Raw genomic sequence first — 59,182 nt, forward strand, 5'->3', positions numbered from 1 at the left:
TCATTCCCCATAGTTTCTGGAAGCTATGCATGCTTTCCCTGAATATATCATTCACCATGGTTTCTGCAAGTTATGCATATTTACCCTGAATATATCATTCACCATTGTTTCTGCAAGTTATGCATATTTACCCTGAATATATCATTCCCCATAGTTTCTGCAAGTTATGCATGCTTACCCTGAATATAGCATTCCCCATAGTTTCTGCAAGTTATGCATGCTTACCCTGAATATATCATTCACCTTGGTTTCAGCAAGTTATGCATATTTACCCTGAATATATCATTCACCATGGTTTCTGCAAGTTACGCATGCTGACCTTGAATATATCATTCACCATGGTTTCTGCAAGTTATGCATGCTTACCCTGAATATATCATTCACCATGGTTTCTGCAAGTTATGCATATTTACCCTGAATATATCATTCACCATGGCTTCTGCAAGTTATGCATATTTACCCTGAATATATCATTCACCATGGTTTCTGCAAGTTATACATATTTACCCTGAATATATCATTCACCATGGTTTCTGCAAGTTATACATATTTACCCTGAATATATCATTCACCATAGTTTCTGCAAGTTATACATATTTACCCTGAATATATCATTCACCATGGTTTCTGCAAGTTATGCATATTTACCCTGAATATATCAGTCACCATGGTTTCTGCAAGTTACGCATGCTGACCCTGAATATATCAGTCACCTTGGTTTCTGCAAGTTATGCATGCTTACCCTGAATATATCATTCACCATGGTTTCTGCAAGTTACGCATGCTGACCTTGAATATATCATTCACCATGGTTTCTGCAAGTTATGTGTACTTACCCTGAATATATCATTCACCATGGCTTCTGTAAATTATGCATACTTACCCTGAATATATCATTCACCATGGCTTCTGTAAGTTATACATACTTACCCTGAATATATCATTCACCATGGTTTCTGTAAGTTTATATTTATGGTCATGTTTCATCTTGGATTTCTGCATTGACTTCACAGCATCTAACTGTATAGCTCTCTGGTGTTCAAACAACTTCACATCTGAAAAAAAAAATGTACTACAGTATCCAAAGGCAAGATCACTGGTAAAGTAAACTTAAATTGCACTTTCATGCCTTTCTGGTACAAACATGCAACTACCCTAAAAATGTAAACGTTCTATTTCTTACTAAACCTACCTGTTCATATTTCTGGCACAAACATGCAGCTTTCCCATCCCCTCAAAATTTAATATAACTTAAATGCTTTCTCTCAGAATGAGTACCAAGCCCAGTGTCTGTTACAAGACACTATAACCTACTAGAGATTTCCACAACAACATTTCTCACAACACATACTGTATGTCACATTTACAGGCAAGAACAATGAGATGGTAAAGTTCACAAAGTGTTGGCCACCACATCAAATGGCCATGTGTTCAGATCCTGTAAGAATTTCAATTCTGAGACCAGTCTAAAAACTCCATTACCTGATTGGTTGATTCTGAGCAGAGACCTAAAACTGACCAATGGCAAGTTTGAATTCTTAGACTGGTTTCCAAAATTGATTTTTAAGAGTTGTAAACATTATTCACAACCAAGCTTAAATAAACCAAAGTATTATAATTATGTGGCAGCAATTTAGGCAATTTTCATGCAATAAGAAAAGAAATACTAGCCGGAGAGACTGCCATATTTGTGATAATTTTAGTGTAATGGCAAAATAAGATAACAGTAAGTATGGTGGCAAGGAATTTTCTTCAAAAAATAAAGTTTTTCTCTGCAAGTTAAATCGATGTTGCAATAACTGACACCTTATTTCAATATACACATATAAATTGAAAATGAAGAAAAGATAAAAACAAAAATAATACAAAGTAAATTTCATCATGGTGTCGTCCAATTAACAAATGGAGTATAAATCCTTACCATCCATCAGCCATTTTACTAATGCAATAAAAGACACGACAGCCGTGTATATCAAGAAACGAGTAAAAAATCCAGACGTTGGAACATCCTCAACTGATGGAACTATCACTTTCTTCATTGTTCAATTTTATTGTCTTTTTAAAGTCTCCTTTGGAATAGTATTATAAAGTTACACTGGTATTTTTCTGACTTGGTATTTTAATTTCCTAACGATGTGTTTTTACGCCTTTTTTGAGAACATTTTCTCTATTCATATCAAAGTTAATCAGCTTTGATTTATATCTTGAATGAATAAAAATTGTTTCAGATCCCTGAAATTGTCCAATTTTTAAGATATATATTCAGTAGAAAGTTATTAAAATAATGGTATTGAGTAAAAGTTTTTAATTCTCTTCTTAAGCACTATCAAACTTTTAAAACAGAAAAAATATATTCCATGTCTTAATCCTGCATCCTCCAATCAATTTACATCTACAATGTAAAATTTTGAATTTAGAATTAACAATTAGAAATAAAAATGTTTAAAAAATAAACAGAAAATACTAAAAAAATTCTGCTGGTTCATTTATCCCAATAAATTATAATGTGTTGGCACTCATGTATAAAGTTAACACGTGTGTAAAAAGCAAAATCTAGTCACGCTGACTACAGATGTTAATATTACTCGATAAATCAGAGATCTATATTCTTCTTTCTTTGTTGTAATATTTCTTGGTCCCTGCGATCGACAGACCCTGTAACATATTGTTCAAACTAAAATGGTCAATACATTGTATTTACATGAATATGTTTGGTTTATTCACCATAAAATTGCATTTAAATAGCAAATGAAAATGTTTAATACGTGTAAAGGGTGTACAAATGTATGTTACAATAGTTCATCATATTAACAGTATGTGCAATGGCTTATAAAATGCGGAAGCATTCATGCCTGACTCCAGCTAACTAAACCCTTTTTTTTGTCTGCTTCAGTGCTTTTATTGTCCATTTTCAATATTATACATTTTTCATATTCTGTTCCGCATGCCTGCTTCTCATGAAAATTTAAATAATATATGAGTTTATGATGCATACAACCATCAATGCTACTTAAAATATTGAGAAATTGTGCCTAACCTTTAGCCTACTGGCAGCAAGTGATTCTGCCTTTGCGACCAGTGCAGACCAAGATCAGCCGGCACATCTGTGCAGTCTGATCATGGTCTGCACTGTTCGCCATTCAGTCAGTATCTTTTTGTTAAAGCACCCCTTTTAACAGTTAATGGTATTGTCCAAATTGAAAGATGGACAAGTTCATTATAGAAATTTAGCAAGGTAAGGGTTAAAAGTCAAAGACGTTTCACAAGAGTTCAATAATTAAAGATGGCTTACTTTATGTTTCAGATAACATGTTGCATACTTCAGCATGTTCTGATAAAAGTCATTTAAGACTTATTTGAACTTATCTTGAGTCCTCCTCCCAAAGGAAACACTTAAATGATAATGTAACATCTTTCCATCTGTCTTTTGATTAACCCTTACCCTGCTATATTTCTATAATGGACTGGTCCATCTTTCAATTTGGACAGTACCACTTATTATTCAAAGGGGTTTTCACTGAAAATTTACTGACTGAATAGCGAACAGTGCAGACCATGATCAGACTGCATGGATGTGCAGGCTGATCTTGGTCTGCACTGGTCGCAAAGGCAGAATCATCTGCCGCCAGCAGGCTAAGGATTAACATCAACACCTCGTTTGAGTGTTACAGGCAGTGCATTCCAAGTTGTTAGGTGAGATGAAAACGAAGACTAAAATACTGATGGGTCCAACATCAGCTAAAATGATAATGTAAAACAAAAGTAAGGGTGTAATGCGTGTTAACAGGTGAAGATTTTCAAATACTTCTGCTATCTCTTGATTATGAATATATAATTATAAAACATAAAAAAAATAATAAAAAATTAAATCTAATAGCAGAATCTAAAGCATATTGGCTTATCACTTTGGGGCTACATCTCACACTTCTATGCTGCATCATATTTCAAAGACTTAGGGCTACAATTTTAGTTTACATATTGTTCAATACTGAAACATCTGTTAACTAGACAATCATTCATCAATATTGTAAAGCAGACTCCATTCTTAACTTGATACTTTTAAAACATGTATACCTGATCTAAATACCTTATCGATATACAATTTGAATAATGGTGACCGTAACATGACAGCTGGGTATAGTGTTGGTAGGCAACAACCATATTAAGAATTCATGCTTGACAGTTGCATATAATTTAGATAGGCAACAACCATATTAAGAATTCATGCTTCACTGTGAGTTGTGTATAATTTAGATAGGCAACAACCATATTAAGAATTCATGCTTCACAGTTGCGTATAATTTAGATAGGCAACAACCATACTATTAAGAGTTCATGCTTGACAGCTTGGTATAAGGTTCAAAGGCAACAACCATACTAAGAATTCATGCTTCACAGGTGCATAAAATTTCAAAGAGAATACTGCTTAATAGCTAAATATTAATATATATATATAGAGTCAATCATTTTAATGATACAAGGAATCATTACTGTTTTCAGGAATACCTTTCTATAAAAAAAATTCTGTATGATCAAATCAGCACATATAAATCTTAAAGCTCATGTTACTCCAATACATATTAAGATATGATATAGTCAGACAAAGCAGAATGCAGGTATCAGCTGTTGCACTCTAAGCCTTTCAATTTAACACCAAACAACTGCTATCGGATTATATTTCAATATACAATACATGGTACTTCCTGAAACAGTTTAAAGCATGCTTTCATAAAACTGGTTTTGTATTAAAAGGAAGTGATCAATGATTACAACAAGAGGGTTCAGACGGCCCTGTATCTTATATCTTACCCCAGATAATCAATATCTTATTTGATCTCTATGGGCGGCTGTAACCGCCAAAATTAGTAAATATACAATCCATTCATAAACAAGTCAGTCAGTGCAGTGCATTTCAACGTCGTCTAGTCTAAAACTCCACCCTGTCCAATCTAATTTTGGCTGTTACCGCTGCCCATAGATCTCCATTTCACTAGAAACATTCTGACAAAATCTTATGTATGTCTGGTAGTTTGTAAAGCAAGATTTCAATGATTTCTTTTGGTGACTTAGTATTTCATCCTAGTGACCCAGTTACAAATTTATCTTGGATTTTAAACAATCATTCTGACCAAGTCTCATGAGGACCAGGCAGAAAATGTGGCATCTTGAGTGCTAGCAAGGAATTTCTGTGATTTGGCCTAGTGACCTAATTCTTTATCTTAAGATTATCCAGTTTCAAATGTGACCCAGATTTCATAGTGGCAAACATCCTGACAGAAACTTAAGATGATCAAATAGAAAATGTGGCCTCTACAGTATTAACAAGTTTTTTCTATGATTTTACCAAATGACCTAGTTTTTGACCCCAGGTATCTTAGTTTTAAACTTGGCTAAGATTTTAGAAAGACAAATATTCTGATAAAGTTTTATGAACATCAGGTAGAAAATGCTGCCTCTAAAAAGTTAACTAAAATTTTTCTACTGTTTGAAGTACTGCCTAGATTTTACTGAGGGAGACATTCTGAATATATTTTGTAAAGCCAGGGTCAAAATCATGACATCTATGGTGTTAACATTAATACTGTTGACAACATAGACTTATGAATTCTGCACATCGTCTTGATGAGGTGATCATTTGACCCAAGTTTCATGAAAATCGTTTAGGAGATACAGAGCGGACACAAAATGGAAGACTCAAACCTTTGACCTTGAGTTGTGGCCTTGACCTTGAGCCGACATGGCTGACTCATGCGTTCTGCACATCGTCTTGATGAGGTGATCATTTGACCCAGGTTTCATGAAAATCCTTCATGGGGTTTAGTTATATGGAGCAGACACAATTGTTACAGACTGACGGATACAGACCATTCCTAACCCTTAATCATGAAGAAAACTACACAATGTAGAAGATGCTTTTGTAGAAAAGCACATGTCTCCCCAAAAGCATAGTAGTAATAGGCAAGAAGTCAATAGGTGACAGGAGTGGAAGTCAGAGACACTGATGGTTGGCTTAGTGGCTGAAATGAAATAGGAATCATTTGCTCGGCATGTCCAATCATCCCATGAAGTTTCAACATTCTGGGTCAAGTGGTTCTCAAGTTACTGATCAGAAATGGTTTTCCATGTTCAGGCCCCTGTGACCTTGACCTTTGATCTAGTAACCCCCAAAAAATAGGGGTCATCTACTCTGTAAACCTTATCACCCTATGAAGTTTGAAGGTTCTAGGTCAAATGGTTCTCCAGTTATTGATCGAAAATGAAGTGTGATGGATGGATGGCCCCTAAGACCTTGACCTTTCATGGAGTGACTCAAGTGGTTCTCAAGTTATGGATTGGAAATGGTTTTCCATGTTCTGGCCCCTGTAACCTTGACCTCTGAAAGAATGGCCCCCTAGAGGTCATCTACTAGGCATGCCCAATCATCCTGTGAAGTTTCAATATTCTGGGTCATGTGGTTCTCAAGTTAAACGGTTTTCCATATTGTGGCCCTTCTGAAACAGTTTTCCATGTTCTTGCCCCTGTGACCTTGACCTTTGATGGAGTGAGCCCAAAAACAATAGCCCAAAAACAAAAGGCCCAAATACTGTAAGTCCTATCAACCTATGAAGTTCTAACGTTCTGGGTCAAATGGTTCTCAAGTTATTGGTCAGAAGGGGTTTTCCATGTTCTGGCCCCTGTGACCTTGACCTCTGCTCGAGTGACCCCAGAAACAATAGGGGTCACCTACTCTGTAAGGCCTATCACCTTATGAAGCTTGAAGGTTCTAGGTCAAATGGTTCTCCAGTAATTAATCGGATATAAAGTATGACAGACGGATGGACAGGGCAAAAACAATATGCCTCCCCAAGTGGGCCGTGACATAATACGTCTAGTGCGAAAATGGGAATAAAAGTAGGAGTAACGAAACCTATGTCTTACTGTTGGCATTATGATGGAGGAGACATGTTCAACAGCCTTGTCAATTGAATGAATACAGAAGTCAAAAAAGGAGCATAATTTTGTAAAAATGCAAAACAGGGTTATGGAACCTGTACAGTGCATATCAGCTCATGACAGTGGACAAGTGTGTTAAGTTTCAATCCATTCCCATAAGTGGGTACAAAGGTACCAGCTTACATACAAAAACCTGAACCAAAAACTGCTTATTTGAAAAAGGGGCATAGTTTTGTAAAACTGCAAAGTGGAGTTATGGAACCTGTGCACTGTATGTCAGGTCATGACAGTGAACAAGTGTGAGAAGTTTCAAACCATTCCCATTATTGGGGACTGAGATACCAGCTTACATACAAAACCTTAACCAACTAGAAGATGCTTTTGTAGAAAAGCTCATGTCTCCCCCAATGCATAGTCATAATAGGCAAGTAGTCAATAGGGTACAGGAGCGAAAGTCAAAGGACAATGATGGTTGGCTGCAATAGGAACCGTTTTCCATGTTCTGGTCCTGTTACCTTGACCTTTGATCAAGTGACCCAAAAATCAATAGGGGTCATCTACTCTACATTTCCAATCATCCCATGAAGTTTCAACGTTCTGGGTCAAGTAGTTCTCAAGTTATTGATCAGAAATGGTTTTCCATGTTCAGGTCCCTGTGACCTTGACCTTGGATCTAGTAACCCCACAAAAATAGGGGTCATCTACTCTGTAAACCCTATCACCTTATGAAGTTTGAAGGTTCTAGGTCAAATGGTTCCCCAGTTATTGATCAAAAATGAAGTGTGACAGATGGATGGCCCCTGTGACCTTGACCTTTGATGGAGTGACCCCAAAAACAATAAGGGTCATCTACTCTGTAAGTCCTATCACTCTATGTATTTGAAGGTTCTAGGTCAAATGGTTCTCAAGTTACTGACCGGAAATGGATTTCCATGTTCTGGCCGCTATGACCTTGACCTTTAATAGTGTGACCCCAAAATCAACAGGGGCCATCTACTCTGTATGTCCAATCATCCTATGACGTTTCAACATTCTTGGTTAAGTGGTTCTCAAGTTATTGATCAGAAATGGTTTTCCATGTTCATTGTTCAGGCCCCAGTGACCTTGACTTTTAATCTAGTAACCCGAAAAATCGATAGGGGTCATCTATCCTGTAAACCCTATCACCCTATAAAGTTTGAAGGTTCTAGGTCAAATGGTTCTCAAATTACTGATTGGTAATGGATTTCCATGTTCTGGCCGCTATGACCTTGACCTTTTTATGTTCTGTGATTTGGAGGAATTTTCGTTGGGGTTGTACAAAACTGTGCAGTCAAACCTCTTTTGAACAGGCAGTCTAGGGAGCAACTCAATCTGGCTGTCTCATGCAAGTGGCTGCTTAAGACGAGTTGATATTAATATAAAACATTAAGTTGGAAAGTTAGCTGACTAGCTTCTTAAGAAAAGTAACTGCTTGATACAGGTGACCACTAAAGTAGGTTCAAATATATTAATGAATGTCTGTTACTTTAAAGCAGTTTTGAAATAAAGATAATTGGAAGAAAACAGCCATGTTAAATATCATATAGATGAATATTCTATTTACAAATATGGAAATTTTATCTTATATTCGCAACTATTTATTATATTTCTGAGTAAACACTTTTATTAGGTTTTCTCATGTAAGTGAAATGAAAAAAAAACATGTATAACAACCAACATGCCATTCTTATGAAACGCATCTGCATTTAATTTACTGTTTCGAGTTATCCACTGTATCTTACTTAGAAACACATGAAGAGTTACTATAATTAGCTCTAGGATGTAATGTTAAAGAATGCATAATTAACATAGTTTCAATTCAACACTTTCTGCTATTACAAGATCCGCATGGAATAATGCACGAAGTGAGAGCCGAGCAAGGCCACGGAATTCTGTTTGACAACGAAAGACAAACAAATATTATTGGACAATGCAATGACAATAAAACAAAAGAAACAAAACGGTTTGACGATAACGTGCAAGATATTGTTCTTGATCATCACGGTCAATTTCAAACTGTATCCCCTAATGCCGTTAATGTTGAAACAGACAGGGTATTGCATGGCAGCGAGCTGTTACATTGTTTAGATCTGTTATGTGTCACTGGAAACGAAACAGTAGAACACACTTGTACGAACAAAATGGAATCAGACATTTTGCATGAGGAGAAAAAAGAAGCTGTCACTGAAATAGTAGGAACAGCATTAGATGATATAAACCAACTGGACCCTATTCGTGAGAAATTCAGTGAATTTAGAAGCAATGAAGTAGAGCCTGTGTGTTTTGAAAATGAGACTCAAGAAAATGAATCTGCAACATATACTGAGAAGAAAGGCAATGCTCTTAACGATTTAAGAAAAACTGCGGAATACAAAATAGACAATAAAGATACCGAGACTGATTTCCGATGCAATATATCTGACGGATCCATACCCCCTATGCATGAAAACACTGCAACTGATTTGTTTGACAGTGACGGAAAAGAGAACATTTCGTTGATACTTAGAAGAACTAACAATGGCAATGTCGATACATGTACAACACTGTGCAATAACAGCGAAATAGGAAAGTCAAATATTCATTCTAGAATAGAAACAAATGACAATGTAACTGCTGCATTGCATGGATCAAACACAGGAGAATATATTTATGTTGCATCAAACCCAAATAGGCTTTATCAAAACATGGCAGTTATTAGTTCACATGTAACTGAGGAAGATTATATTTGCATCACAAAGTCTGACCCCGAAATGCCTATACGCACTATCACTTTACCAGATGTAAGCTTTAAAAATAACATTTTCATGGATCAACAGAAACTTGTTTCTTGTCACAAAACGTTTTAAAGTTACATTATAGAAGAATTTTCGTGTGTGAAACATTATCAGCAATTTGTCAACAAATCAACATTTAGGCTGATAATCCTGGTCTAAAAAAATGTTATTGGTACAAAAATAGTTTTAATCGACTTAAGATTAGTTCCGTCGCTGCATATAATGAGAAGAAAAAATATGTATTAAATGCAATTATCATCTGTTACAAGAAGCAAGTTTGTATGTTACAAACTCACGTACTAACAAATCCCTAACATTTAACACAGAGTTTTGTTTAGAATATTATATTCAGAAAGTAAAAGTTAATTTTCAGGTTTTCTGCCTGTACAAATAAAACTTTAGATAATACTTTAGATAAGGCATTAAAATAGCAAAGGAATGCATAATGTATTCATTTCATTGCAAGCACGTGTCGCTTTTCTAAGCATAAACACTTTTGCTATATCGATTTTTTCGAATATTGTTTATATAATGACATGTTGGTGTTGTAGAAAAAAGACGTACACAAAGTGGGATACCTTCAAAAACAGGGCGGGTAAGTGTCTAGAGACGCATTATCTTATTTTCATTTATCAATTTAATGACTCGGTTTTGATGTAAATTTTCTAGATGAAAACAGTTTCATTGCTGATTCATTTTCATCTTAAGATTATTTCAAGTAAGAAATAAAAGAATAAAAGAATAAAAGATTCTGTTTAAGTCATTGCTATGGGAGCGCGAATGGTATTGTACGCTTCACTTCTCCTGAACAGACTAAATCAAACCGAGTCTGCTATCACTTGCTTAATTGCATTCTTTACAGCAAAGGACTTTCTCACATATTTTATTAATTATAACAACGACAGACTGTAAGTTCCGTGCGGCGACTGTAAAAAGAATTCCCGCACTTGGACTATTGCTTTAATTTCATGTCCAATAAAAGTCATGGAATACACTCAAATTTAATATGACAGTTTTCCATTTAAGCCTGTGCTAGGTGGTGTGTGTAGTGTTTCATACATCATTGCCTCTGAAGAACATAATCAAACCGAATCTGCTATATTTTTACGTGGTTGCGTTCTGTGCCTCCAAGGTATCTTCTTATAAATTGTATTAAGGAGGTAGGTTACCTTCATATTTGTATGTGCGCATGTCCAACCGAAAGCTAACGTGACGATTTACGACGACGTTTACGACAAACTTAATGTGTTTGTATATTCATTCTTCTGAAAACAAATCATGAACCTGTCTCCGATCTGATGCTTTATGGCTTAATAATGCAGAAATAATGAATAAATTGCCGCAGAAACGCTTCAAAACGATGTTGCTTTAAAATGACGTCATTGACGTCATGACGTTACGTATCAGTTACCGCGCAAAAAAGTACGTAATTCTGTGCATTTATTTTATTTCAACTATTTCCAAATAACCATTATTTGCTGAAATATATTTATGAGTCTATTGCTCTGAATAATAATCAATATTTTGCTTCTTTTGTGTAGTTATATTGAAATACTATGAGGAATGTAAAAAAATGGACGATGGTAACCAATATTATTTGGAATATAGTTGGGTGAAAGGTTGCTTGTTACGGACATTTTCAAATAAAAAATCTAGCAGTTTGATTTGTAAAACCCATTTTTCAGTTTCCGTTGATAATTTGTTACTTATATACTTAAATTAAGATCTAAAATTGTTCAAATTTCAGTAGAAAATTGTGGTTTCTTGAATTAAATTGATGTTACCATGGAAACGAAGCCCGTGTCCTATATACCTAAATGTGAAATTCAATAGCGTTGACACTGGTCTATTTAAGAAACACAGCTTCGGCAATTTATTTTCATTTCAAAAATATCCATGAGAATAATAACAGCATGCTGAACGATTTTTCCATAAAAAATGCCAGACAAGGGGTGCTGCTGTAAGTATTCTAAGCTGTGAAATTTGTTTGAATAAATGCAAATAACACGAAAATATAACTTACGTTAGAAATAATATGTTTTAAAGCTACATTAACTAGAAAGATAATCTTATTCAATATTTTTTAAAAGAAATTACTACAAAAAGCCAGATATAAGCTATTTTAAACATCTCTGTTGCCATGGTTACTTTAAACTTCGAGGAAAATAGGGTACCATGTAAAGTGCTTGGTATTGTGCTGATAATATTACCCAAATATTCCATGTTGGTCATTAACAGAATGACACTGAAGCCGTCGAAAACCCGTATTTTTATACAAAGTTGTTTAAAAATGAGAGAAAATGCGTTACCATGGAAACACGAGCCCCGCGACATATATATTTTAAGCTTATATTAGAAAGCTAACATGCATGCTAGTAAAATTATCAATTATACAGACTTTTACGGATATCAATGAAACTAAAACAAACTGAAAAGTGTTAAATATCCGTATTTTCCTTCTTCTTTCAATATGAAATACCTTTGGAGGGTTATGTTCTTCAAACCTGGATAAAAACTGAACTTGAAGAGACAGAGACAAACGAAATTGAGATTGTAGCAGTTAAAACTGCATATTACACGAAATACAAAAAAAATGCTGCGGTTCAACTAATTTGAATTTACCCTTGTTACAGGGTAACCTACCTCCTTAACAATCACAGCAGCAATTGAATGCCTGGTGGCGGATGCAAAAAGTCTCTACGTACTTTGACTCAGAGTTGATATATTGTATGGTCTTATTGCATCATGGAGTAGATACTGTTGTACTATTATAGTACAATGTATAAGTTCGCTTATTGTATAATTATCTGGTAGATTGGGACATGAGTGGTGTTGCAGATTTAATTACAACTCGGGCTCTCGCGAACAGACACAAAAACACCGAGTCCGCTTATATTTTGTTGATTGCATTCTATACTTCCATAGGATCTTCTTTTAGATTTCATTAATGATTTAAACATGATAAACAGGTTATACGCCTGCAGAAATAATTATTCTATGTGGTGTATATATTCATTTGATTGTAATATGTTTCTCACATAACAAATTTGGTTGAAACCGGAAAGCACTGTTTATTGTCGTAGGTATGGTACCAAATTACAGGTCATTGTATGGTATTATATTTTTATCTACAAACTATGATAATTGAATGTTTATAAACAATCGGATAAGTAGTTTAATAAATAAATCATAGCATACAATTACGCCTCTGATAGCTTTGAATTGTACTTTAAACCGGTTATGATTCATATGTTTCATAAATATCTCATTTCAGTCATGAGTATGGAATAATGTAGTCTAAATATTATGTCAATTGTGTTGATGTAAGTTTTCTATTTGCATTGTTATTATGCTTTATATATGCCTTTGCAAATCTATATTCGTAGTGTAGATAGGAATCAAGGCTGGAAGAAAAGATGGTTTACTTTTGATGCCAAAGCTTTGAAATATTACCGAGATGAAAAGGTAAAAATCATGCAAGATTTTCTGGTTCATAAAGTGTCTTTTTAATATGTTGTTTGCATTAACAAAATATGTTGATTTAGCGTGATTCGTCAAAGAATGTTCAATGCTTCTTGCACTTAGCTTATTCTAAATATTATAATATCATTGCACAAATAAACCACTTTCGTTTAGAAATTATTTATATTAATGTAAATTGAATTGCACATTTCCTGTGTTTGATTATTTTTGTCAGTTTTATATAAGATTAAGTTCACTAGATTTTCGTAAAGCAAACGCGTTAGAACAAAATCAGTTTCAACGGGCTGTTTCAGTTATTTCATTTTTCTTTTCCTATTTGAAATTAAACGAATATGTTCCTGTCTAAAACAAATGTCCATAAATATCGTTATTATTTCATTTTGTACAGAGCAGCGTGTCTCTTCGGATAATACCGGTGGCTTTAATGAGATCTGTTTCTCCAGCAAATGTAAGTTTAGAAGATAAAATCATAATGATGGATATTGACCATTATATTAGATGAAATTCATCTGGCAGATTTCTTGTTCTTCAGTTTTAGTTTGTTTTACTAGTTCTGTATATTTGGAAATATTTTTTCTCTTGTAGAAACAAAACTGTTATCTGAATTGCTGAATATATCATCTTACGAAACGTCTTTCCTTTTTCCATTAAAACCTTTTAACACTGATATGTCATATAGCAAATTATATTGTTGGAACATCATTTGATACAACATATCTGAAATTTAAGGTACGGCATGTCCGTGCTTATCATACGATAAAACATAACTGATATTTAAGATACTAGTTACATACATGGAATCATGCGGTCTAAGTACATACGCATGTACCTGATATTAATTGTACAGTATCTGGGTATCAAACAATAAGAAATACCCGATATTTAAGGCACTAGTTACTAAATCGGTACATGTATCATGCGGTAGAACATATCTGATATTTAAGTTCTAGTTAATAAGTTGGTATCATACAATAGAACATTCCTACTATATAAGGTACTAGTTATTAAATTCGTATGTCTACCATGCGATAGAACATACCTGATACTTGTGGTACTAGTTATTAACCTAGTATCATGCAATAGAACTTAACTGGTATTTAAAATACTTGTTATTAAATTGGTATCATGCGATAGAACTTACCTGATATTTAAGGTACTAGTGAGTAAGTTTGTTTTATGCAATAGCACATAACTGATATTTAAGGTACTAGTTACTACCTTGGTATAATGCGATAGAACATACCTGATATTTAAGGTACTAGTTACTACCTTGGTATCATGCGAAAAAACATTCCTGATATTTAAGGTACTAGTTATTACCTTAGTATCATGCGATAGAACATACCTGATATTTAAGGTACTAGTTACTACCTTGGTATCATGCGAAAAAACATTCCTGATATTTAAGGTACTAGTTACTACCTTAGTATCATGCGATAGAACATACCTGATATTTAAGGTATTAATTACTACCTTGGTATCATGCGATAGAACATACCTGATGTTTACGGTAGTAATTACCAAACTGGACATACCTGATGTTTGAGGTAGTAATTACCAAACTGGTACATTTACCATGCTATAGCGTAATATCATGCTATAAAACATACCTGATATTTAATGTACTAGTCAATAAATCGATAATATGCGATAGAACATATTTGACATTTAAGGTACTAGTCGTAAACTTGATATAATCATACGATATAATATAACTAACATTCAAGTTACAAGTATGTACAAAAAGCGTGCCTCTTTTTCTACCCTATTTTATTTCAGGATACGGGACCAAAATTAAGATCATCTGCACCTGTGACGGATCTATTTTCGGTATTACTGTTCTTTGCTAGTAAATGCTTAAATGATATTGCACACTGTCTTAAACGTAATATTCATTGATAAAGTATGTTTGAGGTAGGTTTACTTAAATTTTAAAATTGTGAATGCATTTTTATAGTCGTAAAAGTGGTTAAGATGTACAATACATAAAATTATCTAGATCTTCTTTACACACATTTTTTGGAAATGCCAGTTATCTCCGATATCATATTAACTTACAAGTATTGTAGGACAAACGTATTTTGGCTCAATGCTTTCTGTTAATTGGATATGCTTTACAGGCTTCTGGCAGACAGCATCAATTTACACTGGAATGCAAACAGCGAACATTTTTGTTTGGGACCGACAATATTGGTACGTTGACTCGACATTACACGATTAAAAATTTAAATTAAGTACTTTTTGACATTTTTCTGAGTATTTCTTTAAAAAGCAATGTGTCAGAATTTGTGTTCACTAGTCTTACTCAGTCAGCAATGAGTATGAATGGACATGCTCAGAACTGTACATGATATTTTATCATCTGAATGATAATGGACGGAGCTAGTAGATTAGAACACTAGTTTGCTATGGACGACCAATCATCAGTGTCAACATTCTTAACATTAATACAAAATAAGTTTTATACGCCGTGTCATGTGGAATGATCTATAACTTCTATTTACAGGGAATTGTCAACAATGGCAAAGTTCGTTAATGGCGGCCATTATTGAATACCAAAAGGTAAGAACTACGTTTAGTGAAATTATCGGAGACTATTCTACGTCAGCGATATATCTGAGCTTTACAAACTTTCTTAAAATAGTGTTTGTTTGCGAAATATAATATAACACCACGACCACCATAGATCACCTAAATACGTTGCAGCCCCATCCTAACGACCCATCGCTATCGGCCTCTTGAATTATTGAAAAGCATATAAAAGAGTGGTAATGTTTGAGTCATGACTATATCTTATTAAAATAATGGATATTTTGTAAGAGTGAAGCGTTTTTTCAGTACGACTGATGCCCCTCGCAATATTTGTTACTACGTTTATTTTGGCTTTTTAGTGTGGCATTACTGATATACCTTATGGCGGCGAAATGAACTCTCCAGATATTTCAGTAAGTTTGTACGTTTGTTCATTTGTGCCCATAATGTTCCTTCATAGAATCGATAAGGTAAGATTGTTAGGCATAGTATTTCATAAACAAAGAAAAGTCGTTCATTAATATTTCGAAAGTGTTTTGATAAAATATTCTACTACTAGGAGAGGGTCATATAACTACAGTTTTTCCTCCGCAAATTGATTGCTGCAGAAGTCCACGTGTTTAATAAAGCAATATAGGCTAAATGTTTAGAAATATTTTGTAAATATGCAACCCTTAGCGTGTCACCTGCCATCTGCAAATATTTAGTTGCATTGGTGTAATTGCTGATTTCATAAGATCCATTTCTGAAGCCATGACCTTGCCAAACTTAACAGTTACAATACCGCAAACATGACTTTGTCGCAGGATAATTCGTATAATGTTGTATGCTGTCTTTTTCAGGGATTTGTGAAATTTGATACTTGCAAGACGAAATACTATGTTGCGCTAAAAGGGGAAATACTGCGATACTACCACAACCTAGAGGTTTGTTAATACATGTCGGACTTGTTTCTAATGCACAAATAGAAAGTTATCTTGTTGCTATCTAGATTACACTGAAAGCTAACGTCAGATTGTGTAAATGGAGAAGAAATTCCAAGTTGCCGATTAAGAATCACTTTGGGATTGAACTGCATTCACCGTGCGCAGTCTGTTAGATCGCTTCTTCGCGTGATACAATTTACGCTTTACTAGACGATGAGGGGTCAAAGCGGGTCCTGTCTGTTTGATAAACTGTACTCTACAAGGTGTTGTGTACTAATAGGACTAAAACAGTATACTATTAAAAGTAGACATCTACATGTTTGTAGTATTCCAATCTGGTTTTAAGGTGTTTTATAAACACTTATTATACAGTATTTCGTAAAGCGTGCCATGTTTGGTAAATTGAATACCATTCCAGAAAAACTGATCTGATTGATTGGGAACAATTAACTGTCCGTGGATGGACAAACAGTTTTGACACTTGATTAATAAGGGTGACAATATGAAAACCAATTCACATGCCGTAAAATTATAACAAACTTTAAGGAATATTTTGATGTCAGAAATAACTGTTTAACAGGAGTTCGGTAGGATACATTTTTAACACAGGGGTTCATTGGGATATTTTACGTTTATTACATTATAAACGGGTGAAATATATACACTAATTTTATGAACGGTTTCCTTGATTATACAATTGCCAACGAAGAGTAATATTGAGTTCGTATTAGAAGTTATTGTTTTCATTGTCGATTTTCAAAGAGATAACTTATTATATATTAAAAGATATAAATTATGATATATTAGATATTATTCATGTCCTTGAAATACGACTTAGCAAACTGCTTAATTTTTCAACTTCATTTTAGGATTTTTCAGTGGACTGTCCGATACATGAACTGTCAATGGAACGTATCTCTGTCAAGGAAATCAGGAAAACAGCATTGCAGTTGCGCAGTCCACCAGACCAAACATTTGTGTAAGTGCAGCCTTTTACACTGGTCTTAAATGTATACACACACATCCAGTTGTTACAGAAAGATACTAGTGTAGTGTTTTCATGCTTTGATCATTTTTATATAATGATCGAGATATTTTACAACATGCTGGAAGAACAATGTAAGCTTGAAAACAATGTTTATCGATATTATAGATTGCAATTTGATCTAGAGAACGATGCTATACAGTGGAAGACATATATTGAAACTGCGATATTAAGAGCGCTAGGGGATGATAAGGTATGTAACAAAATTGAATATTATCAAATAAATGTTTTTTTAACACTTTTAAGATTTTCTTTTATTTAAAACACGTTTCGCAAAATGACTTACTTATGGCTATTCCGCGTTGCTTAGCGCCAAGGAAAATAATGCGTCCATTTTTCGCCTAAAAGGAATTCCAGATTTATATCCCTTCCTGGTGTAATTCGAACGTGTCAGAATGGAGAAAAGATTTTAGTTTTGTGTGCTGTGTTGGCAAAGTTCGTTCAGTTGCTTCGTAATTAATTATTCAGGCATTCGACTTTCGTGGTAAGATTACTAGGCAATTGAACTCAAAACCATGTTTTATTTGCAAACAAAGCACGCAACGCTAAAATCTATTTCCAAAGTTCAACATGGATTTTACACAGCTCGGGGTTTTCTATAATTAAGCGTGTAAGTTCATTAGTTAGACTTGCAGTTATAGAATATCTATAACAAATTTATACAAAAGGTTGTTACGGACAATTCGATAAAATATGTATTGTCGAATGTGTACATGACACAACAAGCCACCTTGAAAAAAAAATCACCACTTTGTCTAGATCGGCACGGTTCATATAACAACAGTACTGATTTTCCCTGGAAAAGATTATTAAAGTTTGAAAAGATTTTATCACAAATTAGCGGTAACACAGTAATCACAACGAAAGATACACTTCCACTGTCTAATCATCATATGGTTCCATATTCAGGTTCTGAAAAAGGTTAGAGAAAAGGAAGATAATAGGATGTGTGCCGATTGCAACTCACCAGGTAAGAAATTATTCAGTATATTATATAAAACTGCGTTTTTAGTTAAAAGTGAGAATCATTATTTTAACTCCAGACTTAACTATTAGCCCGAATGAATTTGTATATCTGAGAATCTGTTAGTCATTACAGTCTTTAGCTTAAACATTGAAATATCAGGGGCCGTATTCATAAAGCATCTAAGTATAAGTTTTGACTTAAGTTGAAGATTTTACTTAAGTTTGTGGTGATTTCAGCTTAAATCTAAGTAAAAAACTTATTATTATAAGTCCTATTCATAAAACAGTTTAAACTTAAGATACGTAAGAAATGACTTAAGTCAGAAAACAAAATGGCGTCGTGAGTACGATTAAAATGTTGTTTTTCAGATAAAAGCACTTTAAACATAATTGTGCATGTTGTATCTGTCTGAAATTAATGTTTTGTTTTTTTAATGTTTTCGTCCACAATAAAAGCCAAGAATTACTTATTAAGTTGTTTTATGAATAACAAATATACTAGTAAAATAAATTTCTTACCTAAGTAATACTTAAGTAAATAATCAATTTCTTATACTTATACTTAAGATGCTTTATGAATACGTGAATACGGCCCCAGAAGTACAGATCTTGTATACATAAGATGTGAATATTCAACTGAATATAAAAATTAGAAACAAATTTAGATTTGTAACCATTGTAATTACTGACTCCCTTGATACGTTACCGTGGTTACACCACGAAATAGATTATCATCTTATTGAGAACAGTTACCTTTGAAATTCTTTCATGCATTGTCCTGAAAATTTGTTTATTTACAGACCTTGATCAACTTCAGTCTGCAAAATAATCGATAAAAATACAAGACTAAGCATTTAAAAAGTGCATAAATGCTACATTTGTTAACATTTTCTTATTATATTCTATAGTGCTTTTGGCACTGAACAAAATTTAACCAGGATTGGAAATATTTCGTAGTGGAAAAGCCAAGATCAAAATGACATTGTCAGATCATTATGGGAAAAGCTACAGTTCCATATATAGAAATATAAACTTTATTGCTTTCATTCAAATAATTCCATACGTCTGATTTAAAATTTACTTAAAATTGTCCAGTCACCAGAAGTGTATGTTGTCGGACTAAAAATAACGAAAAATACATTTACACTTCCTTCCTTGTATAAATCTTTAATCTGTTAAATCATTCCATTTAAAATCGAAAACGTTTTTAAAAGGCAAATAAATTTAAGCCTGAATAAACGATGGAATACTTACCTTATTTTAACATTTTCAGATGCGGAATGGGCTTCTATTAATCTAGGGATTGTCGTGTGTACAAAATGTGCAGGTAAACTATATGTACATTTTCTATGCATTATCATAGTTGATCAATGACCTACAACACTAAATTGCCAACAAATGTTAGTTTCAATTGGCCGTATTTCATTTCTATACATGACAATTGTCGTAGGATCTAGTTTATAGTACATCAGCTTCGTATATGAACAATGGCATGGTTATACTTTACCTTGTTTGCATAAATGTACATTGGCAGCGCAAACTATTCTATATAGTATTATTTTCAGTAGCTTTACTCTTTGAATTCGATTCTCATAATATTTATACGATGTAACATAATTCTATGCTAAACTAAAATTCATGTTTTACTTGATTTCTCTTTTACAGGCTCACATAGAAGCCTTGGCGTTAACAGATCAAAAGTGAGATCTCTCCGAATGGACAATCTGTCTAAAGAAAATGAAAATATATTACAAGTATGATAATTTCAAACACTCTTTAACAAAATCATACATGAAACTATTAGCATTAACTGTGTTTCCAAATAGCATTTAACACAGATGTAATGTTATCATATTACAAAAAGTGCCATGTGCATCTTGGTGAATGTACTCGAAACAACAGCGGGCGCATGTGGTTCTTTTTTTTTTTTTTATAATGGACATATTACTTTGTATTTGTAAATAATATAAATCACAATTTTTCACAGTGACTGTTCATTATATTATCATATCCTATCTTCCGAGTGTTTTGTACTAAATATGACTTGACTCGTTACAACAGAATCATATACTCTATCACTGAGTATTAATTTTTGTATTTGGAAGTTACTAGAAGCCATTGGAAACAAGAACGGCAATCAGTTTTGGTGCAAGAATTCCGAGGAAGTCAGGGTGATTGATGGACAGACACCTGATATCATTAGACAGAAACATATTGAAGAAAAATACATGAAAAAGAAATATGCAGATCTACTGCGATCAAATACCAAGGAGGAACTCAATATGGTGCGAATTTGATTTGTCTAATATATTTACACTGCTTGTAGATGGTGACTAATAAAGCAGCCTTGAACTCGAGGAATGCATCGCATGATACCGTATTTGCAAAAACCTTATACTAACAATGAAGTAATATCCTATACTTTTCTAACTAATATATCGTAGGAAGAACTTTTCAAAAATAAGATGCGCACAAAGTGATACTCTTCAGTCATCATTATTATTATTATTGTAAATGAAATTTTTGATGGAATAAATGAAAACATTTTGGAGATAAAAAACAGAACATGTTACAGATGATTACATGCTTTGCTTTATCATTTTTAATACAGCTAAATAGAAATAAACATATATATTTCAGGCATTATATTCAGCAGTGAAGGCAGGGAATATCATACCAGCAATGGTTGCATTGTTTTCTGGAGCAGATGTAAGTAATTTTTATTTTTAATACATTTATGCATTTATTTGAAGCACATATCTTTGCCTCATTAGCATGGTGTATATGGCTACTGATTTGGAATCCCTTGTTCCTCACTGCTGCCGTTCAATGTAGAATTAATTTATACAAACAAGCTATCAAACCGGTTAAGGGTACATAGTTTTATCCGTGTTGCCGGATATTTTGGTGTGTAATAGTACCTTCCTTCACTGCTAAAGTTTGTACATGTAAGTCCCATATGACAAAGGGAATCGGCATGACTAAAATCAGCGACATAAAACAATCGAACACATCAAGTGTTTTACCCGGGGGCGTTGATTTTAGAGATACTAAATCAGATAGGAGCTTCCATGGCCGAATGGTTAAGGTCGCTGACATCAAATCACTTGCCCCTCATCGATGTGAGTTCGAGACTCACTTTTCATGTAAGGAAGCCGTCCAGCTGGCTTACGGAAGGTCGGTGGTTCTATCCAGGTGCCTGCTTGTGATGAAATAATGCACGGAGGTGCAACTGGGGTCTTCCTCCACTATTAAAAGCTGGAAAGTCACCATATCTGACCTATAATTGTGTCGGAGAGACGTTAATCCAACAAAATAAAAATAACTAAATGAATAAATAAATAAATAAACTAAAGTATACAGTAACATTGTAATGTTTTTAATTTACAGATACTTTAAATCTTTCAAAAATAATCGTTAAAAGCTATTATTAAATATTTTTGTCTAACTGATAGTCTGTTGAATATTACACTGACTAAGGAAGCAAAGAAAATAGGTCTATGAACGGTTTGGAGTTGAAGCGTATTTATTATTTAGATAAACCATATTATCTAAATTGTTCTATTGCAGATTAATTTCAAATGTCCAGAACAAGGAACAACTGGTAAGTAATGTACAATTTCTTCACAGTGAAAAATGCTTTTTATAGACGTCATCAATCAATAATTTATAAATAACATCTTCAGGATTCTTATTGTACAATTTCTTATAATTTACCGCCAATATAAGTAAAATTAACACAGAATGTTATCATATTATGTTTTCTTTCTTTATTTCAGTTCTTGAAGTTGCCAACGAAACTTGCAATGACGTATTGAAGGTGAGAAGTAACAAAAAATATTATGATGACTAAGATATTTAGAATTTCATTTCAGTATTCAGTATTCATTTACTATTCATGTGTCATTTCTGCGAAAATGTGTCACTTTCATTCGTGTTTTTTATCAATTTTATCTCATTTCATTCAGCTATCAAACAGATAAGATTACACTATTAAAAGTGCATTTCTAGGGATGCATGCAAAGAAAAGTAATATTCATTTATAGTGTGGCTTTTTTAAACCTTCAAATAAGATTTCAACTTTGTTATAGCTTTAACTATCAAATTTATTTTCTTCAGGAGTTTCTTGAACAGAATAAGAACACAGGTAGGTACAATACATGCCGGAATAGGGTTATCATCCCTGCGACGACTAATATACAAAATGCATGTGGAAACCGTGACACGTCGATGTAAAACGCACTAAATAAGAAATGAACTATCATGGCAGTTCGGTTTAAGAGCAGAAGGCTTACATTAAAATTCGCATATACTAATAACTTAATTCTTCTGCAATAAAAATCAAGCTGACTGACTGTCCTAACATATGCTACAGTTACTACGTGACGTGGGCACAACAATTCTAGCAAGGTAGATCATTGCTTGAAGATGACCAAAGATCAGGGCGTACATTGTCTGCTTTTAATAAAAATACGTCATTACTATCAAAGCTATACCAAATACAATGTGCACGAGATTTCGGAAGATAAAAGCGGTATAAATTCGACAATAATTTCATTTCTTATGAATGATAAGCCAGCTTGCATGATTCTAGATAAAGAAGACTGCGACGTTGAAGGTCTCTCTTAAACGATGCTTTATTAAATACAGTTACTTTCAAGACATTATCCATCCATAATCCACTGATGTAGAGTTTTATATTAAAATCAAATATCTATTGGCGGAGATAGTTTTTTCTTCTAGATCCTAGTCTTCGTGTTTATACATAACTGAGCATTGCTGTAATGATTTATATGTACTCGGTTCGTCTGTCAAACACTTTAAGCACTTAAGAGAAATTGAATATTAACTGACAACGTACACAATTCCGTTTTTAGATGTGACCGTAATACAGTCGAACAACTCCACAGAACAGGTATGAATCATTATAGCTGACTGACAATAAAAGATATTCAATATTTCATTAAAAAAATAATAAATAATGTAGCATTTTTAATTGAATGAGGAATACAGTTAAATTATTCAACACAGAAAGAAAAGATATCTGACGTTGTCGGTTTTAAAAATTGCCCTGTGAAGACATACTCAAAATTTTGTTCATAATTATGAGCAAATGCTCATGTTCTTCAGTGATAGGTATAATAGACATGAAAACACTAACATTCAGATGGATTTATAGGCAATATTTGAAGGTGTAGCTCAAGGTGTAACAGGGGCATTGGTTTAAACAGTATTTATAATTGATATAATAACAATTGTTACAGTTTTACAAATATACTAACATAGAGGATTGAGTAGGAAGCTAAAAGCTTTTTTTAGGAACTCTCTTCCTATCTACCTAGGAATATGAGCATTGATGTAAACGTTTGAGCAAAAATATACTATCACAAATCTAAAAGCCCAGATTGAATGTTGAATTTTAGACGCATCACTATTTGAATTAACCTTTTGTTAAATTTTCATGCATTTAAGGGAACTGGTAAGAAAACATCAATCTATCATGAAGGCTATTTAGACAAGACAGGACCTAACCTCAAGGGTAATTGTTATTTTCAGGCTATAACGTATATCCTTCATAAAAAAGATCATGTCTAATATAAATGTTAAGTGTTTCAATACAATATCAAGGTATGCCTAGTGTATATTTTATATGTAATATATTGTTTTGGTTATGGGCCTTATAAGTATATATCTTGTTTTCGTACGATGCAGTGTAATAAAGTTTGAATAGTACTATTTCTATAAGCACTTTAATTCAGATAAGGGATAAAAGTCGTTTAATGTATATTATGTGCATGTATCTTTTGTAAAAAAGGCTTTAGAAGCCCTAGATATCCTTGGCGAATAAAGTAATAACTAGTCCATGTCTTTTTCTTTTCAGGATTTTTGAAGCGATGGTGTGTTTTGCATTACGGGAGGATAACATATTTCAGTGATAAGCAGGTAATAACAGAAACACAACAAAAATATTGATTAGATATAACAAGTGCATGCTGTATTATAAGTTCAAAATAACGCATATCATATCAATACATTTTCTTTTATATTTTGCAATATGGATCATAGATAACGTTAATTAAAAACAGTTTTTATAGCTAAAACACCCATCGGGAAACAAAGCTTAATAAAAATGATCAATTGTACTTTTTGCACACCGTTCCAACAAAATTACATTCGGTACAATTCAAAAATGTTCTGTATTTTGATATTTCGTCTAATGTTTTTGTCGGATTTTGGTATATTTTCATGTACTTTTGATATGATATCCTCTCCTCATTCGCATTGCACATTTAATTGGTTACCACATAACATTAGATTAATGTATTGTATAGGGATCAGAAAAGGGATTCGTGGATTTAGCAGATATTGCAAGTATTTCAATAGTTACCGGACAAAGGTACGTGTAAAAATTTTACATCACCTGCTTTTTAGGAAAATAACGAAATTTGAAAATAAGATTCTATAACGAAATAACGATTTCTGACTCTGAATTATACGCTCTTTTTAATTTATAATTCTCACTTTCGGCAAATCATTTGGATGGACTTTTTCAATACATAAGTATATATATCAGTTTTAGTTATCAAGATATGATATCAAATAAATGTCATATATGAATTCAAGTCATTGTATGTATGTAACTGAGTTGAAGTTGACAGATATTTCGTTACATATTTTGGTATTCATATAGATTATTGTTATAATAGTATTATCTGTTGTAGACAATATAGCTTCGACATACAAACTAAGAGTCGCACATATCGTTTTGCGGCCAAAGATGAAATGTCACTCGGGAAATGGTTGAATGTTGTGATTCAGGTAAGACTGCACGCCTTGAAATGTCATTATAGAATCGTTTAAATGACAACGATTCCGTTTTGACACAATTATTTTGAACATGTCATAGAAAAATGGTAACCATCTTACAAGTACAGAAACTCGAACAGTTGTATCTGTGCTTCTACGGTTAACAAAAAATCTTTAAGTTGAAAAACCTTCAAAGCTAAATGATTACAACGTAGGTTTGAAGATATACATTTAGATATTGTTGACATTGATGACGATTGTGCAATCATAAACAAAACGTTGTTGTTATGACAACTGACACTTTTTCGCCCTTTGCTCACTTCTGTGATAAAAACTTAATATACATACTTACATTTCACGTTTGTGACATTTTGAAGAGTGAAACGTTACATGATTACTGAATAACTGAATAGTGTGAAGCAAAATCCTTCAATCTAAATATTTAAGCTTATAAATCAACTGAACATACATTTTAAGAATGGCTGAATAATTTATTCTGTTAACATGAGCCAGAAAGCTTTGCTCATACTCAATGAATTGCATGTTCTATCATGATTCAGGTCATTAGCCCATTTGATTTTGAAGGACTTGATCACATCCTAGCGGCTGGTTATTTCTACTTCAAGAAGCAGCTGACATTTTGGGCAAAAGTGTGGCTAGTCCTCCAAGAGAATGCATTACATATCAGACAGAGAGTTTGTATACTTGTACTTTTTGACTTTGCCTTGACTGCAGTCATAATTTAATTATATATTCTTAGCATCATTTACTTAGAAATTCCCTAATATATGCTATTTCTGCGAAAGAATGTTAGTCAAAATTATTGTGTCAATGAATTACCTACGTAGATGAAATTTATTTACTTACTTGTCTCTTGAATATATAAATATTTTGTGTTTATGTCTTGCTGAAAATGGCATAAGATTAGATATAATTGACACAGGTCATAACGTATTTCATTATATTGATTTTAACACAATTCGACAGGATGATCTCGATGTTCATACGATACAGATTTCCGGTCACATGAAATGTCTTCAGTTCAATTTAGGCAAACATTCAGGTATAACTAGTATTATTTTAATTCTTTTGTTGTTGTTTGTTCCACAACTTGTGTCATAATTATAGCAACTTTTCTACCTTTTGATAGTGCCCATCCGGACATTTTACAGTAATGGGCGAGCCTCTAGGTAGAACCATTAAATTTTCCATCTTAACTACGCGGACGAAGATGCAAATTTAAATGGCTTACTACTCTTTTGCCCACTTATTAGATAGTTTTTATGTACTTAGTTGAAATAAGCAAACACGTAGATCACACTGGGCTACATGCACTTTTTGAATTTACATCATTAAGAGTCTTTTCATTAATAATCGGATAGTATTTCAATTATGTATTTTATCAGTTACTAGTATACGGTAAAAGTTGTGAAAACCTCATTTACTTAACATTTCTACTTACCTATTATCTTCTTTAATACAGACTCTGTAATTGTAATCAAAATTTTCGAATTTTCCTGTTTTGGCACATGTTATTATGTTTATGATCTTTTACCAAAGACCCTTCTTTGAAAACATATTGTAGAAAAGGTAGAAGATGTTATAAAGCAGCTTGACAGCAATCAAAGTATTGAGCTGATATCATCTGAAGGGTAAGGAATTGTCCTTATGGTAATATAAACAGAAACTACCTACTAACAAAATTGTATGTATTTAATCTTTCTTATTTTAAATTAGTAAACGATACGATAGACTATATAAATATACTATATTTTGACATTTACTCTAAATGTTAAATAACAACAATATTTAACGCACACGTGAATGGTGTTTAAAAGTTTACTAAATCTGCGTCTTCTGACTACAAAAGGGTATAATGTTAACTAACATGCAAGCGTATATCTCTGTTGCAGACACGTTGTAGCATATTTACAAGGGATGACACTTAAAGACACAAGAAAGTTGTTTTCTTTACTGGAGGCTGCAATTCGTGGGCAATCTTGACATATATATTTATAGAGATACAATGAATTTGGACTTACTTAATACGTGCCTTATTTTCTGAAACACAAATGTATACAACTCCGGGGATTTATCTAAAATAGTTTAGTTACGTTGACGACGAAATTGTTGGAAGAGTGGTCTTTAAAATTACTGAAAGTAAAGTGGAAAATTTTCATATTTTGTTTGTTAGTTATGAAGTGTACAAGTTATATTTGTTGCTCAGCTTAAAGGTTTTGTGTTAAGCTCACTAAAAGCTCAAGGTGAGCTTATGTGACTGCTCGTTGACCGTCGTGCGTCGTGTGGCATTAAGTTCTAAAAATATCTTCTTTTACAAAACCACAGGGCAGATTCACACCAAAATTCACCGAAATGATCCATCCTTGGGTGACCCTCTTTTAAAATTGCCCAAAGAATTGAAATCTATGCAGAACTCTTGTTGCCATGGCAACCGAAAGGAAAAACTTTTAAGATCTTTTTGTCCGAAACCACAGGCCATAGGGCTTTTATTTGGTATGTAGCATTATCTTATAGTCCTCTACCAAGTTTGTTCAAATTATACCCCTAAGATCAATTATGGCCCCGTCCTGGGGGTCACTTGGTTTACATAGACTTTAAAAACCTTCTTGTCCAAAATCACAGAGCGTGAGCCTCGATATTTGACATGTGACATCATCTAATGGTCTTCTAAAAAGATAATTCAAATTATGCCCCAAGGGTGAAAAGAATCCCCGTCCCTGGGGTCCCAACTTTTACATAGACTTATATGGAAACAAAAATTTTAAATCTTCTTGCCTGAAACCACTAGACCTAGGCCTTTGATATTTGGTATGTAGCATTGCCTTGTAGTCATCTACAAAATTGTTCAAATTATGCCACTGGGATGAAAAGAGGCTCATATTACTCAGGTGAGTGATCCAGGGTCAACATGATACTCTTTTCAATTGCATACTAGCAACAGCCTTTACAAAGAATTGATTCGTAAAACTGCTGACTGTTAAACTATGAATTTAAAGTAAAAGGGTATTATACAAGTGCATGTATGGTACTCCTGTTGTAACAATTGTGTGACCCTCTTTTAAAATTGCCCAAAGAATTTATTACGTGGGAGACAAATTTTCGTGAATTTCAGTTGTACGCAAAATGTGACTCCAAAGAATAAAAGAAACATGCAGTTATTATTAAACTGATTTCAAATATTGACCTACAATGTGTAGCTGTGACTGTGATAATGAAACAAATAAATATTATTTATGTGCGTAGATGTTTATTACTTCTGCGTGTTTCCTGCTCGTGTTGTCATGTAAGGAAGCCTTCCAAATCCTAATTCTAATACCAATTATTTCAGCCCACACTTCGATTAAATAGTTAAATCAAGCGCAAAAAACATATTTTCAATATCCAAAAATGACAGGTGATCCTGCTGTCAATTAAATGAACCCGATTGTAATAAAAAGACCACAAAATTAACAAACTACCTTAAAGTATCTAAAATGCACAAAAATCAAATTGCTATGCCTCGGCACTGTAACCCGTTTCGAACCTAATTATTTGAAACCTTTTGTAAAATAGGACACCCAGTTGACGCAGTTGTTTCACTTAAGAGAGGAAGGTCAAACAATCTAATTGTAACGAATATCAAACACTTCTCTGAACAGCATTTCATTGTTGTGTTTCGTACTTGACCGGTTGGATCTGTACTTAGCATTATAGTCCGAACATGGATACAAAATGTTAAAAACTACGCGTGTTGTGTGGACAGAGGTGATTTCTTTAGTTTGGCAATAATTATTGTGCTGCCCGATATGCGGATCTCGGGGTCGTGGGTTTGATCCTCGCGCGCGGCCTATGTTCGCGACGATTTGATAAAAAACATTGTCTAAAATCATTCGTCCACATCTGATTCATGCAGTTATTTGCTGTAATATATATCAATAGTAGCATATATTTCGTAGAATGACCCTATATCACAAATATTCTAGCTCGTGGACCAATTTCAATTTTATGACTTGAAAAGTCAAGTGAACAATTGCAAGAAATGAAGTATTATAATAACTGTTGGTTTTTAGTAGAATAACAACATAATTGTTATAAGGAAACCTTATTTACTATAACTTGGTTGCGTTCTTTGCGTCTAAATGATCTCCTTCTATATCTTCTGGCACTTTTGGATCATGGAGTTCATTCAATAGATGTGTAATAGAGTTCCGCTTAAGCCGGTGCTAGGGGGCGTGAGAGGTGTTGCACATTTTATTACCTCTCATGAACAGACTCATTTGAATCGAGTCTGTTATTATTTGCTTTTGGTTGCATTCAATGCTTCCAAAGGATCTTTTTATAGAATTACTAGAACAAAAAAACTATCACAGCAGCAATCTTTAAGTGCCGTGTGGCGGCTGTAAAATGTCTCCCCGTACTTGGATTAAGTGTTGTTATATTTTCTGGTCCTTTCGGATCATGGGGTCCATTCAATAGATGTGAAATAGAGTTCCGCTTAAACCGGTGCTAGGGGGCGTAAGAGGTGTTGTACATTTTATTACCTCTTATGAATAGACTCAGTCAAACCATGTCTGCTATTATTCGTTTTTGGTTGCATTCTATGCTTCCAATGGATCTTTATACAGATTTTTTAAAATATTTTTTTGTCATTTGGGATAATGGAATCCATTCAGGTTCATTCTAACAGCATTTCTCTTAATCCGGTGCTAGGGGCGTATGAAGATTAGTTCACATTTCATTACATGTAATGACTCCAATGAACAGAGTTAGCTATTAAATTTGCTTGGTTGCGTTCTTTGCCACTAATAGATTTATCATTTTTTAGGGATGGCAACGAATAGCAATTTTGGTATTCGAATATTCGGTCAACCTTCAGAGCGAATATTCGATCATCAAATAATTAACAAATCCACGCAAAATCTTATGAATTTATCATACCCTAAGCAGCGATCTGCATTAATTCTACTTTCGTTTACACCGGAAGTAATTCAGACATTGACGAATTAAGACTGATTAATCGTTCTCATCGCTTGTTCAACTGTTTTAATATAAAATATTTGTTATCTCCCTTCATTTACACGTAATTCATATTGATTTTATATATTTTTACATGGATGTAGCCCACCCATAAGTAAGGTTCTCTCCACACATATCACACGTATACACGTAACCGACTTCCGATCGCATGATCGCGTGAAATAATGCTTGCATTTTGACAGTAGATTTACGTAATAGCATGAACAATATTTTCAATTAAACGAGGACTGTGGGGGTGGAGGAGTCTAACAAAAGATATATTTTGCTTAACTTTACACATTATCTGAATATTGAATGGATTCTACCAATTTTACCATACGAAATGCATTTATTATCAAGTGGATGATCCGTTTTACATACAAAATAATAGTCATCACATTTGACTTGTTTTGAACACTTTTCGGCATTTGCCTTTACTGATACATATTAAATCGACTTTGATTGAAATCCGAATCATTACATCCAGTGATCAAGAACATCAAGAAAAAGAAAAACGAACCGAAATAAAAGAAAAATGAAAATTTGTAAGTGATTTAAAAGACAAAAACAGGGATGAAGTGCAAGGTTATGATGAATGTGTTCAATGTTGCAAACAGCGACATTAAATTGCCCAAGGGTTGGATGGAAGGGAGTGTCTGGTGAAAGATTATTCCACAGGACTATAGTCCTGGGATACAAGGAGTATATTTATAGTTGCAGTTGTTGCAGAGATTAACCGGTAAGACAGCGGTTGATAATGGCGTGATTGCTTTGTTAGGAAGATGAGAAAATCTTCCATGGGGATTGCAACCAGTTGATTCCAGATTTTAAACAAAAAGTCGTGGGGTTAATGCGACGGAGATCTAGCCTGCGTCATTTTAGACTATGGCATGTCAGTGACACTAGATACGAAGCCAAAGTCAGACATAGCCCCCTGCGCTGCCCGTCTCTGGACCGCTTCTATTTTGTCTCTTTGGGCTTGTGTGTATGGAGACCAGACTTCGCAGCTATATTCCAATTATTGTCTGACAAGGGTCTGATACGGCATGGACTAAACAGGTTTCAACTTTATATTCCTGCAAGGGAAACCTAGAATCTGATCTGGTTGACCTATCTATGTGGGCGTCCGAAAGATCGTTTGTAATATCCATGCAAAGGTATTTTGCTAAGGTGACACGTTCTAGTAGTGTATTATGCAGGTGTTATTGTGAGGTAATAGGATGTTGTGACGTTGATAACTTGATACTTGGAGTCCAACTCCCACTTTTCTAGTGTTTTAAGGTCATTCATTTTGGAGGGTATTTGATTGTCCGACAGAGGTAAGTGATATGTATATTGCAATACCATCTACGAACAGACGCACTTTATACTGAATACTTTGTGGGGGCATTTATATAATGCAAGGAAGAGTAGGGATCTAACCACGGACCCCTGTGGAACTCAAGAAGAGACAGGTATGGGCTCTGAGCTTGTACCGTTTAGGATTACGGATTGAAACCGTCGTCGAGAAAGCTCTTGATCCATTTCAGGGTTTCACTACGTACACCATAGTTATGCATTTTAAACATGACTTTCTCATGGCTCACTTTATCAAATGCTGGTCTAAAATTTAGAAGTTTCAGGTCAACGTGTTGTTTGTTGTACGCTAGCTAGACAAGGTCATTTACATGCATTATTAGTTGTGTCACATAGGATCTTTTTTCCCGGAAACAATGTTGAAAATGGTACAGAATGCCAAGGTTTGTAAAATGTTTTGTAATTGATGAGAACATTATATGCTCCAGTATTTTGCAAAGTTCATTAAACCAAAACCGGTAAATGATATTCCTGAATTTAGGAAAACAACACTCTAAAAGATAGGAATGTGAATGGTCTTTCACGAGGGATTGCAAGTTAGACAGCATGTTTCTGCACCAACTTGCGAGCAGAACCATTTTGACAGCCAAGTATACAGGTGTGGCATATACAAAAGAGGTACACTATACATCAGGCCAGAATTCTCTGATATGGTGTGTAACATCCAACACAACTTTGATGTTTTGTAATCATTCAGCTATGGAAAATATTCAATCGGCAGTGGTTCATTGTCAAACTACAGTACTAACAAGTCATTCGGCACTGCAAACTTGTCAACCGGCAGTGATAATCTGTTATTCAGCTATGACAATATTGTCATTCGTCAGTTAGTTCTTGGCATTCTGTGGTAATTTGTCATTCGGCTGTAGTACTTTGTAATTTGGCAGAGATAACTTGTCATCTGGAAATGCTAATTTTACATTCAGTTGTGTTTATATGCCATTCGGTAGTGGTTATTTGTCATTGGGCAGAGATATCTTGTAATTTCAAAATGCTAACTTGCCATTCAGCTGTGCTAGTTTGTCATTCGGCAGTGCTAATTTGATATTTGGCTGTGATAATTTGTCATTCGGTAGAACATGAAACTTCGTCACTCAGCAGCCGAATCAAAAAGCAACAGCCGTGATTGATATCCAGCCACATCAGATTGAAAATGTCTCACATCATAATGTTAAGTGATAACATCAGAATGAAAGCATACCACTGACGCATGGCAAGCGACTACTGCCGAATGATCAGTTAGCACTGCCGAATGGCTGCTATCTACTTCCAAATGACAAATAAACACAGTCGATTGTCAAAATGACATTGCAGAATGAAAAGTTATCATTAATGAATGACAAAGGCGACTGGAAAGTTGACATAACCGGATGGCATCAAATCACTTGGGAATAAAAATGTACAACACCATAATGTAAAGTGACATCACCAGAGTGGTCAGACAAGCTATCACTGTACAGAATGAGAAGTAACCACTGGCTACAGACGAACGATATAAATTACAACGTCAAAATGAAAAGTTACACCGTCCAATGACAAGTTAGTACTGCCAAATGAAAAGAAAGCAAACTTGTGCTTCGTTTTGGATGCAGCTATATGAAACTTTCTTGTCAACATCAACATCATGCATGTACTAGCTTGCAATTAGTTTGAAACTTCTGTTGTTAATTAAATATGTATTAATCACAATACACAGTAAAGAGGTTTTAATATAAGCTTTTAGCTTACTCCTCAATCCTATTCATTCATCTATGATTGTATCATACATATTTGGAAAATAAATATTGTTTAAACCAAACTTTCTTGTCATAAAAATGATTTGAGTACATGTAGTACATCTTATGCTAGAAACTGTGATTTTTCAAACATTTTATTCTAAATGTCGAAGTAACCGAAATGAACATATCAAAAGTTTCCATTGAGAATTTCGTGTGTTTTGCGCATGCTCTAAATCAATAGATTAGCCACTGAAATGGCGGAACCGTGTGCAAACCTTTATGAATTGAACCTTATGGCTACAACAGAAAAACATGTTTGTGCCAGTTAACTATATACACTAACAATAGGAATGACTACCGGAGAAGAATTAAGAACAACACATTCAGAAACCTTATCTAAATTTTTAGACATATATCTGAAGAGAACCATGGTAGTCTCAGAACGCTCAACTGACCTCGCAGCTTAAATGGAATACACTATTGGCAGCATGGTGTCATCCAAGATGCAAATTTTATGTAACTCTAATTTGGAATTATGCCAGCAGTTTCTGGCAAGACGAATCTCATTTACTTTGCCATCATACAAAAAAGCTTGTCTAACCTAAGGCAGTCACGTTTTAACGTAGCGAAATAAAGTGGTTTGACAGTCAGTCAAGGAACATTTGTGACTTTTTTAAATCATTATATAACATAGCAGAATGATATTACTAGAAGATTATTTTACTTAGATGACATTGCAATCAGAATTATGCATACATGCAAAACTTAGTAACCTAGGTAAGGAATCTGGAAATGAGCAATCCAAGGGATTACCTTTGCTGAAACTTTGCTTGATGATTAGAGTTCTTTAAAGAAACTGTAAAGAAACTGTAGACGTAGCACGGAGCACATCAAACAATTATCAAAGCTTCGGTTTCAGATGAGCTAAAAAAATGAAAAAGAAAAAATAGATTATCTATCTGCCTTAAAGTTCGTTTGAATTTACCAAATTCATACGTTGCAGTGCAGGTAGCCTCGCTCCAATTTATGGCATTATTTCGATCACTCCCCACGACATATGGTACAAATACACGGTTAATAAAGCAATGACTGAAACAAAATTCGATAAAGAAGTCGTGAATTGTACTAGATATTTGTTACGTACTTTTCCACAGATGAGCAGTTAGACACAGATGACATGCCACTACATAAAGCTCAAATACTTTGGAAAATGTGCCAGTCTTACCAGATAACGTTGTTGTAATCTTGTGAAGACAATTGGACTATTTTGCTTTGATTTTGAACATTTAGTACATGCACACCTACAAAAGTGTTTTTTGAATTTTAACAGTATATACGTCTTAAAGAATAAATGCAGGGAAAAAATTACGGAAGTAATTTTGACAAAAAGTCCAAAATTTTCTGTTCTCAGATTGCTACGCTTTCGATGTATGGGCATAAATAATATTGTGACCAAAAGGTTTAGCGATTAAAAGTCGGTGATACTTTCTTGCAGAAAAACAAGCCCTAGATATTCTTGCTTTTTGCAACCGTTCAAAGTCTCACTACCGTCTTAAATCACACTTTTTTGTGAAAGATTATCTACCATACTTGTTCCCGCTATTAACGATAAATGATCTGAATTGATACAGGTAAAATTAAACCTTTACTTTTCTATATGATAATTAAATACATAGACATTTTAATTGAAAGAGCTTCCTTTTTATTCAGATAGCAAGCCGAAGTATGAATACAGCGATAATTTTCCTCGCCATCCTTTCGCTTGTAATAGCGAAACCTTTAGACGAAACAAAAATAGACCTAGTAGAACTGCAACGACGAATCAATATGGATGGACTTAGATGTGATTTTCGCCATGCTAACTGCATGAACTGGTATCCTGGTAAGCTACAACTGTCTCAACTTGTCATTTTTCTCGTCCGATTTTGAAACATTATCTTCTGTCAATGTCCGCGAAGTTGTGTCAGTGTTGCGTAGCAAATGCCGACCACTCTAAACACAAAATTCAGTATTTGTTAAAAGAGGCTACGTCACTGGTGAAAGTGTGAACTCACATTTTTTATGTTGCAGAATGTAAAGTAGTACTTTGTCTTTTGCATTTAAATGAAGCTTATGACGAATGTTAATTATACTTCCAATCAGAATGTCGCAGTTTCAAATTCAACGCAATCTCAGTGATGGATGACTGTAGACAAGACATTTAAAGTAGACATCAAATACTTTTGATTCATTTTGGAACATTTAAGTAACTTGCGAAGAACAGCTTGATACTTAGTTAACTGACTGATAACTGTAAAACTTTGTAAATTTTTCCCAAGTTTCAGCTCGTGCCTAAAATAATGACTTGAGCGCGAAATATATGCATCATCATGTCTCTTTAAGCTTGATTATTCAATTGCAAATGCGATGCGGTAATGTTGATACTACAAATGCTCTCATTATTTCTATAATTTTTCAAGGCGACGCTGTCATGAACCTGGTTATTAACTGGTTAAAAGAAAACGGACTACCACTGGCTGCCGCTGCCTGTAATGTTGCGTGCGCAGCAGGATCTCTTCCGCTTGAAATAGCATCAGCTGGTTTATCTGCTGGATTATGCACTGCAGCTTGTCAAGCGTAAGTAAAACATACCATTCGGCATGAGATAGTAAAGACGCCAACGTGTATGTAATTATGACCATTTCAAACAACACTTACAAGGTAATTTATTACCATAAACGTCTATATTTTGGCAAAACGCGAACAGTACAGTATTCGAAAACCAATATGATAAGTCTTATTAAATAAATTAACATAAACCAGAGCGAGCGTATACATATTCAACCAAATGAAAGCATGAAAGTAGCATTTGTTTTAAGCACTTATAATTGACTATCTTCCGCCATCGGGAACCTACCTAACGATGTAAATGGTGTATTATGTTGCACATGTGCAAGCCATTAACGCAGTATCGGAAAATTAATTAACTCAAATGATTTTATATAAAAGGTGAAGATTCCTTAAAGTGACTCACTTTAAAATCGCATTTTAATGCTACTTTTTATGTGACAAATGTTAAGACCAGACCAAACCTGAACCCCTCACAACCTGACCCAACCCCTACCCGCATAAGAATCATTGTCAGGTTGCGACAGTTGACTGTTTGCGTTACATGCGTCTGTCAACCGTAAATTAATCGATCAATATTTTGGTGTTAATTATTTAGTATCACAGTTCATGACAGATCATGTGTTTTTTATTAAATGTAAATAAAATAACTATTTTCAAAACTGAATAACCTGTAAGTAACATATCAGTGTATGGGACCTGCCTAGAGAAAACCATTCTTTCACTGAGATTACTTAGAGTCTGAAAAACGTGTTTCTTCATCCCTTTTCAATTAAAATAATATGTAGTTATGTGTTTGATGTGAGTTGGGCATATCAATCTCGCAGTGCCCGTCCGTGCGTGCGTCGGTATGAATTCTTGTCCGGGCTTGAATTCTGCCATCCATAAAAGGGATTTTGAAATAACTTGGCATAAATATTCACCATAATGAGACGACGTGTCCAGCGCAAGACCCAGACCCAAAGCTCGTAGGTCACGATCATACTTAGAGGTCAAAGATTAATGTTTCGTGTCCAGTCCATCACTCTGCAATCTATCAAGGGAGGCATAAATGTTTACCATTATGAGAAAATGTGTCATATGCAAGGCCAAGATCCCTAGCTCCAAGGTCAATGTCACACTTAGAAGTCAAAGGTTAACAGGGTTTGTTTCGTGTCCGGTTCATAATTCTATCATTCATAAAGGGATTTTGAAAAAGCTTGACATAATTTTTTCCCATAATGAGACGACATGTTATGCGCAAGACCCAGACCACTAGCTCGAAAGGTCAAGGTCACACTTAGAAGTCAAATGTTCTAACAGGGTTTGTTTCTTATCTGGTCAATAACTCTGCCATTTATCAAAGGATTTGAAAATAATTTGACACCAATGTTCAACATATTTAAAATGATGTCGCTTATGACCATGGCCTTCAGGTCAAGGTCAACGTCACAAAATGATTCATACCTAAACTATTCTTGCATTTTTTGCGCAGACGACTGTAGCAATCGGAGGCATTTGTCACTAATAGTGGCATCTATTGTTACTCTAACATTTCAGCAAGTAAGGTGTTGCTAAAGGAACTAAGGGAATAATGCTGCAGTTTGGTATGTGCCATACAATAACTTGTTCAAATGTAAAGCATGTACCTTACGAAGTTTTGCCACAAAGCGTTTAAGAGTGAAACAAAATAACAACAATTTTATTAGCTGTTAAGTTTATTTAGATCAAATTTCTCACTGTTATTTCAATACAAACCGTTCAAATTAAAACTACACAGCATCAATGAAATAGAGATGTATGATTTTGTCTATGTAATATCCTACAAATCGTTACTATAGACTCATTCAAAATTCAATAGATAATGGTGAAAAAAGCGGAAGACAGAAAATGGGCTACTTTTCCCAATGTTTTACATTTGAATACACCTTTGATCAGGTAGCCTTGATCGAAAAGGTGGGCATTTGGAAGCAGATTTTAACTGATTTGCTCGATCGGTTCTTCTAAAATAATAACACGTTTTTTTTATCGTGGCAAACATTATCTAAACAGAAATTTGCACTTAATATTTTCAAATGAATAATGTCAGTATACATTTGTCTCAAACATATTTGATAGAATGTATAACTTCATGATTTTTTTAAAACATATTTATGATTAATCACATTTTCGACAGAATTATGTCCTATTACATCGTTAAGCTAATATGATAAGTACCACATATACATGTTGCTTTTTTGCATCTTACACACGTGATTAATTTGTTGTGTTTTTCTTCTTTCAGTTTGAATCTGGCTGGATAAGAAAACATGAAAAACGCACGAAGGCAGTAATAAAATAATATAAAAATTACATTTGTTATTTTTGTTTGTTTGTTGCTTTCAATTCATTTAGTACTGGTTCAATATAATATCTATTGTGTAACATCTACAATGAGAAATGAGAAAGACATGTGTGACTTTTAACCTTTCCGGGCTCCCTAAATAATAAGAAAACCTGAAAATCAAAGGAGAGTACAAAATTGTCATCAATTTCAGGGGAGAGTCAAGAATCTGGGTTAAGAAGGGAGGGGCGGAGTTTCTAGAGGGGCTTCTTGGACATGTAACGCCCTGAAAAAATATTTGGCAAGTACACCTCAAAGCTGCAATGTCCTCTTTAAGTTAAATTTTATAAATTTTCAAAAAAAAAAAATGATTAGATCAAGTTGATCTGACTAAAGTTTGCTCCAACTACTTCGGTAATTATGAATACTATTGATAAAAATTGCAAGCGGAGCGAGCCAAATTTTTGTTTACTAAAATGACTGATACATAAGTTTTAGATTATCAACAAGAGTTGTCGGAGGACAGCAACGCTCGACTATTCAACAGCTTTGTCAATCAAATAAATACAAAAGTTGAAAAAGGGGCATAGTTTTGAAAAAATGAAAAAATGGGGTTATAGAACCTGCACAGTGCTTATCAGCTCAAGACAGTGGACAAGTGTGTGAAATTTCGATCCATTCCCATTCGTGGGTACTGAGATACCAGCTTACATACAAAAACTTAACCAAAAACTCCTAAGTCGAAAAAGGGGCATAATTTTGAAAAAGTGCAAAATAGAGTTATGGGACCTGCATAGTGCATGTCAGATGATGACTGTGAACAATTGTGTTAAGTTTCAATCCATTCCCATTAGTGGGTACTGAGATACCAGCTTACAAACAAAACCTTAACCAAAAATTTCAAAGTCGAAAAAGGGGCATAATTTTTTTTTAAAGCAAAACAGAGTTATGGAACCTGTGCAATGTAAGTCAGTTTATCACAGTGAATAAGTGTGTGAAGTTTCAATCCATTCCAACAAGTGGTTACTGAGATACCAGCTTACATACAAAAACTTAACCAAATCGGGACGCCGACGCCGACGCCGACGCCGGCGCACGGGCGAGTCCAATAGCTCTACTATTCTTTGAATAGTCGAGCTAAAAATGCATGCTCGCAGGTTTTTATTTTCGATCGAAAATTTTCTTTGATCCGCCCTATAAGTTTTTTTTTTAATCTTTAGCCAAAGAAATAATCTCATAAATAATTTGGTAAACATATTTGACCGAAACTAGCTGAAAATGGGCGACGTGACGACAACAAAATTAGTTCGACTCCTCCTGTGAACAGATCTTTCAAGGTTTGAATTTAGGTTTAAGGCAGTTTACCATGTTTGAGAGAAATGTTGTTCTACAATGTGAAATTTAATTTATCCGTATATTTTCATAGCATAAATGTATCCGAGCAATAAAAATGATAGGGTCATGTGATAGCTTTCTTTGTTATAGCGATATGAAAATACAAAGGGTTCTATGAGAGAATCGCTCTGATAACTTATTACACGGGACGTGATAGATTCCCGGCAACATTTATGCAATCCGTATTACGACTACAAGTTATATTCTAGGTTTTCTTGAAAAATTGACCTTAGGCCAAAACTGCCGGTTAATCAAACGTGCAGAACTACCTTAAATGTATGAAACTGAAACCGAATCATCTAAAGAAAATGTTCTATTATATGCAAATTGTGTGTGCGTGCGTGCGTGCGTGCGTGCGTGCGTGTCAGGTTTAACGTCTTTTCCAACAATTTTTCAGTCATATAAACGACGGTGTCTACTTGTAGCAGTGAGCATAATGCCAAACTTTATAATGCTGCCTCACTGGAATATCACGCCGTAGACACAGGACATGATACCCCCACCCAGTCACATTATACTGACACCGGGCTGACCAGTCGTAGTGCTATCCTCTTAATGTTGAGCGCCGAGCGAGGAAGCTGCTAGTACCTTTTTTACGTCTTTGGTATGACGCGGCCAGGGATCGAACCCACGGACCTCCCGCACTCGAAGCGGACGCTTTACCACCAGGCTACCGAGGCGGTTGTGTATGAAAATTGAATAGCAATTAAAACATCTTTATTATTCTACTAGATAATTATCATTTCATTGACATATGCAATAGAATCCGAAAAAAGGACACTTTGAAAGGGATCGCCCTTCCGGAAAGTTTTCTTATATGGTACTTTAGTTCTAGAATAAAATTGAAATCTTGTAATTTTTGGGAGATTGTTAATAAAACTTTGAAAACATAGAACAGACCAAAGCAAAATAATGGCAGTCTCGGTTTAATTGAGTCCTTTAATGAGAGGTTATGCGAGATGCAATATCTTTTACGCCCACAAGCGGAAAATATTGAATGGACTACATGATCCCAAAGGACCAACAAATATTAACCCTTACCCTGCTAAATTTCTATAATGAACATTGTCAATCTTTCAATTTGGACATTACCATTAACTGTTAAAATGAGTGCTTACCAAAAAGATACTGACTAAATGGCAAACAGTGCAGATCATTATCAGACTGCACGGATGTGCAGGCTGCTCATGATCTACACTGGTCGCAAAGACAGTGTCAGTCGTGTCCAGCATGATAAGGCTTAAGAAAGGAACGCTGGTTACAGTATAAACAAACACGAACTACACAATTTAATTAGTCTTTACTTGTTACGAAACTAACTGCACTAAGTAAGTTTGTTGAAGTGAGCAAAAACTCATTACCGCAAAACGAACCAAAAGCGTTAAACCAGAGGTTATTTGAACAACAAAGGGACGTAAGTATTTATGTCATATTAACATAAGTTTTATATGCACTTATGCCGTTACTTATGTGTTTAGGACTTTCACTTCTTTTAGCCAAATTTATCTGAAGGGCTCGACTTATTATTTCAAGAGCATGACCTTCGATACATTATCTCGAATGGGCTTCCTTGGCTTAAAATCGCTCGCTCAGAATCACTTGCCTCTTATCAGTATGGGTTTAATCCCTCGCTTTTGGTGTTGAATTCCTCATGTGAGAAAGCCGTCCAGCTCGCTTAAGAAAAGTCGGTGGTTCTACTCAAAAGCCCGCCAATATCCGAGACAATACCCTGAGGGGCACCTTGAATCTTCCTCTACTATCAAAATTTAGAAACGTTGCCATATGACATACATTGTGTCGGTTTGACTCTTAACCCAATATATACATTTACTCGTGAGCAAAATATATAGCAAAATATACTAGCTTTTAGTTAATTTCCATAATGGATCAAACATATGGGAAAAACAATTCATGAAAATGACATCATGTACACCATTTTAGCGCCAGTATATGTCATATGTGCTTTTTGAAATGTCGTTTGGTTCAAACGTATGGTACAATGTAGAGGATATTCCGTTTTTAAAGAGAGCAGACATATAGTGGTACCGGCAACTCTACGGGATGCAGATCTGATCACCGCAGTTGTTACGACAGCAAGACATTCGAAATATTTTGTTGTTGTTTCTTCTCCCCAGGAAATGGTACTTAACTGAAAATGAAAAACATAAACGGCTGAGTTTCTTCACAAAATATCGAAAGAAAATTAGTATACACTAATTTATAGTAAAGCTTTACGTTTGAATATTGATTTATTGGATAAAAAGGCGTAAATACTGCATTTAACGTACTAGTATAATACGTTTAAGATCATTATAGATTTAAACACTTTTTTGTTTTGCCACCGAGTTCAGCGATTCTTTTGTTCTATGCTCTCAATTGATTATCTAAAGTCATTAAACAGAAACCTATACTCGCATTGACTTTGTACCTATGCGTTCTTATATGACACATTTTTCTTTGATTTTTAAATTTCGCAAATAGAATAATGATTGTTAAATAAATGTTATTTCGTGACTCTTTGACTGGGATTATATCTAACAAGTTGAAAGGAAAAACGTGGAAAGTATACCCACAATACTGTTCGTTTTCTATATGTTTGTTTAAGACAATATAAATTTTGGAATAAGTTTTGCCTAGTGTGATTGTTATTATTTCTTGTGAACTGCTTTAAAAAGTCTTTTTTTACATACAACCAGAATTCCTTTACAAATTTAACACTGTAGCACTGTTACTATCACTTTGAGCACGGACAAACTTTTTAAAAGTTATATAAAAGTATAGCACTTGCTCGTTGGATAAACAACACCGAGAATAATTTGTCATGGAAACTTTCACTTCCGGAACTTCGGTATTCGTTCATTTGCTATTTGGATTCCTTCTGTTGCAGAAAGGTAAATATTTAAATACTGCAGTTTGGGAAAATTTGTGTCACTTTTTTTCAGTGCAGTAACTACATGTACGTGCAGCTGCCTCGGTATCTCTCAGCTAATTGCATTTTAATACAGTAACTGTGTAACGTTTAATAGCCCCAGCTGTAGGCATGTTTCATTAAATGATGATGGGCATGACGTTCCATTCCTTTTAATGACATGTTTCTTTTTGTAGTCACAATGTCTATGATTATCAGAAAATGTATGAAAATGTAAGGAACTCTCCTAACATGGAATAGTTTAACTACATTTGAGCCGCGCCATGAGAAAGCCAACATAGTTTGTTTGCGACCAGCATGGATCCAGACCAGCCTGCGTATTCCCGCAGTGTGGTCAGGATTCATGCTGTTCGCTTTCAAAGCCTATTGCAATTAAAGAAACTGTCAGCGAACAGCATGGATCCCGACCGGACTGCGCGAATGCGCAGGCTGGTCTGAATCCAAGCTGGTCGCAAATTTACTCTGTCGGTTTAATATCATCTAATAGGTTCTAGCCAACACAATGTCATAAAGCGTTACCTTGTACATCATCTTAAGTCTTTATGTTTTTTGGCCAGAAACAGTACATATTTTATATTATTATTCTATACACCAATGATAACATACTTTCATTGATTTCGTATTTATATTTTGTTTGTATTTTATCTTATTTCTATTCTCAGTAACACCTGATACAACTACTACAACAACCGTGGCACCTGGAGTATTTGATAACTGTGCGTCGTCGGGAGCATTCATTAATGCGACTATATCTCCAAATTTCGATTACATATACTCGCCTGGTTATGAAAGTGGATCGTATCCAAAGTAAATAAATATTATATTATTTGTCAGTACATTGAAATGTTGGTACACAATAAGGCATGTATCTATAACATGTAACGATAATACATTTCCCTAACATGATAATACATATTTCTAATAGAATAGGTTCTTTGGATTTTTTATTCGAACAATATCAATAATCCTGGTAAATTCTTATTTTCATCTGTTACAGTAATAAATACTGTAGTGATTTGAGAATATCCATATTTTCCATGAGTATGTTTTTTTTATTTTCATCAAATGTCTGAAAAATGTTATGGTTTACATTCATACATTCATTCATCGATGATTCAGACCAGTTCCAGCCTAAGTGAACATGATCGAAGTTCAAAATAAACAGAAATACTGTTTTTTATTTGAAATATAGATCTCAAGATAAATTTTCTGTATTTGTATCAAACTGAAAAAAAATGATAAAAAACTTCGTCAAAACTCCAGACCTTATTATAATTTTATATAATGTCCATCGGTGACACAATATGGCCGAAAGAACTGAAAAGAAGAACATCAAGAGTGCCTAATCTTCAAGAACTGGTCTTACGGATCAATTATTACGAGTTAAAATAGGTCCAGTCTACGAACTCCGCTCTACAATTTGTGATGCTATTTTCATTTCTCGAAAACTAGTTTCCTGTATATTACGGTCTGAAAAACTTTTTAAAATAATCTCCTGAATCATGGACTAGTTTCGAAAGTTATTTGCAAAACGTGTTTGTAATATCTGTTGTTAGCCATATAGGGTCATCATGGCACTCTGGTTTGCAATAATATTGTATAAAACCGTTAAATAAATAGTTTTTCACCAGCGTTTCCCAGTATTTAAAATCAGTTTTCTTGGTGTCACAATTACGTTTTTATCATTCTTCTATTTATAGTAACAAAGTCTGTAGATGGTATGTCACAGCACCAGATAACTATGCCGTTGAAGCATATTTTGACAACGAGACATTCGCCATTGAAAGGAACACCTACTGTAGCTACGATTACGTAATCTTCTATGACGGTATGGGATATAAAAATACACCAATTAGTTTCTTATTTTTACGTTCTGCGATTTGACTGGTCACACTTATTTTTTTACGTGAAATCCGGTTTTTAATTTGCATCTGAGTGCGAGTTACATTATGTATGTTTAAACCGAAATGGAGATATTTCACATTTGCTCTCTTCTTTTGTATAAAATACAGCAAAGTATGTTATGCTTTCGTAAGTCTTTTAAAGACTGTTTGTACCCATTACCAACGACAGCGAACGTTTCAATGTTTGTTAAAAACTATTATAGCGTTTCTTGAGCAGCTTTTGGTTATCAGTGAAATCTCTCCGATCCGTTCGTATACCACACCAACAAGTGCAATGAATCTGCAATTTATGGCTTACATTTTATCGTCATCAGAAAATAATACCTTTTGGAGCATATAAGGCTTTTTTTGCGACCTCGAAGGCCCATATCGCAACTGTACAAAGCTAATTATTATTTTTGAATTTCAGGAAACTCCACAAGTGATACGATGATAAATAAGTTCTGTGGTTTTGATAGGCCGGAAACGGCATACAGGAGTTCAAGCACTGCAATGCTGATAGTGTTTTCCTCAGACTATATTTTACAGTATGCCGGCTTCAGAATAAGAATAAAGGCAGTTGATAACAGTATGAAATACTATATAGATATCAATTACAGTGTAATCAAGAAAAATATGACTCTTAAGAACAGATAATAACCATAAATTGTATCTTTGATTAATCTGTTACCAAAATAAATTTAATTTGTATAAGGTGTAGGACAGTGGAGGGAACCGCAATTAGCACAAAATCACGGGTTGAACCTTTGCCAACGCAAAATGTTGTCATGGCGTACACGCCAGCGAGCGAAACGTAACTTTCAGCGCGTCATAACGAAACATAGAATTCAACAGAACGAAATATTTCATTTTGTCCTTTGGTTTGTGCCCCTAACAAAAAGTTGCGTGTTGCTGGGTTGGCGCACACACCAAGACGAAATAAAATGTTTCGTTTTGTCGTATTGGCGCACGCGCCACAACGACACCGCTTCTATATTATGGAAAATTTACAACAGAATCTTTCATCTCTGTGATGCCATTTTTTTTTCGATATATTCAGCGAAGAATATTTTAACAACTAAACCTTCGAATCGAGCTGTTCAATCTGAAAACAGCTACCACTTTGAAAGAAACAAACCTTCAAATCAACTTTTCCGATCTGAAAACAGCTACCGCTTTGAAATCTCAAAGTAACAGAAACGAATATTTATTTAATTAAACGATAGCGAGGTCCTCCTGTTATTCTTTCCATTTTAAATAAAGCCCAGCTTGAAAAAAATAAGGCAAGCATTCTTCTTGAAAAATCATTCTGATGATAGCTATGTATTGCATAATTAAATGTGAGGCGAACAATTTAAGATCTTGGTTAATGTATTTTCCACTTTACCTTATTTTTATCAATTAGTCCATTGTTTTAAACGTATTACTGAAACACTTTAATATCAACAACAAAAAATTGATTCTCACTTCTCTTTGCGAACCGATATTTTTTTTTTCAATTCAACCTAATTTACGACTGATATATATCAAGATGTAACGTTTATTAAATTTTCCTTTGTACAGATGCAATATATCACTGTTATATAGCTCTAAAGCGTCTAAAAATTACAAAATGTCTATAATAATAATAACTTTATCCTCTAAGTTCATTTTTCAAATGGAGAATAATTGAATCAGTCAAATGTCACACTATTTATTTTTCAGCATATCCTGGTTGTACAGCGGACTATACTACGTACCCTGTTATGTATAATAGAGAGGAAGTATACATTTTCAACAACTACACTTTTATAAACAATATATCCACGCCAGGCTTTGGTAGCTCGGACTATCCTACGTACGTTCCAGCTTTTGTAGTAGTAGTAGTAGTAGTAGTAGTAGTAGTCTTTTTTCGGAGATGGTCGTTAACACAGGTATGACTCCAGTCGAGTATAAATTTACCACCACCTTCAGCAATGACCACTTTTTTATGTCTCAAGTGTGGTATTTACAAACAGGTTTTAGTGTACTAACATAAAAACAAATTTACTGTAATAGGTTATTACCATTATTATTATTGTTGTTGTTATTATTATTATTATTATCATTACTGCACTCAAAGGTGATATTTACAAAAGTTTCACTGTATTAAGATAAAAGAACGTTTACTGTTATAACTAATATGCTATTATCATTACCGTTATTATCATTATACTCAAGGTTGGTATTTATAAACATGTTTCAGTGTAGAAAAATAGAAACAAATTAAATGTAATAAACAACAGCGTGTGATGGAATTTTCAAAAAATATCTGTCTTTGAAATGATATGTCTGTCTTTACAGGAATTTGGAGATGTTTTGGTTGTTCACAAGCACCAACACTACCCACTACAGAATGGTCCTTGACATTATAAGCATTAGTATTGAGAGGTCACATGGTTGCATTTATGACAAACTTGTATTGTATAATGGTAATGTAATAAAGCATTAATGCACAACTAGAGCAAAAACGCGATTATTTCGGAAGTTAAGGTATTGGACCCCTAATAGTAATGCTTAAAAATAACATTTGCTTGGTATATTCTTAAAATTGACCATGTTTCGCACTGTGTTGCAAGTTTTAAACAACTTTAACCGTGCCGTTTTTTTTTTTGTAGATTTTTTATAATTTATGGTATTTCCTCAAGCTCAAGTAGAGACAAATTTCAATGTGGTGGCCACTATCTAAAATGTTTGCAGAGAATTCATTAAAGTATTACTTTAATAAAAGAAATATCAAACTATTGGTAAACAATTATAAAACACAAAATAAAACTGTAAAATAATATCATTTTTCTAGGATGTCTCAAGTCAACAGATTTAATGAGACAAAATTCTAACTCTAACATTGAAAAATTAAGGTCGAATCCTGTGGGTCTGTTTTGAATTTTGCTCACTTCATTCAAAAATAATCTTGGTGCAAAAGTAAAACCTACCTGCATTTCTTCCACAATATGTAATCTAAAGAAAGAAGGCAAAATAGAGAACTTTTACCGCATGTAACTCAGTATTTTAAAGATGTCTAACTCTACCCCTCCTGATTCAGAGGTAGATTCACTTTGAACAGCAAGAAATCGCTTATAAAATGAAAATTTTCCACTTTTGTACAATACATTCATAATAAGTCTTGAAAGAAGTAAAAACTTACTAGAAAAAAGGAAAATATGGAGAGAAAAAAATTGGGGGCTTGAACCTACGCTCCCCTGAAAATTGCAGTCAAAGTAGGTTTATAGTAGGAATTGAATACTCTTCAAAAAGGAGGTACTCTATTACGGGGCCAGTACCTTAAAATGCAATGATCGACTTTACCTTTTCAAGAACAATTATATCATTAACATTCCACTTTGGGTAACCTGTCAGGAAACACTAACCATTGCTTGTATTTGTTCACCCCTGTTTAAAAGTTTTAAGATATTTGTGGCATATATTCGTGATAATGAACTTCAAATTTTAGATGTTCACCAAAGAAAACTGATAAAGACTGTTTTGTTTTCCTTTCTCAGAATAAGCGGCGAAAATTTCAAAAATTTAAAAATATTAAAAGAAATAATAAGAAACTGTTTCACTTTTAACACAGCTGTGAAGCATCATATAACGTATTTGATCTATCACAGGTCGAAAATAAGATTTCACGCTTAATCATCCATTTATTTTTAGATACCTATTATTCAAAAATTAAACACATTAATGAAAATGTACGAAATAGGTCTTTACCCACCTTGATTTTTAAAAAACGAGCAACATAGGAATGCTTCGGTTTTTACGAAGAACCATTAACGCTTGATCTACATTTTCGTCCTAAGAATGACGTATTGCCTGACGAGAATACATATTTACCTGGAAATTGCCGAAGACTTAATAACAGTATAATAGCTTTCTTCCATGATTCACTACGTGATAAAGCGTTAGATGTTACAATATATTTATTTTTGTTTGGTTTAACGTTACACCGGCATTATGTTATAAAGAAATATCATTATACTATATATAGGTCCTTGCACCAAAGATGATGTTTTAGATACAGTGTGTGGTTACTGGGCCAAACAATGGGATCTTAGCGGACCAGAATATCTTCTTCATTTCCACAGTGACTTTTACCTTTCACAGTCTGGATTTTTATTAAATTATTACGCAGGTATAGAATAAATAAAAGAATTATGATTCTAATATCACGGCACATACTAATCTCAAATAATACACATTGCAGTGATGTCATATAGCGACCAAGAAAAAATGCTGTCAAATCTTTATATTTTTACATTAGAAATTTAAGTTGAATCTAAACAATATAAAGTTGAAACTTAGTTTAATTCATTTAAACACCCATAACTATTTGTGTTAAGTACGAAATAATTCATGACAACCTTGTGCAATCCACTTCTAATAAGCTTTTTGTTAATAAATGTGTTTGTTTGTTTGTTTTGGTTTTGCGCTGTTTTCCAACAGTATTCAGTTATAATACGATGCAGAGTTCACTTATCCAGTGGTCATGTGTTCTGTATTAATATTAACATACTCTCTGCAAGTAACTGTCAACTTCTCATCATTTTGGAAAGCAACTTTTCATCAAATTTTTAATGAAACCACAAACATAGTTTTTATCATTACGTTTTGTTTACCTTAGAGATAATACATTACTATACTAATCTTTTCCGTAGAGGAAATAGCTGTCACAACCCCACTTATTACGTCAACTACAACGTTTGGGCCACCAGTCGAGGCGGTTATCGATGCTGTGAAGGAAATGTTAGCAAATTACTCAACCGAAGATCTACCTGCAAGAGACTTAAGTGAACCTATAGAAGCTTATGTTGATTTCTTTTTTGTTGGAATAAATGGACTAGATGAGGTAACTGCTAATTTTTTTATTCTTATTTGCAAATATTAATATTATAAATGCATTTGGAAATCCAACCTCAATCCGAATGCATCACTGGAACTGGTATACTCTGACATATTTCACAGAAAACGCCATGCAGATGCTTGCTAAACACGACTCAAATGACTTTAGTTTGAGGTCCAATTTCTCCCTCCTCTATTCAATAACCTTTCAGCCCGCCCGCTTGGCTCAGTGGGGAGAGCGTTGGTCTACGGATCGCGGGGTCGCGAGTTCGATCCCCGGGCAGGGCGTTTGTTCTCCGTGACGATTATATAAAAGACATTGTGTCTGAAATCATTCGTCCTCCACCTATGATAATTCATGTGGGGAAATTGGCAGTTACTTGCGGAGAACAGGTTTGTACTGGTACAGAATCCAGGAACACTGGATAGGTTAACTGCCTGCCGTTACATAACTGAAATACTGTTGAAAAACGGCGTTAAACCCAAAAACAAACACACAATAAACTTCCAGTCAATGTTCTACATTCTCACTTCATTTTGTCAATGAAATTTTAGTCCGGTGCGTTAATTACTCTTTTTTTTTGCGATACCTCGGCAAAACCTCGTTATCCATGAAAACTGTTATCCTCGATTCTGATATTCCCATCTATATCTACAACCAACAACATATTATATAAGATTGTCTTCAGAAATTTCAATCGTGTCGCTGAACCCACAAGATCATTTGTAAAATATTTATATATTGTGAACACCATGTATGAACATTTCAAACTAACATGATCCATAATCTTAGGACAGAAAGTGTTGATTTGGTAGAATGGTTCAGTAATTTACTTATTTGTTTTACATTCGTGTTGTCGTTAAGGTTGAACAAAAGCTTACAACCACTGGACAATTTGAGGTCACATGGATGGATCCGAGTTTATCCTGGGACCCTACAAAGCGACAAGGGGTAGTCAAAGTACTCTTACCACAGAATGATATCTGGAAACCCGATATTGCTCTGATGAATGGATTCTCTACGATCACAGCTATGGGAGCTAAATTCATGTTTATAGATATCAATTACAATGGCTCGTGTATATGGAAGCCATACCAGGTTATGGAATCTGTTTGTAAAGTTGACATGACTCATTATCCGTACGATAGACAGATATGTATTCTGAAGGTAAGTATAATGATATACATCTGCTTAAATCTAATGTTATACCGACACGATTATATGTCATATGGTACGGTTCAAATTTTTGCATGGAGGCAGACCCAAGGTGCCCCCTTGAGCACAAGGGCGAGCGCTTCGGTAAAACCACCGACCTTCCGCAAGCTAGTTAAATAGATTCTTCAAATGACAGAATTCTACATCCATGCCGAAGCTTCGAAATCACAACGTTGAGGAACAAGCGCCTGGAAGTCAGTGACCTTAACCACTCAGCCACGGAGGAATTTACTTCACATCATTTTCTTTCTGTATAATGCGAATGCAAAACAAATAGAAACCAATGCTATAGAAATATCTTACTATTTATGAATTATTTCAATCTATTTGTAATATTTTTCCCTTAAAGGTGAATAGCAATGAGTTACTTAGAATATCTTGGCAGCAGATGCAAATAGAAATAACATAAGAAGCATTTGATAGGCTTTTAGAAATTCAAAGTAACACCAAAAACGACAATACAGGCAAGTGACCAATATTGTCGTTTAAAAATGCTGTTTATTTATACATTGCAAGTTTTTAAATGTCTAATTTTCAATCTTCAGGAAAAGATACAATTTTTTTTAGAATTTTGGGAAATATAAATCTGGCTGATATTATATCTCTCAGTTTGGTACATGGTCGACCGACGACAGTGAAGTTGTTACAGAACTTGGATCTCTTGGATTACAGTTGCACCCTAACTTTCAAGAAAACGCGGAATGGCGCCTTATTTCTACAGAAACCAGACAAGAAGATAGCAATCGCCATAAAGTTGTAGAATTTTACCTGACGTTAGAAAGGAACTCTCGATACGTGACGTATTACATGACAGTTCCAATAATAATGTTAGCTTACATGAATGTATTAACATTCGTCGTTCCATGTGTGTCAGGAGAAAAAACTGGCTACAGCATAACACTATTTCTCTCATTTGTCGTCCTACTGATAATCAATAATGAGTCACTGCAAGAAAATTCAGACACGATTTCACTATATGCTGCCTATGTGTTAACAATGACAATTTTGAGTGCACTGGCTCTTATTATTAGCGTTTTACAAATTCGAGCAATTACATTCGAGGAAAGAAGATACCCATTACCAAAGTGCCTGAAAAATATGATACATTTTGTGAACAGGACTAAATCATATTTACCATGTAGACAAACGGAGAAAGACTCTAAACAAAAACGTAAGAAAAAAGAAGAGAAAACACTAGAACCTAAAACGACTGTAAAAGAAAACGATACACTGAAACCCGAAGCTACTGACAGCGGTAATAGTGGTTATGGTAGTTCAATTTCATATAAGAAAAGGACGGTTGCTTTTAAAATAGATAATGAAGACAACTTAGATAATACTGATAGAGAGGAGGAAAGTGACAGATTTTCAGTCCCTAGAAAACGCGAATTCGGTAAAATAACTCTAGAAAGAGAAACCACGCTCTTTGAGGAAAATGCATTGATAAGACGCTCAACATCCTTTGAAATGTATACAAATACAAATGGGAAACAAGAGAAGCCAGACTTATTTGATACAACGCCTACTGCCGCGGAGATAATGAAAGAAACTGCTACAAACTCCAATAAAGAACCTGGGACATTCGAAGACATATCACAAAACTGTGATGAGGAAAGGGCAGACAATGATATTATAAGCAGAAACGATTTGAAAGACGGTACGTCGGAGACTGAAAGTCAGATTATAGATAATTCCTCCAAATGTAATACATCTGAATCTGAAGATGTGAACGACAAAGCTAAAGAAACGGAAGTTATTACTAAAGGACAACATATGTCATCTGAGCCTGGCACTCTAGTAGTGATTGATCAAAACACCATAGTAAACCAAAAACTATCACTCGTGAAGGACAATCTTAAACATATTTCTGGCGACGATAATGTGCCTAGCATCAGAGAGGATAACCCTATCCCGAATGTACAGGTGCCACATGACACTGACACATCTAAGCTTGGACGTCAGCCAAAAGTTATTGCAGATGAATATGTTGCTAAGCCTTTGCAAATTATAAGTGATAATCAATATGAACAGCATCCGGCGCAATCTGCTACACAAGAACTATTTAATCCTTTGGATGAATATATTTCATCGCATAATATCTACAAAGAGGTACAGACAGACCAGATATCTAATGATTGTGCTCTAACTAATTCGCATACACACTCAAAGGTAAGGGACGCGGTCAAACCAGATTCAGATCATTCTCCAACGGCTGATGAACTGCAAACCCTGGATTCTAAAGACTTAAAACAAGTCAAAAGCATAGGGCAACAGTCGGGCTCGCTAATTGCAGAAATAACAGAATTGCAACCGGTGGTGGTTAACGATGTTAAAATGAATAGGCCAACATCGGCAACAGAAAACAGGCCCTTGTCAGTGAACAGACAGTTTTCGGCAGGAGACCATGGATTTGCTTTAGCGAGTCATGGCAGGGCATTGTCGGGCGCAACAACTCGGCCTGTTTCAACAAGAGAGGGTTGGGCGATTTCAGTATTAAGTCCACGCCCAATATCTATTGTGAGTCGGAAAAGATCTGCATCCGCTATGAGTCAAAACGAAAACACGTTTATGTTATTTGGTTCTGAAGAAACCGACAGAAAAACACCAACCACCGAAATAGACAATCATTCACATGCCAGTGATGACCATTCTAGCGAAAGTGTTGAAAGCAGCAGTATAACGGAAAGTTGTGATGAATCGGATGATGATGACATTTCTTGGGCTGATCTTGTGTCATGTACAGACTTCATGTTCTTCATTATTTATTTGTTTGTTACTACACTTTTCTCGTTAGCAATGTTTATGACAATGGTTCAAGCTTACTAAATGACTTTCCAGTCAAAAGCTTAGTGAAGGATATGTGTATTATATACGTACGTGTATGTTGCACCATGCGGAAGCTCTTTTCAATCTTTAGATCATAGGCTTTTTATTTGTTGCTTTAAATGATAATCAATATGAACAGCACCGAGAGCAATCTGCTACACATGAACATCTTAATCGTTTGGATGAACATATTTCATCGTATAATATCTCCAAAGAGATACAAACAAACTAGATATCTAATGATAGTGTTCTAACTAATTTGCATACACACTCAAAATGTAAGAGATGCGATCAAACCAGATTAAGATCATTATCCAACTGCTGATGAGCTGCAAACTCAGGATTCTAAAGACTTAGAACAAGTAAAAAGCGTAGGGTGAATCTAAATTACTATAACATTTTTGTCATTAAGGTATTAGACCCGTAATTGAGTACCTCCTTTTTGAAAAGTATTCAATTCCTACTATAAACCTACTTTGACTGCAATTTTCATGGGGGCGTAGGTTCAAGCCCCACTGGGACCAAAATTGTTTTTCCTTATTTTCCTTTAAAAAAATTCTAGTATTCTATTCTAGTATTCTATTCTATATAATTCTAGGATTTTACTTCTTTCAAGACTTATGATTGATGTATTGTACAAATGTGGAAAATTTTCATTTGATAAGCGATTTCTTGCTGTTCAAAGTGAAAAAAGTTTACCTCTGAAACAGAGGGGGTAGAGTTAGACATCTTTGAAAATACTGAGTTACATGCGGTAAAAGTTCTCTATTTTGCCTTCACACTTTACTGTGGAAGAAATGTAGGTAGGTTTTACTTCTGCCCTAAGGTTATTTTTGCATGAAGTGAGCAAAATTCAAAACAGACCCAAAGGATTCGACCTTAATTTTTCAGTGTTGGAGTCAGAATTCGGTCTCATCAATTCCGTTTACTTGAGACACCCTAGAAAAATTATAGACAGTTTGTTTTGTTTTGTTTTTTTGTATTTTATACTTGTTTACCAATAGTTTGGTGTTTCTTTTATCAAAATTAATGCTATAATGATATCTCTGTAAACGCTTTATATAGTGGCCACTGAAATTTGTCTCTACTTGAGGTAGAGGAAATACCGTAAATTATACAAAATTTATAAAAAAAAAAACCGGCACGGTAAAAGTTGTTTAAAATTTGCAACACAGTGCAAAACACGGTCAACTTAAAGAATATACCAAACAAATGACATTTTTTAAACATAATGATCAGGGGTCCAATACCTTAATTTATCACAGGCTGTTCTAATACAGTATTGATTTTTGTACTTTTTGTTTTTGTTAATGTAGGGTTTTGGGTCACGCCAACATAACATAGGTCATATGCCGACTTTCAGCTATCGATGGAGAGGAGAGGAAGACCCCGTATGTCTTTCCATGTATTGTTACAGGCACGGGTAGTTACCCGAGTAGAAACACTGATCTTTTGTAGGCAAGCTCAGTGATTTTTTCACACGAACATTTTAAAGTAAATTTTCTAACCCACATCTGTGAGAGGTAAGAGATTCGAACCCTAACCACTCTTCCGTGGATGACCCTGGTTTCTGCTATTGTTTTTTTTTATTATTATTATTATTTATAAACCTTGTGTATGTTTATTCTTCGAAAAAATCCTGGGCAAATCAAATAAAATACAAAATACGTTGTAATAAATCTGTTTGTTATTTTCCATATGGTATATCATGCACTGCAATAGAGCCCGTTTAAGAAATATTCGGGTTTTTTTTTTTACATTCGGCACAAAATTCATGCACAAACTTTTTATTTGAATTTCCATGCAAGACTATGACCACTGTGATATGATAACGTTCTTAGTATGAAAATGGGTAGCCATGCGTTTTTCCAACTTTGTTCAGAAGAAATGAAGTGTTAGCAGTTATTTCTTAATAAAATCTGGAAAGAAGATCCCTCGGAAGCACCGAGAACAAGGCAAATAGTGAAAATTGCAGACTCGGTTTGATTGAGTCTGTTCATGGGCAGTAATGGAAAAAGCAACACTGCCCACGCCCCCTAGCACCGGCTTAAGCAGTATTCAATCTTCAAATCTAAATGAGTTGAAATCAATGATCCCGAAGGACCAGAAAATATAACAACAAAATAAACAACACATTAAGTTAATTGCTATCTTTTCTATAACTATGGCGTCAAATTTTGTTTGAATGTTATCGTGATCACGTTACTAGTTTTGTTATGAAGAAACCGACAGGAAAACACCAACCACGTATTTGCTTATGTCTCTAATACCCCAGTCACACAAACGGCGCGGAAAGCTATGTCTAGCTACGGATAGAAACGTAGTTATCCGCATCAATCCGTACCAGAGCCGTACGGATTGGTACGGATTGATACGATTACTACTTTAAGGTAAGGCTCAGGTACGGATCGATACGAATTGCTACGTTTCTATCCGTGGCTAGACGTAGCTATCCGCACCGTATGTGTGACTGGGGTATAACAAAACAACTCATAGTTCCATACGAATGTGTGCAATTTAGTCAAATTTCCACAGACAATTCATTTATTCGTGGTTTATGTAATCTGTCTCAAGTTTTATGCTTTAAATTACTTAAGATGACAGTTTGTTTACTTTATATTGTGTGCATTTGTAAAACAAGAGAGTGAGGGAGAGAACGGAGTATAACAATAGTGTGTTAAATGTCATCACATTTTTGTCAACACAAGGCCTTTAAAATGTAATATGTTTAGATCGAAGAATAAAGTATCGTCTCAATCTTTGACATTAATCTGTGATTAAGATGATGGGGTCTACAGTTAAGATGCTCTTTTTCAGAAGTTTTTGAAATATCATATGAAGGCCAAGTTTCTGGTTATGAAATATGAGCCCAGATTGCCCTCTGAAATGGCATTATATCTTACCTACGAACATCTTTTACTTAATATGAGTTATGAAAGCCACGTGGACAGGCAATACATTATGTTTTAAAATTCTGGAAACTTTTTAAAATGGCAAGTAATGTATTTACGATAACCTGAAGCCAATTTTTGTTATGTTTAACGTCACGACGGCATAGTTATAACACTTATGGTGGCTTTCAATTTTTTATGGAAGATCTAAAGTGCCCCTTTGTACATTATTTCTGGCACAAACGGGCACCTTTGTAGACCCATCGACCTTTCACAAGCCATATGGATGGTTTCCAATGGTGGAATATTTCTAGGAATTTTTCGTAATACCTTAAAAACAATATCTTGATAAAGCGAAGTTTTCTAGAAATATTATTTTAATAGCCGAAATAGTCTGAAGATAATATCCTATTGTGATAATTTACATTTTTACTTTATTACCTCGATACTTTTGCGTGTCCACAGTTGCCATATAACTGGCTAGATAGCTATTTCGATACTTCTAAGCAATTATCTTGATAGTTCGAACTTTTCTGAAACGTTTAATTTTTTCCATAATTTGAAATTTCCTGGAAATGAAAAGCATATCTAGAAGAAAAAAAAAATCTTCCGATAGTGTTTTCAGAAAAAAAATCCCAACTTTGCTGAAATAATTAAGAATGTTATTGTCATAGCTATCAAGCATCTCGTGGCAGTTTTAAGCATTAACGCGAAATGTTGCGCTAAAACGATTTCAGAAGTTAAATGATATATCAAGAAAATATTATTGATAGTTGAAATGTTTTCAGGTAAAATTTCCTTCCTTGAAAATTTACACTTTTATTGTGATAGGTACCTAGCTATCTCATGGCCAAAATATGCCACCATAGTTGCCTTACATGAAATAATTCTACAGCATAGTAATGTTGTCAGTTACCTTAACTATCGGCGACAAAAAAATTGCTGAAAACTGTAAAACATTTTACTTTCTCTTGAAGAACCAAGACAATTATCAGTTGTGTTATCACAGCATAAAAATACAAAATGATGTTATGTTGGAAACATACGTCTTTGCAAACACTGAGTGTATGATAATTACTTTTTACAATAAACAGACTTCCCTTGCGTTTTCATACAGTTATTATATGAATTAAAAGTTAGAAAGGTTTCTCTAGATGGTCACTTTAATGAAACGACATATTTATGTTTCTTCGTTTAATGTTGAGTATGCAAAATAAGATTATAAATCAAAGTAAAGGAGGAAACAGATGTACATTTAATTCCCATTATCGACAGGCTATCTTACCTCAATTTGGACAATATGAGAACAAAAAGCAGATAAAAGTATTTCCTTTGCATTTAGTTTTTAGCAGCACAATACAGCAAGAGGTGTTGCACATTTCATTACCTCTCGTGAACAGACTTAATCAAACCGAGTCTGCTATTATTCTTCTTGGTTGCATTCTTTGCTTCCAAAGGATCTTTTTACAGATTTTATTAACTATCACAACAGCAATCTTTAAGTGCCGTGTGGCTGCTGTAAAATGTCTCCTCGTACTTGGATTCAGTGTTGTTATATTTTCTGGTCCTTTGGGATCATGGAGTCCATTCAACATATGTGTAATAGAGTTCCGCTTAAGCCGGTGCTAGGGGGCGTGAGAGGTGTTGCACATTTCATTACCGCTCATGAACAAACTCAATCAAACCGAGTCTGCTATTATTCTTCTTGATTGCATTCTTTGCTTCCAAAGGATCTTTTTACAGATTTTATTTTCAAATATATTGCAAGGTATATCCATTACGAAAGTGTATAAATATGGACAAACGAAACACTTTTTCAAACACATGTTTATCTGAATCAAAATATTAAACTGTACCTATTTCTCCTGTTTGGGATATTCGATATGAAAAAGAGTTTCGTCCTTTGATACGTCATAAAAGGCATTTCCGACAATGATAATTGAATGAATCTAAAAAGAAACTATTATTCAGTTAATCGAAGTCTGTTTAATAAAACAACAGTTTGTGGATGTAAAATACATAATAAAGTATGCAACTGACTTTGTACTTCCACAGCATGTTAAAATACCGTTAATAGGTTTGTTTTTGACTAACTGGTCGATCACTTTTCTTTCGGGGCAATTTAATTTTGATTATAACTGTTCTCATTTATCTTTTTCATCTTTGAAAACACTTCGTAATCGTATGAACTATTGTTAAACAACTACATGTAGGTCGCTCAGATCAAAGTTCAGCAAATAACATTTTACAGAGGATATGACATTTTTGGGTACCTTCAGACACTAAAAGTTTAAAATGAAAAGAAAACAACATATATTTTGTTATTGGACAAATTTGTATAGGAGTGACGTACTGATATAAAATAGACAATCCAGAATGATCATTACTGTAAAGAAGTGTTTAATTCCTGCACTTACCAAGTTAACCAATTCTCATTTAACTTAATTCCATTCAGTTCCATTATCCATTCTTATTTTGATTTAAACAAGTGCGAGCACAAACGAAAACCTACTCGTCGTTATTATCTGTCTTACCTGTCATGCTGTCTTAAGTGGGCATTTCGTAATTGTCCGTGGTACTAATTTGCATGTAGATTTAAATTGGGCCATTTTGATGTCTTTTGTCAAAACTTTTTTTTACTACAATCCATTCCTTTCAAAAGCCCGTTAAATTAAACAACAAAAACTCAGCAATGC

The 59,182-nt window shown here is 34.3% G+C and overlaps 3 protein-coding genes across 5 annotated transcripts in view; 2 read left to right on the forward strand and 1 right to left on the reverse strand.

Moving 5' to 3' along the window:
- LOC128556974 (coiled-coil domain-containing protein 134-like) overlaps positions 1 to 2,472 on the reverse strand; it is a 16,265-nt gene extending 13,793 nt beyond the window's left edge. Inside the window, exons 1-2 of the mRNA XM_053543226.1 lie at positions 1,922 to 2,472; positions 931 to 1,055 (exon numbers count right to left, since the gene is read on the reverse strand). Coding sequence (XP_053399201.1) covers positions 931 to 1,055; positions 1,922 to 2,039 — 243 coding nt within the window. The 5' untranslated portion in view covers positions 2,040 to 2,472. The remainder of the gene's footprint in view (positions 1 to 930; positions 1,056 to 1,921) is intronic.
- Positions 2,473 to 8,199: 5,727 nt separating this feature from the next.
- LOC123556919 (arf-GAP with Rho-GAP domain, ANK repeat and PH domain-containing protein 2-like) lies at positions 8,200 to 28,746 on the forward strand. 3 transcript variants are annotated; one of them, XM_053543228.1, is made up of 29 exons: positions 8,200 to 8,407; positions 8,797 to 9,734; positions 10,280 to 10,323; positions 13,115 to 13,193; positions 13,600 to 13,659; positions 14,991 to 15,041; positions 15,332 to 15,404; positions 15,718 to 15,773; positions 16,103 to 16,156; positions 16,586 to 16,669; positions 17,539 to 17,648; positions 17,823 to 17,907; positions 18,624 to 18,684; positions 19,954 to 20,007; positions 20,346 to 20,434; positions 20,786 to 20,965; positions 21,321 to 21,389; positions 22,251 to 22,284; positions 22,460 to 22,500; positions 22,800 to 22,827; positions 23,558 to 23,595; positions 24,153 to 24,219; positions 24,562 to 24,623; positions 25,013 to 25,077; positions 25,403 to 25,499; positions 26,048 to 26,182; positions 26,475 to 26,550; positions 27,073 to 27,139; positions 27,401 to 28,746. In XM_053543228.1, exons 2-29 carry the CDS (start codon positions 8,811 to 8,813, stop codon positions 27,489 to 27,491), a joined length of 2,874 nt encoding a protein of 957 aa, XP_053399203.1. In that variant the 5' UTR covers positions 8,200 to 8,407; positions 8,797 to 8,810; the 3' UTR covers positions 27,492 to 28,746. The 3 variants fall into 3 exon arrangements, with proteins under 3 accessions (XP_053399203.1, XP_053399202.1, XP_053399204.1); XM_053543227.1 differs by having other exon boundaries at positions 8,200 to 9,734; XM_053543229.1 differs by lacking the exon at positions 8,200 to 8,407 and having other exon boundaries at positions 9,595 to 10,323; positions 13,120 to 13,193.
- A 13,575-nt stretch (positions 28,747 to 42,321) lies between these two features.
- On the forward strand, positions 42,322 to 55,274 carry LOC123558906 (uncharacterized). The gene is made up of 10 exons (XM_045350748.2): positions 42,322 to 42,772; positions 43,473 to 43,617; positions 44,511 to 44,638; positions 45,124 to 45,282; positions 46,398 to 46,530; positions 47,016 to 47,143; positions 48,703 to 48,846; positions 49,370 to 49,560; positions 50,419 to 50,721; positions 51,379 to 55,274. The coding sequence occupies exons 1-10, from the start codon at positions 42,703 to 42,705 to the stop codon at positions 53,593 to 53,595; spliced, it is 3,618 nt and encodes a 1,205-aa protein (XP_045206683.2). The 5' UTR covers positions 42,322 to 42,702; the 3' UTR covers positions 53,596 to 55,274.
- The last annotated feature ends 3,908 nt before the right edge of the window (positions 55,275 to 59,182 follow it).

Source organism: Mercenaria mercenaria, chromosome 5 (genome assembly GCF_021730395.1).
Source record: "Mercenaria mercenaria strain notata chromosome 5, MADL_Memer_1, whole genome shotgun sequence".
Lineage (NCBI taxonomy): Eukaryota > Metazoa > Mollusca > Bivalvia > Venerida > Veneridae > Mercenaria > Mercenaria mercenaria.

What these genes read in the sequence shown, in the direction of transcription:
- LOC123556919 (XM_053543227.1), top strand. Translation starts at nt 8,811, where the DNA reads ATGCACGAAGTGAGAGCCGAGCAAGGCCACGGAATTCTGTTTGACAAC. An exon ending in GATCTGTTTCTCCAGCAAAT is followed by an intron (nt 13,660 to 14,990) that starts GTAAGTTTAGAA and finishes ATTTTATTTCAG; the next exon opens with GATACGGGACCAAAATTAAG. An exon ending in GATACTACCACAACCTAGAG is followed by an intron (nt 16,670 to 17,538) that starts GTTTGTTAATAC and finishes ACTTCATTTTAG; the next exon opens with GATTTTTCAGTGGACTGTCC.
- LOC123558906 (XM_045350748.2), top strand. Translation starts at nt 42,703, where the DNA reads ATGGAAACTTTCACTTCCGGAACTTCGGTATTCGTTCATTTGCTATTT. An exon ending in TTACGTAATCTTCTATGACG is followed by an intron (nt 44,639 to 45,123) that starts GTATGGGATATA and finishes TTTGAATTTCAG; the next exon opens with GAAACTCCACAAGTGATACG. An exon ending in TTTATTAAATTATTACGCAG is followed by an intron (nt 48,847 to 49,369) that starts GTATAGAATAAA and finishes TCTTTTCCGTAG; the next exon opens with AGGAAATAGCTGTCACAACC.